The following is a 72,089-nucleotide window of genomic DNA, read 5'->3' on the forward strand; positions in this document are numbered from 1 at the left end:
TCCTTGATTAAGAGCATAGACTCAGATTAGGAGACACTGCTGCTTAAAAGATCCCAGAAAAAAACATGAGCCGCAGAGCTATTACCTAGACTTTCTGTTGGAAAGATTGTGAAGTATAAATTGCATGAGATTTTTACGAACTACCTCCATTAATCTCCATTTTTTTCTATGCCATACTCCTCCTCATTGCTGTCTTGGAGGATCAGCCTGCTCTCCTTTCCTTGCCCCAGTATTATGCCCTTCTGTGAAATTGYGTTAGGTCAGAACAAATATTTTTCTTTGCTTGTTATTCCTGCTGGAAATCTCTTGCACCTGCAGGCAGATGTATTCACAAGTACAAGGCAGTTCTTTTCCCAACATGTGCTGAACCTGAAGGGTATATAAAAAAAAGCATTACTATTCTGTTTTTGACAGGGAGTCCCTAAGAGTAGCCTTCAGAGGCGCAAACATGTAACTCACTGGTATTACATAGTTCCCCTGGGATGGTGCTACTGATATTGCTACAGAACCCACTAAGCTTCTTTTTGTGCAAACTGAAGCCATGCAGGATCTTAACTCTGGAGACCCACAGCCTGCATGCCCACCAGCATAGTGGTCACTGTGCAAACCTTGTGTGACATAGTCTAAATATTGTTCTGCACCTAAGTGCTGCTGTGGGACCTGTTTTGCTACCTTTYACCCTCATAAAAAGTCTGTACTGCCTAAAAATGCTAAAGCTCCCTGAGACTCAACCTCTTCATGCTTTGAACTTTGAATTTTTTCTCAGAGCTGACAGACAGAACTGTTTCATGGACCAAAGGCTGACCTGGGCAGTGATCAGTGGGCTCTTACTGCCACTGAGGATCTGGCTGCTTACCGTGGATCATGTTGTGACAGTTCCTGTAAGAGTCTCTGAAAAAGTTCGCTTCATGTTAGGTGACCCATAAATAGTTATGCCATGGTTTCGTATCAGTCTGTCCTAAAAAGATCAAGCTTTTACCTCATAAAATTCACTTACCATTTCCTAGACACTCCTAGATTAGGTAGGTCAGGAAGATGATTTTGATAATGTGACTTTCTACTTGTGCAAAATCTTTTTTTTCATTACGGTAATTATTTTGGAGAGAAAGTGTGTTCACTTTGTGTGCTTAGAACTATCTATTTTTAGTATAGTGTACAAATACTCTAATACATTCCCTTATTGAACATAACTCAGTTATTAATGCAACCTGCACCTAGGGCGGAATAATCCCATGCACCAGGACAGGTTGGGGGTCAACCTGCTGGAAAGCAGTTCTGTGGAAAAGGACCTGGGGGTCCTGGTGGACACCAAGTTAAGCATGAGGCAGCAATGTGCCCTTGTGGCCAAGAAGGCCAATGGTATCCTGGGCTGCATCAGGAAGAACATTGCCAGCAAGTCRAGGGAGATGATCCTCCCCCTCTACTCAGCCCTGGTGAGGCCACATCTGGAGTACTGTGTCCAGTTCTGGGCTCCCCAGTACAAGAGGGATGTGGCACTACTGGAGCAAGTCCAGCGAAGGGCTACAAAGATGATTAGGGGACTGGAACATCGCTCTTATGAGGAAAGGCTGAGAGAGCTTGGCCTGTTTAGCCTGGAGAAGAGAAGACTGAGAGGGGATCTTATCAATGTGTACAAATATCTGAAGGGAGGGTGTCAAGAGGATGGGGCCAGACTCTTCTCAGTGGTGCCCAGCGACAGGATGCGAGGCAACGGGCACAAACTGAAACACAGGCAGTTCCATCTGAACATGAGAAAAAAACTTGTTCACTGTGAGGGTGACAGAGCACTGGCACAGGTTGCCAAGAGAGGTTGTGGAGTCTCCTTCTCTGGAGATATTCAAAACCCGCCTGGATGCAATCCTGTGCAATGTGCTCTAGGTGACCCTGCTTGATCAGGGGGGTTGGACTAGATGATCTCTAGAGGTCCCTTCCAACCTCAGCCATTTTGTGATTCTGTGACCTGTGGTCTGTCAGGCTTTTTTTTGTTTGTTTTTTTGTTTGTTTTTTCCTTCTTGCTTCTTTTTTCCCCCTGTATTCTGCTCATTAACTGAGTCACCACAAAGCCAGTGCAGTCAGGACCCTACAGGGAGCTTTTCTAGTGAGCACTGCAAAGCTGAGGTCCGATGAGCTCTCAAGGGCATGCTGCTGTTGGAGGTGAGAGTACCATGTTGTTTGAGCTCCTGGAGTTAGGAAAGATGGATTAATTCTCTCCACACTGCTAAGGGCTTACAGACTCCACCCCATGGAGAGCAGGATGCACAGTGTGCAGTGAAGTTGCACCTTCCTTCCTCAACATCCCATATGCCTTTAAAGGGACTTTGAGTTTCAGGACTGCAGTTTTAGGCTGTCCTCTGAGAGTAAGTTGTTTCTTTTGTTCCAGCCTTTTAGCACCTCAAATTCAAATTCCAATTTATCGTCTTCAAGAATTTAGTCAGGTTCATTCACACCTTCAGATTGCTCCCAAAATTTTCATGCAAGCTTTCTCTCTCTGTTCCTCCCTCTACTCTCTAGCTTCTAGTATTTAATCCCAACTCTATACCTCCATTCTTTTCATGAAACATCCTCAAACTTCTTGCTTGCAAGTCATCTGCCCATTCAGTTTCTTCTTCCACAAAATCTTGGCTTCATAAAATTCTTCTTTGATAAAATCATGTTGGTCTCCATAACAGTGTAGTCACTTTAGCTTCTGTTGGAACTAATTTCTCCTTTTTAAATTGATCTTGCATGTAGTTTTACACATTTTGAATTACATTTTAACATCTTCTCAGTACAGTACATTTATGACATGCCAGTAATTTTAAAAATTATATGCACAAAATCCTTTAAATAGAGATAGATTGCTAACCTGTTTTTTTTACTGTTACTTTTGAAAGACACAGTTGTTTAATTCATTTCTTTCAATGTTTCCCCCCTTTTAGCAAGCTTTTATAAACTCAGTTACTTAGCTAACTGCAGATGAGTATAACACACATGTTGTGGGATTTTTTTTTTAAGCCAGTAATGTGTTTATCTCACTTATCTATCTTACAAGCACTACACATATATTACCTATTCCATATGATACAGGTGAAAAAGTGCAAAATGCGTGCTGCGTCACTAATAATAAACTCAGTTCTCCAGGATGCATCATACATTCTACACACCTGCTCAGTACACTGATTGAATGCTCCTTAACTATTTATATCATTGGTATTAATGCATAAACTGTACTTTCCTCCTTATCTATTTTTTTAACACAATATCTATTTTTTATGATATCAGTATCTTTTTAACGTATATTTTACATAAACCAGCGTGTGATTCAAAGCTAAAAGCAGTTCTCCTTCATCATATGATTGTCACACATATTACTTAATCACACACCTTAGAGCAAAAATTCCATCTTCCCTGTGTCAGCACTCATTATCAACTGCTTTCTAATAGCCTAATACACCACTGCTATCAATACCGCTTCTTAAAACATGACCATTGGACAAAATTGGAAATCCTACATTTAAACTATTAATCTGTGCAACTGTGAAAAAGTATGCCGGTTTTCAAGCGAATGTAATGACAGAAGTACACATCGCTCTTTTAGCTTGCCCACTTTGACCATTAACTAATGACATTTGTCCATTGCCATTATCCACTGATACAAGAAATAGTTAAATGCCTCTCTGATAAACAGTATCATTCCTGTCAGTGAATTTATAAATATACACAAGTGACCAAGAACTACCCTGATATACATCAGAGTTAATGAAGAAAACTTCACTAAAGATATTTGAATTAAAATCAGAAGAAATAGGAGATGGATTTAGATGATGTGAAACATATATATATATGCCTATATCACATGGAAAATCCAGCTAGAAAAAATTTTGCACATCAGTAAAATTTTCTATGATATTTCTACATGATTTGACAATGACTTTTAGCTGTTTTTCCATACCTATTGGTATAATTTCCCAAGCACCTGATCACTTCTAAAGTGCACTTTCCACTGAGTTGCTTTATGAATATGTCACAAAAGATTTCACAGAAAATTACTTTTTTTAATATATCTTGTGCCATCTTCAGTAGTAATTCCAGTACTGGATTATTGCTATAAAATAAGAGTCCAGATATATAGAAAAATACAACAGAAGTTAAACAAACTCGGAGAAAATACATTTTAAACTATATTTTAAAGTTTATTATTAGAGTATCATTAAACTCCAAATAGTCATATGGTTTGTATCACCTTGCCTTTTTTTTTTTTTTTTTNNGCCACAGAGAGAGAGAGAGTGCTCCACACAGAGAAAGAGAGAGAGTGCGAGAGAGAGAGAGAGAGCGCACCATAGTACAAGAACATCTTCAGAGAATTCATGTAAAGGTATTTAATTAAAAGAAATAGAAAAAAAAGTGGGAGGCAAAATCTAAGTGGAGGAAAATTGTTCTGGGAAACTCCAGGATACAGAACTTGCATATGCAAGAGAGCTCAGTGAAAGCCCATTTCTAATAGGCACAGATACAGGAAAGGGATTGGCCCAGGTCTCARTAAAAACAAAAATTGTAGAAGCAAGGCTTCCAAATGCAGAATTTGGAGTTTCAGCACTGCCTACATTTTGAATAAGAACAAAGGAGATTTACACAAAGGCCAGAATGTCCTTAGGGAAATCTCAATGAAGGAAAACTGTAGTGCCTGGTAGTAAAGCTTATTCTGCATATTAAATGAAGTCATGAAAAAGCAGTTTTGCCTATGATCAAAGACTCTCTGGAGAACTCAAGCAAAAACCTTTAGAATGCGGGACCAGAGCTACTGACCAGACTAACTAAAATGTTAAAATAATACTTTGCTGTTCCACAGTAGAGGTCAAGTGCTCTTTAAGCAAACTGAAGAAAAATCCTAGGATAATAATCACCAAGAGCACATTCCTCTTTGTTGAAATGTCTACTGATGTCTACAGGTTCCCAGCTACCCACAACCATAAAAGCAGGGGCATGTATGTCAGAAGATACCAGTATTGAAAGAACCTAGAATTCACTGGCACATGTTCACTCAAAAATTCTGTCATGTGAAAAAGAAAATCAAAAATAATCCAACAATTCCCTATCTTCTATTTCCATGGCAAGACAAATGTACATCCTGTGAAAGACATCTTTTTCAAATAGGTTGACTGTTTTAATCAGGTATGGGCATATATAAAGATATATACATATATATATATATACACACACACACGCGTGCACACATGTATATAGGTGTATATACACATCTTTCTTGAGATGTATATATCTTCTTCTATATATACCTTTCTTGAGAATCTGGTGAAAAAAGTCTACTGAACTTGTTATAAATACTTCCAGCCCAATCATACCTGCTGCTTCTGAACTTTGCAGTTTGGTGGCTGTATATAGTCAATGTTCAGGACAGCTATGGTCTACCCTATGTCAAAAGAACAATTCCAAGTTTCTAGGAGAACAAGAGACTAACAGAAGATAATCTGAAGAGTGAAAACATGGCCATAGTGCAGAAATGATTTTTTAGCAATACAGATTGTTTTTAAAGAAAGGTAATGTGAAAATTCCTATGTTGTTTAATTAAATTTTATAGATATATTTAAAATTGTTATAAATATTCAAAACATCCCCAAAATAGTGAGATGGTGACTTGTTTTGTCAATTAACAAGATATCATTTAGAAAGACCGTGGGCAGCCAGCATATGTACCTGCCTGAGGAGAACAGGTATTTTTCTGCATGGTGACCATAAAAAACAAAGCTCTGTTTATCACCTTTCACATTAGTAAAAGAATTCACTAAATGTTCATTTTGAATCTTATCTTCAAAAGGCTTTAGTTGAATGATGAACAAATAGTGTGACTAATGAGACCAGACCTCAGCCTAACACCACTAGTCGGGGTGTGGGGCNTGTAGCACAAAGTATAGAAGCTGTAAGAAGGATATTCTCACAGCCCTCACTCTTTCTGTGGCAATTGTGCATTATTCCCATTTTACTCATGAAGAAATCTTAATGGAAAGTGACATCCTGTCTCGGTGCTTTGTAGAAGAATGGTGTTAGCTTGTCTCCCTCTAAAATTTTCCAGATATCTTTCTGAATTCTGAATATTGCTGCCATCTCTGCAAGAATCATCAGGAGACTCTCACAGGGATGCTGTAGCCTGATTCATCAGGGCATTGTCCCAGTTCAGAGACCTTTAATGAAAAGAGATTTAAGTATGTAATATAGTGTATTTTTCCAAGGGAAACACATCTTCTTTTCTTGCTTCTTGGTTTATATAGCTTCCTGGAATTCCTCACWATCCTCTTCAAGGACTTTGCAGTTATTAGGGAGTCACGAAATTTGATAGCCAACCAGGAAGCTCAGTTGTAGCCAGCGCTGCCATGCCCTGTTACAGAATAGACTGAACAGACATTAAGCAGTAAGCTGGATGAACAGTACTTTCTCAGGAATTTAGCTGAGGAATTCTGTAGTAGTGTTTGAATTTACTATTAAAACAACGTTTCCTTTCATTCTTTAAGACCAGAAAACTGGAAGACTCCTAGGTAGCAAGGCCCAGAAACAAGAGAACAGGATAAAAAGGGAATTAAGTCATAAAGACAAGTCAGGAAGCTAAAAAGGGACAAGCTCTAAAAAGCAGAGTGTGACTTGGACCAGATTTGGGTCCATTGAATTAACAGTAGCTTCTTTCCAGATTTTCAGGTGGATTATTTTGAAGAGCATGGCTGTATAGCTGGACTCAGTTTAAGTAGTACACGAATTGCAGAATGACACAAATAGGCAAGCCTCTCCGGTGTTAATTGATTCTCATTGCTTTTCAGTGCTTTTTCTAGCCCTTAAAGATCAAATAGATGGTTCCATGTGAACTTATTATTACTAAGTGGTGTGTGTATGATACCAAMCAATCCTGAGACTACTCTGGGAGAAATACATTTTAGTATTATTGAATATAACTACATTTTGAGTGACACATGAGGCTGCTATTCCTGTCTTACCAGAAACTAGTTATCTATGACCATATGCCATAGAGATATCAGTGGTGGAAGTATTCTTTTTTGACAGTGTTCTGTACTTTTAAATTTAGAGGACGCATGTAGTTTTCAAATAACCCTAGCAACATGCAGTACACGTGCTCCTCCATCTTCTAAAGACGTCCAACAGAAGCAACGTCCTTTTGAATTCCTGAAGGTGTTTTATTCATGAAGTGCTTAGACTCATACAGATTTAGAAGCAGGAAAAAGCAGGTGAGTGATATACACTATGTTCATGACTTTGGATAGCAATTTCAAATAAAAAACATTCAGCCCCCAAATACTGCAAAAATGTTTACTCCTTGCAATAAGAATTAATAAAAAATGAATTTTTGAGAAGGTTTGATTTTTTTTTACATTCTGAATTGCATTATGGTGAAAAATCTAAAAAGTTTCAGTCTCTCCAAGTTTCACTCCGGTGAGAGTCAAATGGCTCTCAGTTTCTCAAGCTGAGAAATTTCAATAGCAAGTCATGACCAATAAAAAAGGAATTCTGGAGGCAATACCATTTCATCATAACTGTTTTAAATATCTCTATTTTGGTCACGATCTCTCTCCCTCAATTTTCTCTTAGCAAAATATCTATAACATTCAACTGCCTACAAAATCATTTAATTTAGTAGCTAATAGACTTGGCCTAATTTCCATTTGTAGAACACAAGCTGGGAGTCCCCAGTGTTGAACATTCTTTATGACAGTGAGTGTACATCTCCTACAACACCAAACTGGAAGACAAAAAGAGAGGGAAGGAAGTGATAGGATGTCCCAGAGATATTCAGTGCAGGCCAGGAAAGTTGTTCTACCATTTATTTGCTGAGAAATGAACTGTATTTATGTTTAGAAATGGGAAAATAAAAAACATGAGAAATTTAATGCTACGGTTGCATATTTCAGTCTGAAGATTAAACCAAGCAAGTCTTTCATTACTTGCAAATTATTTTCTTCATGTTCTAGCTTGTATTTGCCATAGAAACAAAAATCAAACTCACAATTCATGTTCTCTGCTTTCACAAGCAAAAGACCAGACAAGACAGTTGAATGTTCTGTTTTATTACACCTGGAAGACTTTCAATTCTTGTGCTACTACTTGATAACAACAAGTGAGTGAACAAGTGTAATAATTAGAAGTTTTGCCATCTTGTTGAGTTGCATGATCATCATGCAACATAGGAACATTTTCTTGCTGTGGGTTTATAAAAGAGACAATTTTGTCTAAAGTTATCTTGAACTTCTAGTTTTGAACTGAATTATGCTGTAGACATATTAAGCTCTTGGATTTAGTGCTTTATACATGGTGTATTTGTTCTTTCTTCAGAGCAGAAGTGAAATGACTTGAATAGTTTAGTATTTGCATCTTATATGAATAATATCGGGCTACGTTTCTACTTTTGTAGTTCTTGGTGTCTTTTCAATTAATTAAATAGATACATTCTTCTAAAGTAAAAACAGTAATGTGTAACCCAATACACTAATGTTCCTAACAGTGGAGAATTCACATATTCTTTTTGAATATAAAAGTGCCATTACTTTAAAGAGCATCAGATTAAACCACTGATACACCATTTACACATTTTGAACATAAGTGATTATTTTGAACACAAGTGATTATCTAGCTAGCGCATGGTATACAAAAGATAACAAAAAGCACTTATCGTGTTTCCCATGTACAAAAAGAACATAACTTTCAAAACCAAATAAGTGTAATTATTATTTTCAGAGTCCAACCATGGTTATGAGAGAATCAGTTAAAATAGTCAGATTAAATAAATCAGGCAGCCATTGCATTTGTACCAAGAATTCCTTTCTCCCATATGAGTGGCTTTAACATAGACTCTTGAGTGAAATATCTCTCTCTGACTCTCCTGAAGCTTTTCTGCTTCATCTGAACTATTTCATTCATAAGAAAATGTCCTAATCACTAAATAGTCTTTTTTTTCCTATAAAAATGTTTTCTAAAAAATGCAACAGCATATAAAGGAAAGATAAAGGACTCCACTTTGCAATGCCTAACAGTCTGATCATTAAAAGACTTTCCTAGGAGCATTGGAGTCAAGACTCCATAGGAAGGGGAAGAAACTGGCCCACAGTATTCTAGACCCAAAAATCAGCAAATTAAATAACTTCAAAAGTCCCTTTGCTTGTATTTTGCTTGTTTCAAAGTTGAAAATAAAAACAAACTAGTTAATCTCAAAACCAAAAACAATCTTAATTGATAAAAAACAACATCATTTTAATTTGGTGCTAATCTCAGCTGATTTTCTGTTCCATACTATTTGGGCATCTGCTTTTCCCCATCCCCAACAGCTAGCTGCGCAGGCTTAAGCATAATCCCACGACAGCAGTGGCCCTGTGCAACATGGATTTCCACAGGTCTCCACGTAGGAGTCAGCTCAGGTATAGTGGAGTGCTGCTCCTGTAAGATGGTGGTCGTTGGTGAGGTACAGAAAATAAATCGGTTTATTTTGCTAATTTCACTAACGCAAGCTGTTCAGAAGAGGGGGGAATATTTCTTATCACGCAGCTGGATCCTAATCTAAACTGAGGCGTTTGGAACAATTGTAACATAAATTATTTCTGAAATACTTTATATCCTAACCCATATTGTTTAATATCCAGCTAGAACATTTTAAATTGAAATCAGGCTCTAGATTCAAGGCTGCAAAATAGACTGTAGCTTGAAGTCTTTGGTTCCTGTGGAGACAGCTTCATTTGTAGAAGACGAACTCAAATAAAAAGTTTATTCTCTCTTGTGAAGTATGAATGCACCACAGTAGGAAATCTATGTGCTGTGCTATATGAGTTCTAGATTTACATTTAACTGTAAAAAATGTTAATTAAAATTTAACTCTAAAACTTTAATGTTAAAATATCACTTGTTTTATGCATATAAATGCTCCATTCTGAAGATACATTACTCTGCAGTTTGGAGTTAAACAGCCATATTGCACCTGCACTACAGTTGAATGTTTAATTTCATTACTGTAGCAGCACACTAATACAGTTTTTGCCAATATTGCATGTTACCAAGTGTATTGTTCTGTGCATGGGCTTGCAGGTATGTTTTTGTTAGGACTATTGATTATTTTTATGTCAGATTAATTCACTTTGACAGTCATGTTTGCTAGGAGGAGAGCACTAAGAGGTACTGTGATCACAGTGCAGTCTGGATTGCAAAAGTTAAACTTACCATTTTATGAATAGTAACTTCTGCTTAGGCAAAACAAATGTTCTTGATAGCAGCCCTAATGATGACACCTGGTGTCTTATTAAACAACTGCAGTGAAAATTAACTCTAAGGCTTTTTAATGTGTGTATAAATGTGATGAATTTGTCTAGTTACCCTTATTCAAAACATAATTTACATGTTTATTTGTAAGTCTTATCTATTATATTTGTATATTTTGTTCATAGTTTGTTGGGGCCCTTGCGGTGTTTCAGAACAATAATCTATATGAGATATAGAGCATGGAACTAACACTGTTTAGGATTARTTGCTTAGCACAACTTGCTTAGCATTAGTAGCTAAATTTGCTGAAGCCTTAGGCCTCAGGCTATAGCTGCTGCTACGTGCTTTGAAGTAGTCCACCAAGGACACTGGTGCAGCTGGGAATGATACATCCTGAGAAAGTACAGATAARCTAGCAGAAGCCAGTGGGAACCAAGGTTAAGGGTAAGATAGCTTTGCTAAATAAGTAGCAAGGTACAAGGCATGACCGCTGCGTGCGTGATCGGTGCCATGATTGGCTACCTGTGACATAATCTGCATGGTGATTGGCCTAGCAAAGTGTACGACTGCACAAACATATATAAGATGGGCAAATTGCCGAATAAAGTTGGAATTGAACCTGCATTCTGTGAATGCGTATGATTCWTTCCCGTCACTCCCGCGGACCGCGACAATAGTTATAAAGAACTGCATGGAGTCAGAACAATCTTTGGTTTGTATTAAATCATGACATGAGTCTATAGTGTGACAGAAATCAGCAAGTATAGTATTATGGAACCGACTGAATGTTTTACTGCCTAATGGCAGACATTCACATTCCTATCAGTGGGGGTTCTGAGGGTATAAAACCCTTTCAGAAACAGAGCATAGTCTTAGGTTATATTCTGTCATTTCATTTTAGTTTTCAGGAGACTACCCACATAAGGCTTATCATTCTTTTTGCAAATGTGAAGTCAAATTAGTTTGGCTCTTTTAACGATCAACCCATGAAAGGGAACAAACTTCACCAGTCCTTTGTCACAGGTGATTGAAATAAAAAAGACAGACCGATACAAACAGAGAATCTGTATTCATTTCCCAGATGTAAAATGTTTTTTGAAGCAGACTGGAAGGAGAAAGAATAGGATTAAGGATACGGTTCAGCAAATTGCTATAAGAGACTACTTACCTACCCTCAACTGTTATGAGTGCTGGTGTCCTCCATTTCAGGAGGGGATGTTTACCATGGACTTAATATGATCCATGCCCAGCAGGCACAGTTTAGTCTGCTCTTCTGTACAGTAGTCATGGTTGCTAAATTGTTCTCCCATATGAAGAGAAACTGAAAATTTGCTGGATCTTACCTACCTTTAACCCGCAACTACCAGCACTACTTGTAATTCATTCTGCCTTCTTCTCCTTTTTTCATAATTTTTAGACAAACAATCATATTAGGATCACTGAAGAAAGGATCTTAAAAAAACCACATCATTAAGACTATTCAGGTATTCATGAAGTACTGAAATATGGATAATGACTTGAACATGTCAGGAAAATGATCATCTGTCCCCAATTAATATTGATGTATTGCAGTTGTGAAGGCTTTTAATGATCACATTACTAGGAAATTATTGCTGCTCATATAATTTGTCCTTATAATCATGTATTTATCATAGATACAAAAGACAAGTTCCCCAAGAGGGCTATTAAAGCCCATACTCTGCTTATTCTTAATTGGTAGAGAAGACAGTCTTTACACTTATGTGGGAACAACCGGGTTTTCATCAACCCAAGTGTCTCTTTTTAATTACAGTATATATACACTCCACATACTGTATGTTTTGTGGGCATGGAAGGTAACAACATTTATGAAGAATATCTGTATATGGTGGAATAAATAACTAATTAGGCAAGAATCAGCCTGAATAATTTTCAGAAATTATCATGAGTAGTAGAAGGGAAAGTGATGAAATAAAAATGTTAATAGTATTTCTCAGTGTACTTTAAGGACCAGTTCTATATGAGAATATTCACTTACATATTAATTCTGTAGCTTAGGGCTGCAGGGACTGAATACCAAGCTAATGCCACAGGTATCTGAATGGTGTGTTCAATAGATTAGATAGATCACTGAATTTTATAGGCTAAGAGACAAAATGAGGATTCCATGGCTAATCACTAAATCTTACTCTGCAAAATGAGTTCCCTTTTCCAATATAATTGCCTGACTGTCTCCATAAACAAATTACAACTGAATGTTGCATCTTTCATCTAGTTCTATCTGTAAATTAATAATACACATGGCCACTGGCTAAGTTTTTTGTTATGATTAAAAATTCCAGAGTCCTTAAATTGTAGTTTGTTGGCTATATAATTTAGAGCAGTATCTTGTTTTCCATGTGATTATGAAGTGTGTCAGACCTGAGGCCTACTATATACGAAATTCACTGATGCTGTTTCTGCACTCCTAGGGAAGGCATATCTATCAAGCTCAGAGGGTTCTCTTCTTGTAAAGAATACAGTGTCACACAGCTATAAAGCAAGAACTTTAAGTTGTGGTGATATTAATCTAKTTACCCTTGTCTTTTGATAGATAATTGTAAGAAAAAGTTACTGGTCAAATTCTGCTCAGACTGATCTAGCTATACTGATGGTTGTTCTAGCTATTAAAGTTTACATGAAGAGAATGTGGTTCTCTATTAAGCTTTCTAATTCTAAAATTTCCCTTAGTTTCCCTACTCACCTGGATTCACTCAGATCATTTTCATAAAGAGGAGGCAGCAAATGCCTTCAGTGCAAACCGGAGAAATGGATTAAGGCTGCTGTTTGCTCAGAGGTATATAAACATACGAGAGACACAGAGAGAAACCTGGCAGGTCTCAGCAGCACCTTGGGATGATCCTCTTTGGCTCGTCAGAGTGGGTTAACATCACAGCCGCTCTGCACTGGAGAGCCTGGAGAAGATGCTTGCTCTCACTGCTCTGCCTGGGGCTATTGGCAGGTGCCCATATTCAGCCCTTGCCAGAAATTGGCCCCATAYGAACAAGCAGTGACAACCGGTCTCCAGTCCTGCTTTATTAGTTATGTATGACAAGCCAAATAATAGTCTTTGTATCTACCCTCTCCCTACCCCTGACATTATTGCCCAGACACTGCTGTATAATGAGGCTATATGTACCTTGCTCTGCGAGGTCTCTCATGAAATCACCAGCTCTCTCTTAACCCTCATAAAGATCGTTTGGAAGATTGACTGCATCTTTTTTGCCTTGGGTTCTGTGCTTTTATTATACAATGCTCAACTTTCCTTTTTTTTAATATAGTTCTTTATTATAAAAAATACTTTTTTATTATTATGTTTTTCCCTGGGGATGTTTTTTGTGTTTACCTCTAATTGTGTGTCTAGATTCCCCCAAGGAACTCAAGTGGGCTCTCTTATACAGCACGTGTCTAGCTTTATAAACTAAGACTACAGATCTGTTCTATATTGTACTTCTATCTAGGAAAATCAGTTATCATATGCAGGTTTTTATACACACAGGGACACACACAGAGTAATAGGCAACTGCCACCATTTTCTCTCCCCAAAAAGTTGTCAGTTATTTCTTTTTATAAAATAAAATATATCTGTCCTGACAGAAATTTTAATAATTCTTTCAGGAGAATTGAAATGGCTGATAGTCTAGGAAACCCCAGTGAAATCACTTAGAGCTCAGCAGAAGCAACCTAAAGTCACAGAAATTAACATTCTAACAAATATGTCCAAAATGCTTGCAAGGAAGCCTGAAGCTAAACAATAGATTTTACTACAAATTAGCAGGGTGATAATTTTCCTAACTGTATTAAAGTGTGTTTGTTCAATAAAATCAGTGATCAGACTGAAATATATTCCTCTTTCCTTTGCCCTCCAAAAAAAAAAAGCACTAAAAAAATCCCCTCCAACTAAAAATGAAACTTTTTATCCCCAAGCATTATAAAGAGATGAAGAAAACAAAGAATTAGAGTCAAAAAAGGAGCAAAAATAATGAGGCATCACATTACTATCTGGCATAGGACAATCCGAAAATCAAAGACTAAGGGTCTGTTTCTTTCACTAGGAGGATTTGAATTTATGTGAATCCACAATTATCATTCTGCAGCCTTACCAAAAAATATATATTTTCACCCTCTAGTTACAGCATATCCTGGGTCAGCTGCTCTCAACCTCTCCTGCTGACACGATAATTCAACATAAATAGTTAAGCTCCCAGGTGAGCATCTCAGTTACAAGGTTAAGGAGTCATGCTAACATACTTGCTCAGGGGTTGAATTAACACATAAGTATTTTTGTGTATTATGACCTATCTCCAGCAGGAGATGTTGCAGCTGCCCTGATTTTAAATACTCTGAAGCCTGTTTCTTATGATATTTATCTGAGGGCAAAAGATTTTGGGCCAAATCCCTGATCTGAATAAGGTGGATTCTCTCTTGTTTCCCAGTACATGACCTTTTTCAGAGACTTGCTCCTGTTGCAGAGTACTTTGGGATGAAGCTTTTGTAATGCTTTTTGTTGGAACTGGAAAACTAGTTAAACATCAATTGATCTAGAGAGGAAGTGTGAGGGTGACTTGAGTCCAGTGGCTGGGACACTCGTGCAGGTGTGCAGGTGAGACAGCAAGAATCCAATCTTTTCTCCTGGAAAGGTGAAATCAGAAGAATGACAACAACAAAGAAATGAGAACCTTTTCCCTCCCACTTGATAGTACTTCATTCTCCTGGGAACTGTAGATTTGGATGCCTTTAGGCAAACGGTATTGAAAGTTGACACATTTTGAGTGGCTAAAATTTTGGTTAAGAGGACTACCACAATCATAATGGGAGGCTATGCAAGTCCAAGCAACTCTTTCTGAATTTTGCTTAGATGTTGAACATTTAAACCAGAAACACCTGTGAAATTCCTATATTATTTAAAACTTTGCAGTCATGATGCAGACAGTTACATTATTAACTATAAGGGTAACACTGTGAGGCACTGTTCATATACAGGTTTAACACTTACCGCTAAAATACAAGGTTTGGTAAGGAGTCCTTAAAACTCTGGCTGCTGGATAACCTTTCCCTAAGTGCTCATTACTTATTCCTTATCCACGCTGGGTGATAATAGGCCCTTCTATCTGATGCCTAGATGTGCTACCAAAAGGAGGGAATTCAGCTTGCGCAGCACAGCAGTATAAAGATGTTCTCAGGTCTAGTTTCAGAGATGGACCAGTTGAACCCTGTTCAATTTGTGCTTATACAGCTGGAGAGGATCATGGAGCATGGTCACAAGATGTTTCTGAATGTGCCACGACACCCTTATAAAGTGCTGTGACACCCACTCAAACCCTAAGTCCCTTGGAGGATGTAGCATGTGGCTTACCGCTATATTCTCCACATCTTTGCTCCAAGAGGTAAAAAAATAAGCTAGACAGATAGTCTGGTTGTTGTTAACACTTTCTGGATGCATCTCTAATGTACCACAGGAATCTTCCTTAATCACGTAGAAAAGTGGAGGTTGAGCCAAGGTGGACATGAGGAGATCATCCCCACTCAGTGTCTATAATATACCTGTTTACTAGAAGAAGTGCCATGTGCTGAGGAGGTTGCAGCAGCTTTAAGAGGTCTCAGAAGAGATCTCTCAAATGCACATAATTGAACTGATGTTTGCAGCAGAACCATCAAGAAGCAACAGAGGAAGACATATTCAGACTCTTAGTAGTACCTGTGTCCGGGAGTTTGACTATAACTGCAGGTGCCCCGTCCTTCCTCCTTCAGGAAAGCCTGGACTAAATGGTCTGAGTTTATGCACCGCTTCTTATGCAAACAGTGTTTCTTCTATTTCTTTTTTTTTTCCTCGTCTTCTCTTGCTAGGTATTGCATCTGCATTCTCACAGACTTAAAGAAAGAATAAAGTCATCTCTTGTTTTCACTGCGGGACATCAAATGCAGGAATCAAAATTCTACTGATTTCAGCACTGCAGGCACAGATGAGCTTCTTGGATCAGATAGCTCACTAACTAGATTTCACAATATAGACAAATAAATGGAGGAAAAAAGTGCAGTAGTGAGAAGTGTATCTTCATCTGACTGTATGGCTGAAGACACAGCTTGACACCACCTTAACAAGTGAAAGATTGACTTGAGCTGCAAATTTTGGATTCATATGCTCAGTTTTCCTAGAGTTTAGGATAACTTAAATAAGAAGTTTTTGTATTTCCCTATTTCATAGAGCCTTATGTTCCCCTGAAGTGCCTGAAATGACTATAAAGCTCTTTAACTGCATCACAAAGATAAATGGTTTAAATGATGTAAGGGGGGGAGGGGAAGGAGGGGGATTGCTGAAAGAAAGGGGAAAAAAAATCTTCTACTGCTGTCCTGACAAGTGGCATGCCAGTCTCAGCTAGATATGATTTAAGACAGCCAAGTTATAAACTCTGAAAAATGGGGTTTATAATAGAAACAACTGACCCTGAACTTTAATGTCATGTGCACAATGCTATAATAGCTGCTACTTGGCACTCACTTTCCATCTCCCACTTCAGTCAACAGATAAAAAATATGCTGCTCATTTATTAGCTTATAGGTTAGGTTGTCCATGCATGGGCATTCAATTGCTCCTCTTCCCCTGGCTGTTACGTATTGTGCTTCTAAAATTCAATGATCAGGGAGATTTAATCTTGATTTTGTTTCTTCTAAAGTCAAGATGGCTGCTTTGCAGATTATCAATTTGCACATAAAGTTTTGTGGGCTTGGAAAATTTTTATAGATTTGGCCAACATTGAGCAATTTGTTTCCCAGATCTTGGTCCACACTTCTTCAATAAGAAAGCACTGTATAAAGAAGTATTATACTAAAGCATTGCTAAATATCACAATGGAATTCTGGCTAGGGAGAGAGCCAAGATCCTTCAATGGGAAACAACAGTCTCCCAGAAGCTCTTGTCCAGCTGGGATGCACTGGGAAAAAGCCCCTATGACTGTCTTTCTGTCCTGCTTTTCCAGCTCTTGGATTATAAGTAGCCACTTCACAAGCAGGGAACAGTCTCTTTCCATCACATCAGTAACCTGACAGCTTTCCTAGAAGGAAGCATAAAAAACTACGCAGCTTTCCTGCTACCCTTCTGCTACCAAAACACAAGCAATTTCCCAGCTGGTCTGCTCCATCTCTCTTCTCTTGCCTGCAATTTCCTGTGTAAGGAAGGGGCAGGGCAAAAGGTACCCTACTGAAATTGTTCCTGTAGCTTGCAAGGGACAAAAGACAGGGAGTCCTCCGTCTGAAAGAACTAAACTGAATTTTTCAGTAGGAATACAAATGCAGCTACAAAACTGGTGGTCCCTTTGAAAGGGGATACAGAAGGAACAAAGCGGGATTCTGTGGAATAGGCAGAACTGATGAATGCAGAATTAATATAGGAACTGTGCAGATAGGAATGATTTGGATTAGGAAGCAGAATTGTTTGCTGAGGAGAGAAGGGCAGACATGTGAGCATCCAAGCCTCCATGAGGTCTTCCTTTCTCTTAAATCAGGTTACCTCCCATCAACTGACTGCTAGTAACTTCAGAGAGCACAGAGCCTGGAAAGGTAAACATAGTGTACATCACTACAATATTTCTAATGCAGCAGAATTAGAATTACAATACTTCTAATGAAGAATTGTTCACAGAAAGGTCAATGGTAAATTACAGTTGAATTTAAAGAAAATGCATCAGGCCATAACCAGGGAGGAAAAAAATATATCCTTTTGCAAAACAATCTTTGCTTTTGATTTGGAAATAAGCTATTTGGAAATGTTGGGATTTTAAGAAGYGGACATCATCTGAGAAGAACGTGAAGGTGATCTAATTTATCACTTTAACTTCAGAGAAAAGAAGTCATTAATTGGGCCCAAGAAACTCACCAATTCCACCCCATAGGAACTGAAAATCAAGGGCTTAAGACTGCTTTCCAAGAGACCTGATTTTCAGCTCTTTCTCTCCATACATATCACCCTCAAAAGACATCTCTGTGTTAGACAGGTAGGCGAGAAAATTTTTTATTCAAAAGGTAGCTTTAAGTCAAAATCTTGAAATTTGCTTTTCCTGTGAAATAAAACCTTTGGGATAGCATGTGAAAAAAATAGCTCTAAAATATTTTCACTTTCAATGGGACAAAATAGAGTTGGGCTACCTGTATTTGCCAAATATTGCCATGTCAAACATGTGGAACACAAGGCCTTAAAAGTTTATGGAACTCAGGCTTTTTAAGAACCCAGCAGCTTTCAGACTTCTGAAAGAGTCACAACAGTTCATATCTACAGCTGGTGTTGACTGGTAGAGCACACATACCAGTCAACATACATGGTACAGTGTTATTGACTTGGGTTGATTTATGCCATCACAGGATCAACTGGATTCTATAGGAGCTGGGAGTTTGGTAGGCCTATATTGCATTTGATGATACATCATTTGACAAACTAAACCGCAGACGTTCTAATAAACTACAGTGGTTTTGCCCTCAGCTTTTTGTAAAGCTGTTGGTGCTTGGGATAAGAATCTGCATATAATATTGGTACTAGAAATAGAAAAGATATTGAAGGTTTCAAAAAGGAAGAATCAAGCTTATATAAAGCCTCAGTCCAATGATATGCTTTGGAGAAGAAGTCATAAGTCAAGTCTCAAGACTAGGTTTTAAAATTAAAAATCTTCCTAAAGAAGATCTGTTTTTAATCAAGACAGCAAGACTAATTTCCAAATAATACCACAAACCAGTTCTTAGAGCAGTTCTTCCCATTAGAAGAATAGAAATTAGAAAAGCTCTATTATCTCTACACAGTTATATACAAATGCTAAAGATCTTGTAGCTTCTAGAGGTCTACAAAAGCATGTGTTGTCCTCCTGTCTGTGTTATCATTTTTAACATGAAGTCAGTACCTATACTGAATGACACTGTATGGCAAAAACATAGACATATACCTCAGCACGAACAGCCATTCAGCATTCATCTCCAATGCACTTTTAAAAAAAGAAGTAACCATTAAATATTCCTTCTCATAAAGCAGAGGAATTAATAGCAGTCGCATTTAAGTACTGCTTACATTGTTTAACAGACAGTCTTTTATAATGTCAAGTTAATGAGAATGCCAATCAAGGAGGAATTCTGTATGTTAAAATATGCAAATGAGATGTTAGCATAAGTGAAGATGTTGTCATCTTTAAATTGTGAGGCATGGTGCCAACCTGTGAGAATTTTTTCAGGAAAAAGCCAGATTTCAATGAAAAAGACAAACTTTAAGTTCTTCCTAAATTCACAGTGTTTGTCACATCCACGACAGCTGAAGGAAGAAAGCAAAGCCAGAACATGCTCAGGCATAACTTTATTTTGTGTAATCTGAACAAAAAGCACAGCTCATGACATCTTGAATATAATACGACAGTAACTGAGTAATAATTAAAATTGGAAAGCCAACCAGCGATCTCTGACAGTCGTGAATTACAGAAATAGCTTGTAACTCTGCTCTTACAGGCATACTTTGCTTGCATTTCAGGAGCTGATTTTTTTTACTGAGTGCTGAGAGAAAGTGGAAGCGTCTCAGCCAGCCTCTGCAGCAATGATTCAGGACAATCCCCTCGGCTTAACAAAGCCAGGGCTCCAGTGGAGCCCCAGGCTTGCAGGAGGTTGTGCAAACAACTGAATTAGAAAATCCTTTCTCCAGGCTCTGCTCAGAGATATTTATAATACTGCCATACCATAATTAACTGCCGAAGTTAGGAAAAGTTCCCCCTGGAGAACAGTAATTGAGATGCTTCATCTGCATCCTGTCAAACTGGACTTAGGTACTTGAAATTTAAAGATCTAGTCCTATTTTTGGAGGGGGACATGGAGGGGGGAAGGGAGGTGTGTGACTGGTCTGAAGACACTTCCGGGTTTTGGCTTTATAGAAAGTGAACCTTGTGATCTAGAGGGCCAGGACACACCAGAYGCAAAGCTACCTCCTCCCAAAAGTTCACGTCTTGAGGAGTTCTGGTTTGCCTCTTCTGAGCAGTTGTTTCCGGAGGATGTGTGTCACATACTGTAGAGTAACTTTTACTTGGCTCAACCTGAACGTTTCTTTGAAAAGATTCTACTTTCTAAGAAATTCAAACTTCTTGTTTAGTGTACTTGGGGATTTTGCCTGGGTGTTTGTTTTATTCCAGTTTGAAAGTTCAAAAAATATTGGTTTTCTTACTCTCATTTTTCCCATGAGAAGGTGTTTCTGGCCCCAATCTATCTACAATTTGCAAGTGGAATGTTTATTTAGTACTAAGTGAGTTCATCATGATTCATGTTATAATAAATACCAAAAGGTATCCTGATGACTGTCCCATTACCTTAAAGCATTTCATTATTATTAATATTATTATTTTAATATGGACTCTACTGTACGATGCTTGAGGCATATGCCACGTATACGTTGCATGCATTTAATTATTTGACATAATGAATTTTAATTTAACAGCGTTATGTCATTCTCTGCTTCAGCTTCACATTCTTCTCCTACATTTTCTTAATTGATATTACTGGAGTTTTAAGAGTCATTTTATTTGCTCATAGTATTAATGAAGAAGGAATGATAAATCTCTCACTGTATTCCTTTCTTTCCCTGTTGACAGAAGAAAACCCAGGAATATCAATTATCATGTGCTATATTATAGATTTTATATATTTATATTTTTATCTAGATCTATAGATCTATATATAGATATCTCTATAGAGGTATAATTACATATAATTATAGATTATAGAAAGAGATTATATAGATATAGTTTTGCTTGTATTTCTGGACTCTCATCAAAGTTCTCTTTTCTTTTGGGGTTTTAATCTGTTTTAGTGAAATAAAACTTGAAAAGATTTAGAATGGCTTCAGGGTCTATTCTGTAAAAACTTTATGACTTTGGATTTCCTTTTTCTTAACACAGGTCAAAATTTATTCTTTAGAACAATGCTGAATATATTTTATTAGCACTTATAATATTTGTTAGCATGGCCGGGGTTAATTTAGGTACTTCTCTCTTCCTTCATTGTATAGCAGAGGCTGTGCAAGTATGAAACATGACAGCTTTTTAAAGTTACAGCTTCATGATCACATTTTAGTAGAGCAGTCATTTTATTATTAAAAGTAAGCAAAGCTTAACCCAAGCTATAATCCTTCAAAAACTAGTAAGGAATGTGCCAAATAAACACCCACAAAGTACAAGAGAAGCTGAAAAATGGAACCTCCCTAGTTGTGCTGCATCCCACGTCACCTAGAAAAGTGAATGGCAGCACTTGGTTTTCTGGCTCTCTCCTTTGCCACCACCCAAAGGCAAACTCTCCCCAGGCTGCTGCAGCTTCTTGTCTTTACAGCAGTAAAGCCCCCCACCCCTTGCTCCTTTTCTTATATTCACCACAAGTGAACTACATCTCCAGGATAATGAGAGCCTGACTGATTGCCTGTTCTGAAAGAATAGAAAAGCATTATTTCCACTGGGCCAAACTGGCTGCAGTAAAGCTTTTTCCGTGTCTTTAAAACATTGGGAGGCCCCACTGAAGTAAAGAAAGCTGAAGATTAGCAACTTGACATTAAAGTGAAATGTGTGAGGTGGCACGTTTCCAGTGCAGATTAAGAGCAAAAAGGCAGCCTCCTAGTGGTAAATAAAACTTGGTAGATTATTTGGTAGACCTTTTGCTTTTAAAGGGAGGCCTGAAGTCTTCCTAGAACGGGTCTCGCTTGTTATTGCCAGATCGGAGTCCTGGGGCAGGATGGATAATGCTGGGTTATGCATCATGGGTTATTGTCCCTGTGCTCATAAAAGCCCCTGTTAAATGGCCGGGKGTGAGACGATAGTTTTACATTAATTCTGTCTCAAATTAATACAGTTGTATCCTAAAACTTGTATCCTTATATTTCTGCTACCCAACAGAGCAATCCAAATCCTGTTCCTGACTGTGCAGTCATATGACTATTAGTGGCTTTCCGCCTGCCACTGAAACTATTTGATTCCTGTAATATCAGAGAATTTCCAGGTAAAATCAGCAGTGGCTTGGAAACCCACAGAGACCATCATGGAGTTCCTTTTGCAACACCCTTTCTTATTTAATGTCTCTGTGCTAGTTATTTTGATTTTCTTTAACATATTCATTATCTTTTGGTTCTTTTTTTGGTTGTCGTTGCTGAGATTATTTGATGGAAGACTCTGCTTGTGCTGTGTGTATCCTTATTATGGAAAGACCTTTTTAAGAGGATTTTTTTTCTAGGAATCAAGAACATGAGATTCTAGATTCTTCTCTTCAAGAAGTGTGTTGCACCTGAGTGAAAATGCTCTAGTCTGTAGGGTTTCTCCCATTAGGAATAAAATATGACAGGGATTCAGAGACTGTAGTTTGATTTTTGACACAACTGGACTTGAAAAAAATTATTGGTTTGCAATTTGAAACCCTTGGCTTCAACTGGCTTGGAACTGGGACCTGTCACATGGACCTGGATATACTCTTGGCAGCCAACACCATGGGAAATAAGTCAGATGTACTCTTACCTAGTTAATTCATAGGCATTTACTTCACATTTAACTCCCAGGTACAATGAACTAAAATTAACCAGACAGCTGACAAATATATGCACTACTACTGCCATGACAAGTCCTTATTCATGAGAAATTGCCACCATTTCTAGCAAGCTGGAATTCTTTGAACTTATTATTATATTTTATTTATATATATTCATTATTATGTTAGTTTCAAAAAGAGGAGAGAGTCAAATGAGACTTTGAGGGTTTGCACCATTTAGATAAATGGGAGTTCTAGCTTTTTAATAGGAGGTGAGGATAATGTCTCATCTTGTTTTGAAATTTTTCCACCTTTCTAATTGACCTCACTTAAGTCTTGTGTGGGTTCTGTTTGAACCAGCTGCTGTTTTCAAGCAAGTAGCTGTCTTGGTATACTGGCAGCTGCATCGGCTAAGAATGAAAAATGTAAAAGGTGCAGTCAGCGTATTGCTGTCAGCTAAGAACAGGGCATCTCAGCCTCTTTTGAAAAGGTTTTCTGTAGACACTGAGGAGAAATTGCAGGACCCTATGAAGGATGGACTTCAGAGAGAGGAAAGGTGAATCTCTCTTCTGAGCTTTGTTGGAGAAGATGTGTGGAGCTTCTGGGTCTCAGCTGCAGTATCCCTCAGAGATAAGGAGCAGGCAAGTATGACAGTATCCAGGGATTAACAATTCAGGGACTGCTTGAGTCAGATTGTTTCTTTCTATTTTAGGAGTCCTGGGTGGACTTCCATAAATTTTTTCAATTGTTTTTTTTTTTTTGAAAGTATTTAAATTTTAGCATTCCCTAAATCCTTCAGCAAGGAGTTCTCCTGGCTAAGTTAGAGATGGATAAGCTTTGGGAGGAGAAATTGAAAGGTAAGAGTCCAAGGAAACCTCAAAGATGTGTTTGTAAAATTTAACGGGTTCTATCAGGAAGGGATTGTACCTGGAGAGTACGATGTATACTCAGGGACAGGCTATACAGGAAGAAAAAAAAATCCCTTGAGTTGAATCAAGCAACACACTTAGCAGAACACATGAAATACAAGAAGATAGTTTTACTTTATATCTTGATGTAAGTGTGGTAGGCATGATTTTCTTTWTATATCTTCACTTAAATTGTCTATAAACACATTTGGCTTGTCCATTTGGATGCTGAAAATAAATTTTGTTTATAAATAATATTGTTATAAATTGTATTTTACCCTAACCTGTTTCCAATTATGAATGACTTCCACACATTCCTCACCTCAGAAACTAAGCATCTAGGAGATTTTGGCACCAAAACCACTACGTATTTGTGTGGTCAGGAGAAAAAGAGGCCTCTTACAGGTGATAGCCAAAAATAAGTTTTCCTGACTGCTTCAAAGTAATAAGGAGCATGACAGAGCCCCAGTGCCCCAGAGAAGTTTGCGACAGTACCCACTGATCTGCTGTCTCTTAACAGCCACTAAGCTCTACAGTATCAYAAATACTAAAACATTGCATGTGCAGATAAAAGTGCACTCTTTCCAAACTAGTTGGAACAATTTTAAATTTGCATTATCAGGGACAGGCATATTGGCTCATGTCACATGGAAAGGAAATCTCACAGTTCCTATTGCTTAATTTGTGGGACAGAAGCAGAAGGGTGGAGATTCATTAGTAGTTAGAGGTCATATACTTACCATGTACTGATCATTTACTTCTAACTGTCTGCATATAGATATATTTCATTAGATTTTTCTGAAAACATTTTATTTTAATTTTAAAATGATATTTTAAGAGTCTAGCATTGTGTCTTTTTCAGAAATAGTTATTTAAAAGAGCACCACTTGCCTAATGTAATTGTACTTGAGTTTCATTTTCTGAACTGGTTTCCAGCAGTTCTCAATGATCTTTGAAATGCTCTAGCACACACACATAACTAATAAAAGAGAGAGGGATTTCAGCTAAAAGAAGATTACAAGTCTTGACTTTGAAAGGGGAAAAAAGTTACATAGCCTTTTCCTTTGTTTTGTATCACTGTGTAAAAAATTAAAGATATGAATGCTTTTGAGCTCAGAGGCATTTAAATATTAAGCTGATGTTAGGCTGTTTTGGGAAAAGAAAAATAAACTTACAGTCTTGTACTGAATTCCACAGTCTACAGCTGATAAACACAGTCTGTGATTCATTAGTAAAGTAAACACATATTCTTCAAATAACACATGATGCTTTAGTAAAAAGAAGACAATTTCTACAATAATGCTCAGTACTTGAATCTGATTCCAGCAGTCGAAACCACACTAAAGAAAAGGAGGAAGGACTTCATTCCACTGACAGTTTTTGGAAGCATTCTGTCTCAGGAGCACTTGGGAAGGCAGGATGCATTAGCAGGGTCCTCAGAACAGATGGACTGTCTGAGAATCAGCTTGAATCAGTTAAGTATTAGCTTTCAGGAAATTTCAGGTTGTTCCTTTTTTGTATTCTCCTGGTTTTGGTTTTGGATGGGTCTTTTTTGACTTGTTTTTTGTTTCATGGAAGCAATACTTGGCATTTTTTTCATAAAATACATTCCTTGGAATATATGCTTTGAGGTGCAATACTTTTCTCCAGTCCTGCCCACATGAATCCAATAGAAATGTTTTATTGGTTCTTGCTGAAAGCAGAAGGAACTATACGTGACAGGCAAAGTACACGACCATCTCATAGCTTTCATTGGTATTTCCTTTTTATGTGCATAGATGCTATTCTGAGACAGTCATCTGGAGAAATACAAACTGAGATTGAGACTTCAGTAATTAAGATTATGTTTTTCCCCACACTTCCTTCTGTATTATCTTTTTCAAGTTTTCTCCTAGCTACAGTCAGGAAAGCCTGTGGCAACACAAAATAAATTTTGAGCTTAATGGCATAAGCTATGCCTTTGGGGTGGATTTTTTAGTAGAAAAACCCTCTACACTGCACAGTAGACATTTAGAAAAATCAGAAACTTTCACATGTGATGGTCAGATAGCTAGAGTTTATTCTGTTGGTGTGCCTTTCTCCAATCTAAACTGTCTGCATGCCTTCTCAATAGCAAATGTGTAGACACGCATGAAAACATCTGCCAGGTTCAAGAAAAGGAAAATCAAAATCAGCAATGAGAAAATACTAATTTTAAGGCTGCTAGCAAAAACTCTTGTAGTTCATTAGAGCCTCAGGAGGCTCAAAATTTCATAATATTTAATTAGATGACTACSTTGTATTTTTTTCCCTGAGATTCCCTACTTCTGCACACAAGATGAACCTGTGCTAGTGACTAAGGAGGGTATGTGTGGTGAAGCTGTTGTCTGGTTCCTTGCTGTCAGGAGAGGAACATATTTGTGGGTCTTGATTGCCATTTCAGGGGCTGGAGGAAAGAGTTCTACAGTGTACTCATACTCTTCCACTTGTTTTCTTCCAAACTTGACACTAAACACTAATTTAGTCTTGTCTCTTATCCACCCACCCACATTTGAAGCTCCACTTTTGTCTATCTGGCTTCACTCTTTATTCCCTAGTCTTTCTAGGTATTCTCTAGGTATTCCCTAGTCTTCCCTAGGTATTTCTAATGCCAGTTTTCAATCATCTGGCTGTAATCTCTCAAAGAAGTTCCTGTCAACCTTGCAGCTAGTCTGTCTCACTTTCACCTGGTCTAGATTCTGTCTATACCCTCCCTTTCTTTTTCTGTCTCAGTTTCCATTCCACTTTCTAGCTTCTTGCCAAATTTGTCTGCCCTCCTGCTTCTTATTCCTCCATCCAGTTCCTCCCCCACTGGGGGAGTTCTTTCTCACAACTGAAAAAGTTCCAGTGCCCTTTTCTAATGTTTCACCCAATAAATATCAATTGATCACTGTCCCCATCTGCCATAGTGGGTCTCTGTCCCAGCTTCCTCTCACAACCAGTCTCCACAGCCTTTTCTACTCTCACCTCCAGTGAACTACTGACTTGCTTCCTTTCTATGCACTGTCTACCTCCTCTTCTCTCTCTTTTTTCTGAGTAATAGTACCCATCACCCTGCCTGCAACAAAGGAAGGACCTCTCAGAGGGCAGAAGATAGAAGTAAGCAAGAACCTAATCTTCTGTCTTCCCTAACCTGCAACACGCTTGTCTGCCCCAGAAAATGACTGTTCAGACAAAGAAATTTTTTCTTTTATAAGACATTTGCTCTTTTACACTGCCTTTCAGCGCTTTTTATGATACTACTAACGTGGAAAGGGAAGGAAAACTTGTGGGATTTTTCTGCAGAGAAAGTGCCAAAACTCTACAGAAAACTGTGAGTGCTGAAAAGCTGCTACACTACACCTGCTGACCAATCTTGGATTTAATTTTATTTTTACTCATGTTCTCCTTGTCAGTAGGGAAGGCTAAGTAATGTCAATGTCTTCTCAGTCATCTTTATCACAAATGATCGTTCTTTGTGGTAAATGTTAATCATTCTCACCCATCTCCATCTCTCACCATTAGATTAATAGTCCCCAATCATGCATACTCTCCCCAGCACAGCTATTGTTTGCACATTCTCTAATGCTTCTTCATTAGACCTGTGAGTGGGCATAATTATGGGTATAACTTAGCCATCCATTTTCTCAAGGACAGTGAGAAATGTAGTACAGCAAGTGTTTGGTTCCATGATAACATCTTTGACTAATAAGAAAGAAAACTCGGACATTATAGAGCCCCGTCACATCCAGTGGGAACATTAATCTCTTACTTGGCATGTGTGTTCAATGTGTAAATTCCTTGTGGTTGTAGAAATTGTAGACTGAACACACAGACAAGAACTACACACTGTTGCTTTGATCTTCACCACTTTCCATTTTAATGGAAAAAAAAATGAAAAACAGTTTTGGTCTATAGCACATACTAGCCAAGACAAATAACGAGTAGTGACAAGGTGCTCATTCTTTCTCTCAGCATTTTTGAGAAAAGCTGGAGGCAAAGGAGATAAAGAGGACACACAAGGGGCATATTGTCTATTAACTGAGATGAGTAATCAGAAAACTCTATTACAGGTTACCTAAAAATCTCCATGAGTTTTAAGGAGCACTTCTGAACAAAAAGGAAGATTACATAATATTTTCTTTCTGGTTCTGTCAGTAAATTGCTGCAGTCATCTGTTCTACAATGTGTCTCTGTCCACGGGATCCAACTTTCCCTGTCTGTGTCGCCTTATTTAAGAAAGGAATAACTTCCATATTCCTGAGAAGATTATCAAAGACAGAGAATAGGCAGAGCTCTTCATTCTGTAAGAGATCCCTCTGTAAGGGATCTATTCCAATATCCAGAAGCCAAAAATTTTGTTCAGTATCTCATTTATTCAAGAGACAGTAACAACAAACATTTGGTTTATATTTCTCATTAGCAGATTTTCTTAAATAAAAATAGTGAGGCATATTGAACAACTAGATATCAAGTGGAAATTTTTCGTTAATTGCAATCAAAAAATATATTTACCATTAAGATGTCTTGCCCAGTTCAGGAAAAAGGTGACTACTTTGTAGTTGATTATTTTTCATCTGAAGCTCTCATGTAATCAACAGATAAAATCACAATGCACCTGTAAATGAAATAATATGTTAATAATCTTTTTACAAAATGGGAAGCAGATTAAGCCGGAGCACTGCTTTGACTGCAGTCAGAAACAGTACCTTAGTTTTTTGCGCTGACTACTAAATTAGTATTTTTAAAAGATACCCTTGCTTTTAAAAATTCTTCCCTGTTTTACATTTAAGAAAAAAACTCAATCTATTAACTTCACATTCTGTTCAGCTTCTACCCTTTAAAGAGTATCTTCTCTCACTTCCTATTCAGAAAAGCACAGTGGGCCATATGCTGCCACAATCAGAGAACTTCACCACTGAACATTTGCATGATTCGATTCCTTGGAGGTTCTGCAGAAGGGGCACTAATTCTGGCATTACTAGTAATTTCAGCAGTAACTCACACATAATGCAGAAGGATTATGGCGTAGTGGACAGAGCACACGAAAAATGTTGTCAGTGAACCACTATTCCAGAGAAATTAATGGCAATTAGACAGAAGTTAACTATCCCTAAAGATAGTAGGGATAATCTTGAATGAAGCCAGACTACTTTAGGGTAAAAAAAGAAAGGAAAATAATGGCGGAGCAGGTAAAACGATCTTTTGTGCCATTTACAGTGATTAAAAACTTGTCTGCACAAAGTAGCTCACTATTTCTCCTCTGATCTGTGGCCTGGAATTTCATCTAGAAGAGAAGACCAGCTTGGACAGATCCCTCAGCAAGTCTCCTTATAGATTACTCAGCCTGAACAGGACCAGTTCTAATAACGAAATCAAGGATAGCGCAAAACACAGAAAAAAATCAAAAATCAACACAAAAAAATATTTCATCTAAAGCACTAAGGCTACTGATCCTTTTACTGAAAAGAAAATAGACCACATAAATTCACAAAGATAGACTAATGCTGGACAGGCTCAACATGGTGAACAAAACAGTTTGCTTAAYTGTACCATCAAATAGCTTGAACTAAATCTGAAGATATGTACAGAAAGAAAAGTTGGAGACCAATGGTTCAAAAGGCGTGGAAACAAAATATACGATAAATTTCTAACTCAAGAAGCATAATGTACTAACCAATTAAAGATGCTGGTTGTGGTAGAATTGTGACTTAAGAAATCATTTGTATTAATTCTGATGAGGTTTTAGTGAGTTAGTATTTTAGCGTATATAACATGATAATATTTTGACAGATACTGCATTATTTTTTTCAGTTTATTTGGGTTAGCAGAATCTCGTATGACTTGCAACTGAGTCAGAATGGCACAGAAAAGAGGGATACTGTCTTGACAATAAATTCAGGCCTTCTGTTCTGAAACTTTCTGTGTTGTAATTATCTCAAAAGTATCTTGCAAGTTTTAGAATTATGTATGTATGATGCATTTATTTTCTCCCTGAAATTATCTATTCAGTTCAAGCACTTCAAGTCAAAAGCTATATCAAGATATTAGAAATACAAACTCCCATTTAAATTTTATTGGGACAAGATCCACAGGGTTAATTAAGAAAGCATTATATAGTCCACTACTGAAAAATGGGCTAATGACTCCAGACCACAGGGGATAGAACCAGTTACACAAATATAGGACCTGAGAGGATGGTGTAATGGGGGCAGCAATAAAGTGAGAGCAGAAAAATTTGACTACTCCCTGACGGTCAATAGCTTCCTTAACTCAACACCTGCAACAGATTGAATGGCTGTGACCATCAGCAGTCACTTGGAGTTAAAAATCTGACTGAATAAGAGTCCCAGAAATCTTTCGCTAAAATAAATAAGTCACTCCAAACTTCTCTTCATGGAAAACTGACCCTATTTTGTAAAAAATGATGAATCAAATCAGTCACCTCAAATTATTCATTATAGAGGCATTGGAGTCAATGAAGCTGTGCTGATTTCATAATCTGAGTATCTGGCCTAACTAATTCAACCCCTGGACTGAAAGCAGGCTTTGAGACCACTCACAGAGCTTAAACAGTTGATGCCAAGATGCCAAGAGCATCATTTCAGAACTAGATAAAGAATTTTTAAAACTATATGTGAAAAGCATTGGCATTCAAAAATAGAAGACTTAACTGTGATGCAAAATGAGCTGGTAGCACTTCCAGTCAAATCCATTTCAAGACTATAGAAAAGAGAATGCCTGAGATATACTGAAAATATATTTTCATCCAGAAAATTTTAAATCATTACCTTTTTTCTTTGGTAAGATCTGAAATTTATCAGGCTTATATTTTGTGCAGACGCCCAAGTTTGAAAGTCAAAAGAGAGATCAAACATCTCTAGTAACAACACTAGTAATGGTATGCTCGGTATCTGTTACCAATTTAAGAGAAAGGAATTGGATCAGATAAAAAGCAGTGAGCCATAATAAGAAAGCAAAGGTAGTAACGCCATTTGATGAAACAGGGAAGGAAAAATCAAACATTCCAGTCAGTATGAGCATCATCACTCTTTCTGTCCCATCAAGCACATATGGCAGAACTCAAATGATGCCGATCACCCTTATCCTGATTTGTTTTTCTAGCTCTTTTATCTTCAGTTGAAATGATGCTGCTTCAGACGTTATTACTATAAGGAGAGAAACTGAAATTCTTTAGCTCATTCCTCAGTGTTTCTGCCTAAGAAATGTCTGTTTAGGCAGCCTATTATTGTACATTCTCAAATGATCTCACAAATATGTTTATTTCTTTTTCCTTATTACTTATATTGTGACATGAAGTTGCCCATTAAGTGTTCTATATGGATGCTGGAATTAAAAGTTGATCAATTTGTGCAATATAAACTTGGGAAGAAAGAGAAATATTAAATTCTGTAACATTATAGCTGGAGAGAAAATTATTCTAAGTTCCTCTCGTTAGGCTATGAGAATTTGTTGTATTATTAGAAAACAAATAATTCCAGGAACACCAAAATGTATGAAGCCTGGTTTCATATGGATTCAAGGCTGTGCTCTTTTGTGTATTTCCCCACAAGAAAGTAAGCCTTGCACTGAACCTTTTTTTCACTAATGGCAAAGATAGAATCTATCACCTTTCCCCCATCTGTCTATTTTCCTGGAACTTAAAAAAACTTACTATCATCTTTCTGACATCTGCCATTTGTTTTACATTGGTCAATAGGTGCAAGAGGTATTTGAAGAAGAAGATCTCTATGCACGCTCACTTATACATGCACACAAACGTATATGTACACAGTGTTTGGTTTCTCAAGCTTCATTTCCCAGGAAAGCAAGCTAAGAAGTAATCAAATTTTCTTCTTTATTCATTGATTCTTAAGGCAGGTGAGAATTAAAATGTGAATCTGTAATATGACAAAAAGAGTTAAAAATTGCATCTAGTTTTGGCTGTCTAATCATAAAAAATAGGACAAAAATCAGTTGAGTACAGACAGGCATGACAACTAGTGCATTCGAGTGACAATGCACCAGAAATATCACAAACATATGAAAATACATTACAGCAATTCAGCCTCCTTTAAATTATTGTCGCTGACCAGCTACAGTCAAACACATCCTAAATCCATCTGCCTTCTCCAGGCTATACTATCGCAATTAGTTAAACATAAACACAGGCACACTGTGCAGATCATGTACATCAGTAACATGAAGAAACTATGCGGATAATCATGTTAACATCTTGTACAAATCACCTGTGATATTGTCTGGGGCAACAGCCATGTCTAACTTTTGATAGGGCAGCTACTAGTATCAAAACTCATGGCTAGTACCGCAGGATTTAAAAAATAAACCAAAGACACAATTATCTCCCCTCAACAAACAAGCCAGAAAAAAGAATTTAGCTAATGAAAAAACAGAAGGAAACATCAAACAGCTGTAATCAAGCACATCCTGAAATGCCTAGCAGGTTCCCCATGAGCCTGCAATTTATTCTCTATTAGCATCTACAGTGTTATATAGTATCTAATGGGTTGTTGTAGGGGTTCTTCTTAYCACCCTTCCTCCCATACTTATTTGCTTCCCAATTGCTTTACTACTACATAAGTACTGCAGTTAAAACAGTAAAACTGTTTTGCACACTGGGTTACTACTTTTTTTAGCCGTACTTTCCAACTGCCAGGGTAAGGATCAGTTGGCTGCATTATAACTGACTGCGAATGGGTCAGATTTTCTTCTTCAGGGTTCCTCTGCATCCCCTGCAACGCCCATGATCCTTCTTCTATCCATCTGTCAGGATTAGCTTATGAAAAACAGAAAGGTTAAAGCAAGCCCTTACTTTTCACCTTTCACATTTGCAAGGTTTGGCCAAAAGCTCACAACTTCACGGCACTGAAATTTCACAAAAGTGTCTACAGCTCTCCTGGGAAAATCCTGAGATGTGGTAAAGGACATAAATCTTTTCACAGCAGAAAAAAATAAATAAATAAACATCTGGTCTTTCATGAAGAAATAGATAGATAGATAGATTAAAAAGATAGATTAAAACATCTAACATCCCCAAAATGGTCTAGAAGATGTCTAAATTTTTGTGTGTCTTATATATTGAAACTACTTGCTGCCTCTACCACAGTGACATTGGCATTGGGTAGCAAGATCAGGACAGATCGGGGCAGTGGCAATACAGCACCAGCTCTAGGAGGAAGTATCTAATAATCCAGGTGTATAGTTTTGGGAAGGGAGAATGGGAAAAGTATATTACATACCCTGGAAATATAGCATATTAAACAGAACTCAGCCACTCTTTTCCCCAATTTATGAAATAAGAGGATTTGTTTATACTATCTTATGAAAATAGTATAAATATATACTTTCATATAGTATAAACATACACTAGCTTATTAAAGTAGTGCATATTACCTAGTGGCCCAGATAAAGCATGGATGATCTAGGATTTCTTCAAATAATTTGATTAAAATATCACTTCATCTTTTACAGTTCTTCCAGAAAATTTTATTTTTACAGATGTTTCCTCTTGCAGAAGCACGTAGAGTCAAAATATTTGCTAGTATCTAACACCTGATTTTACTCTTACTAAAGTTAATAGAAATTTTGTCATTCACTTTATTGCAAATGGAATATTGCTTTCCATTATAAGGTCTAAAGATACTTGAATGAGATAGGCATTCTTTATATCTATCTGTTAATGAMTGAAACATAAAATTAAAAGATAAAGTTGAAAAGATCATGAAATGGGTTCCGAGAATAAAAGGTTTATATTATTATATTTATATTTTTATAATTTATATATTACTTTATATTACTAAATTCCCTATTTCAGTTCTTTGTTGGCTTCCATAATCTCCACTAATATACATAGCAAAGATTAAGATTCCTGTGGTTCCCAGTGCAAAAATGTCATCTTTTCTGTATGTAAATTAAACGGAGAATTAAAAGACTATATAAATAATCTGGGGGATCACTGTGTTTGTTGCAGCCAGCATATGTAACACTCTTCCTGAAGCATGTGATCAGATATATATCACTGTATTTTATATTGCACTTCATGTATTTTGCCAACATATAAATCAAAATTTAATTTAAAGTATTWACCCAAAACATCCCAGCCCGGGTGTAAAGTGAAGTTTATACTTAGAAAGTTCAATCTAAATCTTATTGAAATCGATGAACAGCTCTCTAAGAATGCAGTGAGCTTGGAATCAGACCCTTACTGATTTATGAAGGAATAGCCCGATTTCAAAGAATGAACAGGCCTGTTTAAGTAAAGGGCAGTCCCCTTAGACAGCACATTTTGCCAGTGGAGCACAGGGTGGAACTGCTCTGAGAGACCAGAGCTAGCCTTGAATGACTGGAAGCAACCGAGCGTCATTAATGCAGTGCTCTGCCCCAGCTAACTAGATCTATTCGCCTTGGCTGGCCAATTCTGGCTGCTCAGGAAGAGCTTCAAGTAATCCTGCTGCGACGGCTTCCAGCCCTTGGGCTAGCTTATCCACAAGTCACTTGAGTAGCCCTGGACTGCATGAAACCGTGCCATTTTAATACTTCTTTCCTGGAGCAGCAGCTCACAAATTCTTTCTTTCACTCATTCACGATAATTTAGCATCAAAAAACAGCAGCAGAAAACATTTGCCAGGGGTTCTTTCCTTAAATGTCATTTCCAAAAATCTGAGCCTGAAGAGTAGGAGGATTTGAGGTTGGCATATGTATTTTTTGGCCTTCCCCATTCCACCATACACCCTAGCAAAAGTCTGTTTTGAAAGTCTTAGAGAGAAAACTGTGTAATCCCAAGACACCATGGTATTTATAATGATTCCTTGTGGACACTGGGTGCATTTCTTGTCCTTATAACATTTTGACGGGACAACTGTTGAAGTTCTTGTAGCAAACAGGCACATTCTAGCTTCTATATTTGTCGTTTGTGTAAATGACACAGCTGTTGGCAGATTAGAAGTACTGTGCATCCACTATTTGCACAAAGATAGTCCAGGTATTGTGTAAAGAATAGAAACAGATAGAAAATATACCAGAAAGAAGAAATAATATAAATATCGAATAGCTTTGAGTTTGCTATATCCATTCCTTGAGTCGAAGAGGGAATATCTGTCATTTTCTATGTCTGTACAGCTCCTAGCAAAATGGGGAATTGTGCCATTTGGCCTCTAGATGGTACCACAATATAAAGGTTTAATAATACACTAAATTTTTGTCTCTGGAGTCAAAGCTTTTTTTTTTTTTCATTTCTTTTGAATTTCCCATGTCTGAGCCTCTTTCTTCTCTTATTGTAGTGTTCTCTATCTCTCATTAATTCTTAGTTTGCTGTCAGTATTTTCTTTTTTGCCTTAAGTTTGTTTGTTTGTTTTTTAAATGCGAAAGTATTTTGGTCATCTAAGAACAGTTCCTGGTAGACACATTCATACATAATAGAATGCAATTAACATAGTTAAAATTAATTGAATGTTAACAGCTTAAATATTCATGAACTGCTTTCTTAATCTTATATGCATTCTTAGGGGTAAATACTCCCCAAAGAGTATACAGTAGAAGCAAAATAAAAAGCTGAGCTACATGCTACATGGTTCTGTGGTAGATGTTGTCATTGCAGTTGCTTACTAAAATGCATCCATGCATCCTAAAATTTGGATAGTATCATCTCTCCACACACAGGCCATCTGAGGCTTCTTATTCCCTAATACCAAAATTCTTTTTTGTTTTTTTTTTTTCTTCTGACTCATTACCAAGCCTTTGTTTCCGTCAGTAGCTTTTGGTATGCCTCTTGGGTCAGGGACATTAGAATTTTCATCTGTTGATAACAGCTGCCTCAAAATATGTACCTCTTGGTGGTCAATTTGCCTTCAGAGTTCACCAACCCATGTCAACCTTTAATGAGTGTGAGACTAATGAAAAGTGAAGAAGTTAGCCTGATGTGTTAATTTTATTTCAACCAGATAATCATCAAATAAATATGTGTTGTTTCAGCTACAACACAGCGACTAAACTGAATGTCTTACAAGCTATTTTTTACCAAAACATCATACGTGTAATGTTATAATACATTTCACTTCCTCAAGTGGCTAGTTTAATAATATTTTTCCTCAGGGACATAAAGAAACCTGATCATCCTTGTAAATCTGATTTGACATACTGAGTTATCCACTTACTCAAGAAAAGCAAAGTAGGAAATGCTCTGGATCCAAAATAAAGTTAAAAGACAACTATTAAATGTCTTCAGATTTAGTGGCTGTGCTTTAGGGAAAAAAAAATTTTTCAAGTTTTGGAGGCCAAATTCTCTTTTCAGTTGTTCAGCCTTGAATCAGGAGGAACGCCACTGATTCTGGTGGAATCATTCCACATTTATACTGTTGTAAATAAGAGCAATGCCTAGTTTTCTACCAGACTCTAATGTTGTGAGATGTATGGATCTTCATCTCCCACTGTGTCCTCCTGACCTCAGCAGGGTAATCCAAAAGGAGGCCCTTGTGAAGCACATTATGGCACTTGAAAATCTCTGTTACAGCTTCTTTGCTTGGGGAACTCCCATTCCCTAAGCAAAGCCAACAGCTCTCTTTTTGTTTCTTCCTTCAGGATGTGGAAGTCACAAAGAGGAAGTTAAGTCACAGATATAAATTATGAAAAATTATTGCTTATTACCAGATATAATTCTTGTTTAGTCCCCCTGTCAGTCAGGACTCTCAAAATTCCCCCTTGCAACATACCTCTGTACCTGCATTAGAAAAGCAGAATGGAAAAAAAAAAAAAAGAAATTTCCCTTACTTTAAAAGGTAGTGCTTTCCACAGCAAAAAGTTCAGCAATACCAAATAGATATGAAGACAATGTTTATTTATACATAAATATTTAGATTTGCTTATCAGTAGTCTATTTGGGGATTAAAGTCCAGTTCAGCTTTAAAATAATATAGTCATATCTGACAAAAGGATTCTGTATATATTCTCATGGAAAAAATTCCAAATAATGTGTGCTGGGTTTACCAGAGAAGTAAAATTTTCCTAACTGTCAGGTCAGTTAACTCCAGCTCACACACCAGCTGATTTTTTTCTTAAATGTGATGTAGTGAAGATACTGTTGGATGAAAGGTAAAGACAGCTCTTATCTAAGTTATCCTGGACATGCTCTCTTTTCTTATCAAGAAAGGAGGTCCAGGTGGAAAAGGAGAAACAGAGCCATTACAGGGGATGTCTGAACACGTCACAGTCCAGTTAGCAATGCCACTGTGCTGGGTGTTCAGCACACCAGGGCTTAGGAGAGCTGGACATGTATGTGCACACGAATGCTGTGGCACATGCAGTTAGTCCAGCACATTTATTTTGGGTCTTAGATCTATTGGCTTTATTTTGATGTGACATGCACACTGTAGAATCAGTCTGCAAGGTRACTTAACACGTTGGACTATGTGCATGTGCCAGCTCAACAACACACATAGGCGTTTTTCCGTCAAAATGGAAGGAAGTGCGGGTAGCCCATCCTGGGTGTCCGATTCCTAGGTGACTGCAGTACCCTCAGGAAAGCTACACAAATAAAGYTATTTGACTGTGAGAAATTAGTAAAAAAAAAAGAAAAAGAAAAAATCCGAATCTGTAATCTGGTTGAGCGGAGCTCATTTGTTTATTACATATTCCACTGCAGATTTCCTGCCCTCCCTCTGACAATCTAGGCACAGAAAACCAAATTAATGGAGGAAWTTGTGTGCCTAAGAGTGCCAACAAGCAGATAGGTTTAGAATTATCCAACCTAAAGAACTGAAAAATTTTAGTCATATCACACTACTGTTACTATGTCCTGGAATATGTAGTCTACTTTCAGGTATTATTAGTTTTGTACCTCTATGAAAACAACCAGTTTCATGTTATGCATTTTGATTAAATTTACCACCAGGAAAAAAATGTTGTTTTGTTAATCAYTTTCTCTTATTAACTGCCTGTTTTTTTGCCCCTTTTTGCCCCATGTCCATAAGCAGCTGCACTCTCACCTTTTCGGATGAAACCRTAAGTGTAGCAGATGAGGCTTACTTAAAACTGCAACACCTAAAAATCGGTAGACATTTCAGAAAATGAAGAAATAAAAGAACAAGCAAATGCTTACAGTGTGTGAGGAAGCACATCTGGCACATACAGAGTGTGTATAGCACATTCTGTATCAGTGTCACTCTCTAGCGCATATTAGTGGACTCAAAAAAAGATCTGAGGTAGAGTACTTAGGCATGAAATGCCAGTAATACACAACCAAAGTAGTAATAGCTATCACTTTGTTAATATTTTATTATCCAATTATTTTTTGTAATTTAAAGTAGCGTCTTAGGTTTCACATGTAAGTTATTGATCATACAAGAACACCGTACAGCTTCTGTCATTTAACAGCCATCCAAACACAGATACTGTAGATTCATTTTAGTGCTACGTTTATGGACTGAGTAGCAATGTAAACTATACAACAACAACAACTACTAGAAAGCCCAGGGCGTTCCCCACACACACACACTTCCAATGGATAGTGTATTATAGATTTCTGAGAAAGAAAAAACAACCCAGGCAGGGGTATAACTGGGCCAAGGAAATACTCTAAGGGTGAAGAAGAGTGATCACCTGGCAGACATATGCGATGGCTCCAATGATTGATACCGTGTCCGAGCTCAGGAACAGAAGATGTCGGGAAAGGAAGCCTTTGCTTACTCTCCGACTATAAAGAAAAGAGGTGTGCAGGATTGATTGTGAATGTTTATGAAAGCCAAGAGTGAGCTACGGCTTGGAAAGTGACAGCGTACAGAGAGAGTGTTGGGAAACACACATAAGTATAATTGGTTAAGTTACAGGGGAGATGGTTAAGAATGCCTTTAATGGTTTCTATACTTTCCTCCCTTCATTTGAATGATAATATATAGGAAACTCTTGTTCCACGTTTAGCATTCAAAAGACTAGTCAACAATCACATGCAACAGATTTTACATAATCAGGTTATAATCATACATATGATTACATTACTTGATCCAGAACATTATTTAAATCTCAATAAAACCAGAAATAAAAATGTGCTTGAAATTAAGCATGGGAACAAAGAGCTGAAATGATGCATTTATACTTATTCATTGCTATTGTTAAAAGCTATCTGATGGCTTTGGCTATTTATTAGGGTACTTAAGAAACTGTCAATGTGTCTGAAGGCTCCCTTGTTTCTTTATGAAAAAAAAAAGAAAAATAAATGAAAGGAAGTTCAAAAAGAAAAGCACCACTTAACTATTTATTTTTCTCTAATAAGTTCATTTAGTTTTCTCCCTCTTTTGAAATAGTGCTTTATTGTTTTCTTTTCTGATCAAACAGCTTCCAAAAATAATGAATAATCTCTCTCAGTCACAAGCAATGCTTCAAGATCAGATCAATATGCACACACAATAGAAGACAAAAGATTTAATTTTAGACTTTCTAAAGGATTAGTGATGAAGTATCTTCATTAAACATTATGAAAAATGTTTGGATAGGGTCAATATATCTAGTATTATTTTCACCCTTTTTTGCCTCTAACAAGTAGTAAAGACTTTCATTTTTCAATTTGCATTTAATATGGCAGTTCTGATCATTTGGGTCCCAGTCATAACAAGGCAACTGACATTAACTGTCTTTTAAGGGCCAGTATTGTACACCAGCTCACAAATCCATGTGAAGAATGCCTTGAATACTGCTAATCCCTAAGAATTACTCTTCCTGGGAAATCTACATGTTCTATATTAATGCTAGAAGTAAACCTCTCCTCATTCATAACTATGATTCATATTTCCTCATTCATAACTATGCAAATATTTAAATTAACATCTTTTTACCATACGGTACCTCTTAAGAACCTCTAATTAAGCAGTGAAACAGCAATACCTCAGCTATATTGAAAGAATTTCTCTCTGTTAGCCAGTAAATTGTGGGAAAAGTCCTGCAATATATATTTGCATTTGTGTTTGTTTTTCTGTAAGACAGACCTAATTTGGTCAAAATGTCATAGACTTCAACATTTTTTTTAAATTTATCTGCATTGTTGTCTTAAAAAAAAAACAACAACAAAGGAAATTAAGCTACAAAACTGACATTGAAAGAGGTATCAGGTTTTTTGCCATTTTTTCCATTGTATGTTATGCTATTAACTACAGATAGTTAAAGCATTAGAAATAGCTGTGTATATTAATGTGATTTAAAAGATACCATTAGCTTCAGTGGTAGTTTTTCCACCACTCTTGGATGGCAAGACACTCAGATGTCACTTTAATAGGATTAGTTAGTGTGGTTTCTTCAGGTTCTGCTCTTGTCCTCATTTAGAAAGTTCATGCTTAATAGCTTCAGTAATGCAGTATATGCTAGATACTAACCATTCTTGAATAAACATAAATCCTTGTCTCATGAAAATGAGCTCCGCAAGCTCCTGTGTGGCTACTTACACGATGTGAATGAGAACTGCTCAGATAAGAACAATTTGGTAGGCTCAGGCCCTTAAATATAAGCTATAATTCCAAAAAATGTCTTAACCAATCAATCTTATTTTTGACCACAAAGAAGGACTATAGGTTTTTGCTTTTTCCTTCCTCGATGAAAGTCTCCTTTAAAGGCCCAGTTAGGATGAACACTTCACTTGTCCACTGTAACACATGTAATGAAGCATTCATAACAATGACTGGCCATTAGGATATGACAACTGACAAAAATGCATTCTTATTTGGCAGCAAAGATGATGATACTCATTTCCAAAACAATAGGAAAAAAATACATTTTAGTTAATGAAATTCCCCAAATTACTAAAGCATATACACAACAATTTTACTCTTCTGTTTCCTTTATTCATAAACTGTGCATTTAGCTTAAAAAGAAAAAGAAAGATGAGGAAAACAAGTACTGATATAGTTCATGTGTTGCAAAAGGGCAGAACACTGACTTCTGGTTTTGGATATTGCCTCAGTAGGTGTAGTGTCTCTCCCTGCCCCCTTCATTCCAGCAGAGAACAGTTCTCCTTGGACTCTAATGCAGAATGGTACCCAACTGTACAGGGAGAAGAGAGAGAGAATAAATCATACAATATATTCACTTTTTTATTGGTTTGTATAAAAGATCATGGAAATGGAGTGTAACTTTTTTTTACAGAGTCATTACCATTGCTACAAATTGATCTAAGGACATTTTAGATGTTAGTACAGCCTTTATCAAATGACACTGTTCTGACTGCATTCAAGGTAATAGCAAGAAAATCTCCATGGGCCTAAGAATTATATTGCTGAGATACGTGTATTGGGCACAATTTTTTATTGGCACAAAAGGAATCCAATTTCCAGGTTCATTACCCAAAACAACATAGAAATTTGAAACAAGAAAACATTTTAGTGCTTGAACTATAGATCAAACTATAATTCATAGGCCACATTCCCTTATGGATTGTGAGGATAAGGAGAAGGGGAAGGAAAAAAGCAATTTTTCTGCCCATTTGATCGATGTTCTATTTGACCTCTGAAATGCCCTCTTGCCATAACCTTTTAAATACCATCTGCTCTTTTTGTGAAGAGTGTGATGGGAAGGAGTCACTTCCAGACAGCAATTGATTATAAAAGCATTAATCAAGGACATGGATTATCTGCAGCATGACATTGTGTGCTGTAGTTAAGCAATTTCACCTTAAATGTGATTGGAAAGGTTAATCCCGTTACTCAAGCCTAATTTAGACTTTGTATCAAACAACTTAGGATATCACAAAACCAACAGTAAGTAGCAAATAGGAAGTGAAAAATTGTCGGCTTCTTTTGTAATGTCTTGCAAACTCAGGCTTGTGTGAATGGATAAACAATAGGTCCGTAGTGATGCTCTTCCACTCTTCAAAATTAAGCTAATTTTCCCAGCTTTCCCTCTCAAGCCACTGAAACTGTTCTTTCCTTCTTTATGTATGTTAAAATTAATTTCTTTTTCAGTATTTAGCGTTCTTATGTAACAATATGCATTAAGTTATTTCCTACCACAGAAGGATTATGAAGTCCTTTACTGTCATATGTTTATCCACCAGATATTGGACAGAAAATTCTCATCAGGCCTACCACACAGGTGGGCAAATTGCCACCTGGGGGGTTTAAGAGACTTGTACAAGGTAACGTACAGTGCCTGTGGCATTCAGTGGCTGGAATGCAAATCTGGCTCCAAACTGTGGAACCAAACTGTGCTTTCTCATTAACACTTTGCTTCACATTTCGAGGTAATGTGTGAGAAATTAGCCCATGTAGGTATGGCAATTGCTGATAGAGAATGCTGCAATAAATACACGTCAAGTATATTGTAAGGTTGAGGTAATTTATTTTTATCTGGGCCTCCAAACAGGCTGATTATACTATGAAAAATTAGGATATTCTGTACCTTGCTCAGTATCTGTTGTCACCATCTTCAGATAGGGCAATTTGCAATTAATAAAGTGATCTGTCAGTGTTATTGCAGGTAAAGTAATCGTCAGGAGCTTGGCAATGGTCACTTCAGACAGCTGGAGTTGCGGGGGAAAGCGTATGTGTGAGTTAAGGAACCATTCAAAGGCCAACAAAAATGGCTTCAGCCATACCTTGTAGGTTCAGGGAAGCTGGATCACAGGAGAAACACAAAAGTTCAAACCACCACTAAAGGCTGAATTTATATTCTACTTGGTTACTTCTCTTTCTTGAGCTGCTTTGGCATTTTCTCTTGCTCGTCTACTGAAACCTGTCAGGCTTCCCCCAAAGTCATTGGGTAAGGCGATGGTTTTCAGCCTCCTCTGAACAATAGACAACAATATTGAAAAAGAAGTATGCTGAGGGTAATAGCTTGTTTTATTCTTCCTATCTGTCTCCAGTTTAATTGTTTAATTTCCTGTTCCTGAAGACAACATCAGGGCACCATGCAGTCCATAAATTATGAGTATGTATCACAGATGAAAGTCCTCAACCCAGAAACATAAATACCACAGATCAGAAGCAATACAAATATGAAGAATAAATGCCAACATAGGGCCAAGAGCGTCAATAACCTTTCTAAAGGAAACCCTGCAACCGCATTATATTATCCTATATATAAACAGAAGCGATATAAAACTTCTTGTTGAAGACTAAATGCTATAGTGCTGCTCCCAAAGAGAAATGTGGAGCTCAGTGCCATTTACTGTTTCTGTGGATTGATTTCTTCTAAATTGAAAGCACTATTCTACAATAAAAAACAGAAGCTCTATGCTCATACACATAAAACAGATCAGTTACTAGCACTTCAGGTTTCTCAAATGTGACAGGAAATCATGGTCCCAAAACACCCATTTCAGGAATTTCTGGTTGTTTCTGGTCTCTTTTTCAATTTAAAAGTAATATATATGCATGGTCAGCTAGCGTAAATAAAGTACCTTTTGACCTGGGCTGCAGCATAGCATCAGTATCACCGCAGACCTGCTCCTGAGAGCAAACTGCATTTGCAGATGCAGTGGTGGATACTGGCAGATACATTATCACTCTTGGATCTCCTTAAAGTTATTCTGTAAGATGCAATCTTCATGAAATTTTACTGGCAGAGTACTACCGTAGAGCCCATGTTCACTGCTCCTCTGGGGTTTCCTTTGTGGGCCCAAGCTGTGTTCTGCTGCAGCGAGAGCGGTGCCAAGGGCTGGTGGCTCCCTGGCTGCAAGCAGGAAGATTCCCCACTTCTGACTACTGTCCTGTGCTTCTTGCCTCATGCCAAGTTCACCGTAGTCAAATAAAAAGGGAGAGATTGAAAATCAGTGAATATCTCTGAGATGTTGAAGTGGGATTTGATGTTTGATTCTTAGTGTCCAGTGAGATAAAATCTAGCTAGTACTCGACTTTTCTGGTTAGAAACATCTCACATGTCGGAATGGAAATGTTCCAGTAAACATTCACTAAGTATGAATTTCATATTTTGCTAGGAAGTTTTAGTTTCAGATCTCCTGAACCACAGAAACTTAAGCTTTTCTGTCCAAAAGCAGATAATTTAATAAAATATGATTTTATGAAAGCTTCTGGAGGGCTTTGCTTCATTATCTTGCAGAATTACAGTTACTCTGCTAAATTTTAGAGGTTACTTGAAACTCAGTGCTAAAATATTTTATTACCTTTCAGCAGCCTTTTAATAATAATAATTTCTATTCAACTAGGACACAAGGCATTCCTCTTGATATGGTAGTAGCAACCATCATAAAGATACTATAGCATGCAGTTTGCCTATGACATCAGAAACCTAGAAGCTGATGACCTAGCCTTGTCAGCTTTGCGTCATACATAACTTAATTTGAGTCAGGATGCAGATTTCCTGTCTTTATTCCCATATCAGGATTGCTTGCTCTACACTTCCCTGTTATTCCCATTCTGTACATCTCACTGGTAGGTTTTCATTTTTTAAAATGTGTCTTTTGTGCAGTTCATCAGCTCCAACAATCTCTGCTAGCTCTTGCAAAATATTGTGCATAATTTTTAACTTTCTGAATATTTTCTATACAGTATACTGAAAAAAAATCAAAAAGCAGGGTTTTTGCATGTCTCTCATTTCACATGCCAAGAATAGTTTATTCTTCTTCTTTCTCCCCCCCCCTTTTTTTTCTTGAAGTTGCATTTCAGGTTTTCTTTTTAAATTAAAAAAAAAAAAATGCACTTTCATGATATTATCAACATTTGTAGAAATGGGAAATTCAAGTGATGCTTTCCTTCCCAGATCAGATCTCAATTTGAGAAGGAATTGTAGCCAAAAGGATCAACGAATTTCATAATATAAAATAAGAGGCCAGATTCATAACTATTCTTGATAAAGTCCATTTCATGTCTGTTTATCTATAAATACATAACCATTAAAACAACAAAATATAGTAGCTTGCTTTCAAGTGRTGTAAGCTAACTTTGTATTGGAATTCAATTTAGAAAGAATCATTTGGGCCCAATGCTCTTAAAGAATAAAGAATGTATAAGATAATGGGCGTTTCACTCACTTTGTGCTGATACAAATGACTGCAGAACATTCAGAGCAATAGCAGGAAAACTGGATCCATCCACTGAAGTGGAAGGGCCTGAGGTAACCAAAACATGACAAATAAAGTTCTACATTTTTGCCTCGAGGACATATCTGTCAACCAGCTGAAGTATGGCCCAAGTTCATCTCACTGATCTTTAGGCACTTAATCGAGGTGCCTGAGATAGGAGCATCATCAGTGTAAACCAGTATAACCCTATGTTCCATATCAGAATATTAGCTGTGTGCTGTCACAACTGCCAAATATCATATTGGTAGCTCTTGCACTATAGAAGCCATAGGTGATACACCACAACAGAACATATAAGATAATTATGCATGATCATACACAAACGCCTTGCAAACAGTGTGTTACATCACTCCAGTGTCCAACCACTCCATAAAAAAAAACCCTTTTCATAAACGTCCCAATGTTTGGTAGTCTTGGACTATCTTGTGTCTAGTATTGTTTGTCAGTTTGCACTTTCTAATAGCTTAGGAAGCAGCATAATGATGACAATTCATGAGCACTGGTTGAATAATATATTCTTAAGGATATCAGAATGGAGATGACAGCTGCAGATCAAGATACTGTCTTCAATGTAATAATTCAATTTATTTAAATTTAACTAACCAATACTTTCATGTTTTATAGAAATAATGCATTTACTATCATAATAATAATTTTTTCATTTAAAATAATTAATTTTAAAATAATTTAAATATTTATCACAAAAAAATCTATATCATATGAACCTTTGTCTGCCTGCAAGCACTGTCTGCTTGCAGGTACTGGCAGCAGACAGCAGACAGTCTGTGAGTACATCTGCCAGAAAGCACTACTGCATATCTGGCAACTGCACAGGAATGTGTGCTGGGAGTATCTTTTTGTTTGTAGTCATTTTTTTCAGACCACTTTGCAATGTCTTTTAGAACAGAGGACAGACTGATTCAGGGAATACCAGAAAATAAGATTCCACAGTAAATTACTTTCCACTCTTCAGAATGCACTCTTCCCACAGAGCAATTTTTTTTCAATTCCTCAAAACAATTTAGCTATATTGACAAGTGCTGTAATTAGATCTCAGACAATAGAACAGAAAGAGAGCCAACAGGACTGCATAAATAATTCTACAAAGGAGTATAATTAGAGTTAAATTAAGAAGCAATGAACAGCTGCATAAAAGAACTGCAAATTCATTAAAACAGTTTTCTATTGTTCATTTAACATCTATTATTGAAAATTAAAATGTGTGGGTCTCCATTGTTGAAATTACTGTTCTTCACCATTTAAGTTGTTGACACGAGGAGCTAAAAAATGTTCCTTTATTGGCATAGTCTATTCCATGGAGATTCCAGACAAAGCAACACAGCTAAACATCAGAGGATGGCTTAAAAAAGAGATCTAAGGACATAATTACTGCATATTTCTAGGTGTGGGTACTTTCCATCCTTTTAAGTTTGACCGTTAAGCTAATCACTATGGTAAAGTAAGACAAGACAGAGTGGGAAAATAATGCCAGATTGCAATGTGATGAAGGAAAAAGAGCCAAAAAATGCTGCCATCTCTTGCAAACATAATTTTAGCTCCTATGCCAAAAATAATGCATTTAAATAAGTGCCTGTCAAGTAAGCAGTGTTTATTCAGCCATTTGAAATTAAGGACTCTCAAATGCTTGCCATGAAATGTAAAGCAGGTAATATGAAAAAATATATAGAGAAAGATGATTCTGAAATAAATTTTCCAGATTTCCATAACCTGAGGGAGAGTTACAAACATACTAAAAGAGAAAAATGTTAAACTAATACCAGCAATCCCAACTCTGGTTTCACCGTAGCATAACTGCTAATTTCAGGCTTTATCMTCCTCTAATCCACAGAAATCTAGGGAGCACCTAGAATCTATGCMAAGTCTGTCACATGGCCGAAAGAAAGGGGAGACTTTGCTTTTACCTAAATGAATTTCCCTTTTCCTGCAGTGCGAGAGCTTTTCTATTCCACACATTTGGTTAAGACATTTTTGCAACACTTCCTGGTTAATTGTGTTGTACTCTCACTGGAATATTGCTTGCAGAATTTACAAATAATTTAATCTAACTGGGAACTGGGGCCTTGTTGCTCATCTAGGATGCTACTTTTAACTTGAGTACCATTTAGTTGGTACCTGAAAGACTAATAAGCTTTTGGTTTTCCACTTAATGTGTCAGAATGTGCCAAATTAATGGCCTAAATTACATACTAAACTGAGATGCTAGTTAGGCACATCTCTACCACCCAACAGCATTTCCTCCAGAACTCCTCCCCTGGATGTGAAGAAATGTACATAGAGAAAAAGCAAAATATACACACTTATCAGAAGGGTAATTTCTGAGGTTAATTTACATTCCAACATAGCAATTTGAAGTGACATTATGATGCCGGAGCAGGATGACACCYGCACTACCCTGCTCAGCAAGGCATGTGTCAGCTGGAACGTTCTCCATTTAGGAAGTGAATGACAGCGGACTTGGACGGGGGGGGGGCATTGCACAGGCAGCTGCAACCAGCAGACTGTTTGCTGCAGCTCTTCTGTAGGGTTACCATCATGTTAGCACCAATGTTTCAGAAGGGAAGGCTTTTGCATTTGAATTGCAGATAAAATTTTTTACATAGTACAGCATGTAATGCAATTTTTTACATGGTACAGCAATTTTGTTTTGTTTTGTTTTTCTTTTTRATCAAAGGAGACTTAAAATTGATACAGGATGAGAGAAATAAAATGGAGAGCCTGCCAGAGAAAAATGCCAGAGGCCAAATCAAACAAATGTCTGCATTTGGCACATAGATATTGCAGCAATAGAAATATAGATTTTTTTCCTGCTCCAGGGACAGCTTAAACATTTGCATTAAGAAGTCTTTGAATAAAACATCTAACAACAGGTAGAGCAGGGACAGGTTTTCTTCTTACAGGGGCATGTGTGTCTCCAGATCTTGCTTGTTTTCATCCTGTCCCCATGAATTTTGCACTCACTCATGCATGGCAGTCCCCAGGAGGTGTTGCAGCTGTCTGGCAGCAGTGGGAGGCCCCCACGCTGGGCACGRTCACCACTCCCCTGCACGTTGGCAGAGGCGAGCTCCCTTGCTGGCAGGAGCTGGGGCTCCAGATGCTCCTGGGCTGAGCTCTCCACGCTGCCATCCACCCTTCCCAACGCTGGGCTCCAGCCGCGGAGCCACCATGCAGGAGATGGGCACCATCGCTGTCGTCACATCTGAGCGAAAGGGCTGTGCGTACTGAAGGAAATGCAGCTGCCCAGGTACGGTTTGTGGATGCTGAAGTGGATTAGCATTTTGGTGAGAGCTTCCTACCTGGATTTTGAAAAGCATCCAGACCTGTAAGGGTTATGGAGTCTGAGAGACTGAATCCCTTGACAGCAGAGTAGACCTGAGGGTTTGAAAGTTTTAAGCTTAAAAACTGCACATTCTTGTCTACATGCCCTTAGGCTTAATTGCAATTCTGAGCACACTTTTCTTTCACTTACGAATCTATTCCAGTAAATTGCATTCATAGCACCTCATTAAGATTAGTAAAAAAACAAAACAAAATGAATTTTAACCCCCCCCCCAAGTGTTTCGTTAGGAAAAAAGGGGAAAGCGATTGAGGTCATCAGCCAGAATACAAATCAATTGGTGGTGTAGAAAATGATATGCTTCTGTGGCTTAGTGAAATGTAATATATCTGAACACCTAAAAAGGAGGATTCTCTGTGGTTTTCCTGTACTATCTAATATTCCAATTTTCCTTGCTAACAATACCTTCTTTTTACAGGGACTAAAACGTTATTTAAACAATTATATGCTATTAAGTAAAAGATGAATTACAGAGAAAATTGCACCATTAGTAAAATTTAAGTTTTTAACTTCATGTAATAAAAGATGGTAACCTTTCTGTAATGGCATTACAATTTACCATTTATTACAGAAGTCTAATTTAGAAGCTAAAATGAATTCTGGTTCCAGTCTTATTACTCTAGCTGTTACATTTCTATGCAAGTTTTAATTCATAATACAGCTCCAGCAAAATTAATGAAGAATATTTTAAAATAATGTAAGATCTTGGTTTGGGAACAGAACTATGTTACAGATGATACCCTTGATTAAAAAACTAAGGCAATACATTTATACAGAAAGAATACAGAGCACCTATGATATTAAAATACATCTGGAATCATTCCTGTATTTTGTACTTGCAAGCCTTTCAAAACATCATAATGTTTCTGTGAAGCATTAGAGTAAGAGCTCACTATCTGGGTCCATCATTGTTCCTTCTGTGAAATCCTATTCTAGTACTTTAAGTATTAAGTAGTAAACTAATTTTTAATCCTGAGCTAGAGGTAGTAAAATTGAAATTTAATCTTGGAGAAAATTTAATGTCCAGTTCTTTTATTTTTTATCATTATTATTATCAACTTCAAAATACTGCTCCCCCTCTTTCCAGAATTCTTGTTTATTAGACAGTTTTACATAGAAGGCCCGGGTAGGGATGAGAATGAGGGAACCTTTATAAACAGCCTTTTCCCTGCATGAACTTCAAGAAAAGCATTTTGAACAGAAACATCCAAAGGCATGTAATTTTTAAAAGCTAGTCAGAGTGCAGGCCTGCTTCTGTGGCGTCACTGGGTCATTGCAGTAAGCCTGGCACAAACTAGTTGGTGACAAATTTGACTTTTGCCAAACAGCCCAACATGAATGAACTCTAAGATAAGTGAGCCTAGGAGAGCCCTTAGCGTTACTGCTGCCATATGTTTTGAACACTTTATTCTCTCCTTTTGCAAAAAGCATTTTGCAATACTCCAAAAATTGCTATTTGTAAATAAATAAATAAAGGAAAAGCTTAAAATACAGGGCAGCGGTCATGGCTTGCAGCCTGAGCCACCTCAAGACCACGCACCCCACCAGACCCAGTTTCTCGCATGCGCCAGAGCCCTGCCACTGTCCCCATCAGCCTTCGCACCACTGTGGCTCGACGGGCTGCTTATCGAAGCCTCCGGGCTGTGTTTGCCTGCGTTTTGATGGCTCCAAAGGTCATTTAGACTCATGGGGGATAAGAGGCGCAGAGCACGGCACCACCACCCCTCCGTCTGGCCACCACACACCACCCCACGCTTTTGGCTGCACTGAGGGGCGCACCGGAGTGGGCTTGTAATCAGCTTTCCCGGCCGAGGCCAGCTTTCTTGCTGCTTTGTATCGCTCTGACAGTCCAAAAGAGCAAAAGTATCTTAAAACCTGATTTAAAATCTCTATTCTTTTAGGATTTTTCTAGGAGAATAGAAATACGCATTTTAGCTAAAAGTTGCAGAGTGTCACTGGATTTCAACGTGGTGCTGACACAGAGACTCTTCATTAATTGACTCATGTTTGCCTTTATTTTAACCATTGCCACACTGTTTCGATGGTGCACTCCTGCATTCTTTATAATTGTGATGCTAATAGCACTACATTAATGAGCATAAATAAATTCATTCTAAAAAATAGCTTATATTCAGAATGCAAAGCCTGAAATTCTTTCTCAGCTGGATGGAGAAGAAGGAAAACGTCTGAAAYGCCTCCTACCAACAGTCATTTCTCCATGAAGCTGTCACCATTAAAAAGTTAACATGAGCACACAGATGTATCTAAGACACCACAGCACGTTACAAGAGTTCTGGTACTAGAGCAGGTAATGACCTTTGGTATTTCAAAACTATTTGAGAGAGAGAGACAGAGAGAGACAGAGAGAGACAGAGAGAGACAGAGAGAGACAGAGAGAGACAGAGAGAGACAGAGAGAGACAGAGAGAGCGCGCATACACATACATGCTGTACCATCTTAAAATGCTGACTTTTTAATGCTGACAGCTAGTCCTGGGTGAAATCTTGCAAAACAAGACACAGTAATTTAAAAAACAGCCAAAAAAGGGTTTGGAATCAAAAAAAAAAAAGAAATATGTTTTTATCTGTCACAGAGCTATTTTTCTCGCTCTCTGCTTTGCTTTAGTGTTAATAGGACTTGAAATATAATAAAAATTTATATTGATCATTTCTTYATAACATCATGATCTGATCTGAGTTGGACTACCGTCTCTCTCCTGCTCGTTGTTGAGCAGAAGCTTAACATTTGATTTCCCATCTTCTCAATTAGACCAATTAGAGCACCTAGTAAATATAATTTTCTAATACTGTAAACAGGCCTTAAAAATAATAATTCATGTCCTTTGTTTTGTTTTTTATTAAACATGCTGGACCAGTGCCTTGGAAATTATAAAGTGATACTTACACTAGAGAATTCAGGCCCCTGGTCATACAGGTTATCCAGTTAGGCAAACACCTGTACAAGATCTCCTTTAATACCCTCTGAAATTTAAGGGAAGGGTTATCAGCTTTATGCAATCAAAAGCTATCATCCCTGCAATCAGAGGTTATCCAATCACGGTTATCATCTATGGCTATATTCTATGGAATAACAGAATAATTTTCCTTTTCATGAAGAGACAGGAATAGCTGTTCCTGATGTTGCTGTCCTTACTTTTTTTTTTTCTTTTTTCTATTTTTACAAAATACATATTCATCACATATCACCATGGTATTTCTCTTCTRCTTGCTCACAAGGGCAAATGAATAATGCCAGCGCCATAAGTCCTTTTGGGACAATCCTCAGTGGTGCTGTATTCTTGTGCAGATCCTGATTTAGAAACAATAAAGCTAACTTGTCATCAGAGTAACAGAGGAGTTGTAATAATGAAAGAAAAGACTTGCTTCAGCAATGTCTTGGGAGACTTTTATAATTTTGTATTTTTAAGTCTGAGTTTAAATATGGATAGGGATATTCCAGGTAGTTCCTGGAGTCCTTACAGCCTGTATTCACCTGAACAGAAGTAAAAAAAACATTTTCGTGGGCATCCTATACAAAGAGAACATTTAGGAAAATTATCAACTTCCTCATCAGTCCTTCTTAACTTATAACAAAACAGAAACCTGTCTCATGTGGATTTCAGCAAAACAGTCATGTTCATAAAACCCAGTCATTAACAGAAAGCTAGCTGAAAAATGTTACCATATGAAATCATGGCTTATGTTTCACCCTTCATTGCATGATAAACTGTCATGAATTACTTCCTATTTACTGGAGGCAGTTATGTGCACACAAGTAGCTACCGTGATCCGACAYGCTATAAAGTTGAACATTTTACATGTTTTATGTGACCATATACTCTCATACCTGCTATGAAAATTCTGCATCTAAAACTTTATTCATATGCTAAGAAAAAAATTGTGTTCCTTATATCAAAGAATTCACAACCTGCATCATTAGCAAAAAGCACACTCCCTTCAGGGTCTGTCCCTGACAAATGCAAAGGCGTCCCAAGCAAATGCTGTTGTCCTCTAACAGAAAATGTTTCAGGCCTTTGGTTATCTACAAGTACTGTACCTGTAAGACTGCTGATAAATTAACAGGTATAYGATTGCAAAGAGAGAAAGGATGTCCACTTTGATAGGCTATTTAAAGACTTAACRGGCCTAATATTAATACAACTGATAACATTAATCAGGCATAAAAATATGTTTGCTTTAGCTAGTCAGTTATAACTGAACAAAGAGGTCAAAAATCGTTCATGTGTTTTGCAACAGATGTGTGTCTTCACAAAAGAAAGTGAAGCCATATTGTACAAATATTCTGTCATATGGGAAGATAATCTGGCTTCCAGTCCGTTATGAAATACAGGTTATGTAAATAAACTATGGATTGGCTGAAATATTTTTAGCCTAAAATACAGGTTTGTCAGTATTTTGATACTCAAAATAGGTTGCAAAATGATAGGACTGCAAAAGATGCCAGCTTCTTCCCTCATTGCTAATACCACTCTAGATTAGGAGTACAAAGTATAATGCAGTCACGCTCCAGTGACCAGATGCTCTGTTGATATCAGACATCCCAGACCACCTGTTTTCACATCCTTATACACACTTTAGTCTGTCATTCAAAATAGTCTTGTGCTGCAATTTGGCATTGGATTTGACTATTGCTCTGGCAGGGAGCCAGACCAAAGCACAATACGCTCTGTCAGTAAAATCCAAGCAAAGCCAAGCAAAGCAATATAATCTGCACTTCTGTTTTCRTAAGTGTTTGTTCATGGGAAGGAGGAGAGAGGAAGGAGGAAGACAACCAGGGGAAAAGAAGTGAAATAGTTACATCTCTGCAATTACTGCATAATCCATTTTTGTTAACATTTCAAATTCACTGGTTCCCAAACATCTCAGCCACTGTCAGTCTCTCGCAATTCTCCAGCTCACCTGCAAAACCCACATGCCTCACAGTGCCATGAACRTGTTACAAAACTGGAAAAATACCAAGGGAGATACCAACGACCTCACTCTTTGCTAATACAATTTCTAGTAAGGAGAATATATATTACTGTGGTCCCTTTCACTGTTGATACCAGCCAGATATATATTAAAGAAACTCTTTGTAACATTGCACTTTCCTGGAATATAGCCAGAGTAAGTTTGGGCTCTTGTATTTCCAGCTGAGAAATTTCAGATAGATATATGCATGGATGGACACACAGCGTAGCTGAGCTGCAATGTGAGTAGCGAGTGTGACACATCCAGAAGGCCGGGGCCTTTGTCCAGAACCTCTGGAGCTCAGCTGAGGAAMGCTTCCATATGTCAGGCAGCTCAGCTGGAGTAGGGCCACATGGTGACCTGAAATCCTGAATAAATTGAGAAATTCTTCTCCTTTTTATTGCCTAGGCAAATAAAAATTCCAGGTGGAAAAGGGTGACATGTACTAGGAAACCCAAGTAAATGGTAATGCTGTGCCAGGCTCTGCCTCACACCACATGCCTCAACCTGAACCCCATTCCCTGCCTGAACTCTCTATATAATGTTATCTACTAAATTATAGGCGGGTGTATGTTTTTCACCAACAGCATCCTCTGTGCAGATGATGGTAAACTCAGGGTTTTAGTTCTGGTGTCTCTTCTTCAGATAGCCAACTCTTTACCCCTGTCAAGAGAATTAATCAAGTGTTATAACACTCTTTTCAGACAAAGCAGTGGGGTTAGGTTAAAACACTGGCAAAAATAGACATGATCTAAACCATCCGACTTTTTGAATTCAATTAGGATCCTGTAGTATAAATGTCAGAGGTGTGGTGAATAGTAGCACCTGCTGAAAATTCATGAGCCACTACAGGCAGCCAATCTTCAGCTGAGACACCTAGATCCAGAAGAGGATATACGACCTATTGTATACAACCTTATTTCTCCTGGCACCTTCTGGTTCCAGCCTCTGCAAAAATAAAACTTTTTTACATCATGAAGCTCTAATGTTTTTTTCTAGCAGTTCCCCTCACTGCAGCTGCACAGTGCTTGGGACACACAGTCAGGCTAGACAGYGAGTACCTTTTCCTTGATGTGGTGTGAAGGTGAACAAGTCGGCTCAGTTATCAGAGGGAACTCTCACAATAGCCATTGGCATTTAATCAGCTTTTCTCTAGAGCTTCTGCAATGATCATCCCCTGATTTCTTTTCATGTGCAGCAAACAGGTCTAACTGCAACATCTGGTATGCTCTTTGCAGAGTTTGAAGTCTATTTGGGACCTCTCTGCTCCCTCTCTAYGTAGAAATGAACTTTACCTTCTCCAGGGCATCGTGGGTGGTTTTTTTAAAAGACATCTAATAATGAAAGCATATGAGAAACGATATAACAGCAATTATGTTAATAAAGTCTGTCACTGTTATAGTAACAGTTAAAACAAGAAAGCAAAAGAAGAAAGCTCTACTTACTTTTGGCAACAGTTTGCAAAATYCATTAATAAGAATATTTTACCCAGTTATGATAAGACCGCTAGTGTGAGTACTATACAGCAGATTCTCATACATGCTCTCTTCTCCACTAGCAGCTCGCAGAGTCCACTGTGAGAATGTCACCTGAAACAAAGCTTCCTCTTTGACTTCCCATTCTCATGTGGTGGTGTATACAGAAACAGATTTCCTAAGAGATATTTACTGTTCTTTTTTTTTGCCAGAGGAATTAATTACCATTTTAAGCAGCATTTTGCATTACTGTAGTCAGCATTCTAGTACCTTATTAAAATCACCACTTTATATGAAAAGTTTAGGTATTTTTAAACRGAGAAAATGCAAGGGATAAATGGCAATGGACAGTGATTTTTTTTCATTGTTTTACTACTCAGAAACAGAATGCATGCTGTTTCAATATTGTTTCTGACTTGGGTTTGGAAGTAAGAAGCAAACTATCCTCTACAGCCTCCTATTCATCAGTCTGTCTTTAGAGTCTAGTATACCATAATTTGCTCAGAAAGGCTCTGTGTAAGGTTTGCAGAGACTTCTGTGTATTGCTGGCAACAGCTACCTAAATAGTAAATTTAGGTGCTCAAATTGCAATCTATCTGCAGCCCTACCTTGGAGAAATCAGTGTGAAGTCACTTAAGCACCTAATGTTTTTTGTTACTTAACTTGTGCTTTTGTGAGTCATGGTCCTGGTTTTGTTCCTAAGTTGCAGCAAGCCTTCAGGGTTTGCCTCAGAATCTATTTCCTGTCAGGCACTGTGGTAAAAACAAAATAAAACAAACAAAAACAGAAAGGCAGCATCTTCAAGCTTAAAGCATGAAGAAGGACTGCTCTCAGTTCTCTCTTCCCTTTCCTATTAKGAACAGGGTCCTTGTTCACTGAGTGCATGTCAACCAGCAGATGCCAACGTTCCCCCTTGAACTGTTTCATTTTGCATAAAGTAGTTATTATTCATCATGGACAAGAAAGAGAGCAAGAATGACTTAGTGATCTGGCCATTCGCAGCAGGGAGAAGTGGGGGAGCAAGGGATCCAAGCCCTTGCTCTCGTGACGCAGTGTTGAAGGGACAGATTCACTGTCTGAATACAAATTCAAATACCTACTCTGAATCAGGGGTCTCCCAGATCTTCCCATAGTGGTCAAAGTGTCCACACCATTAGGCATTAGGGGCCACAGTTATTTCATCTCCTCATTTGTCTTTATTTCTGTCATAYACGTCTTTATTCCAAAGGGAAACAAAAAACCTCTGCTTGTCCGATTTTCTATTTTTTCCTCATCTTGCCGAAAATTGTGGAAAAAAGATTATGACCTGTCTCTTAATCTATTTTTTTTTTTGCTGTAGGTATTACTTTTTCCATTTATTGATGATTTAATGATGATTTATACAACTTTTGGTCTTGTGCATGGAAAATGTCTGCTTTACAAGCAAGATTTTGAATTCTTTTTTAAAAAAAAGCTTCTTTTGGATGATAGGGGTAAATTTTCAGCTTTTCAAAGCAAAAACTGAGTGCTCCTGTTTCCTGGTCAATTCCGTTTACATTAATCAAAGTCACATTCAATAATGAGGAAAACAGAACAGCTAAAATTGGTAGCACTCAGAGGAGAAGCAAGCGCTACATTGAACAGTATGGGCAGCTGAAAGTCAGGTTTCTGCTGGGTGCATGATGCTGATACTTGAACAATTAGAGTTGCAATCATAAGTAAATAACATTATTCAATTCCATTTTAATGCATGTTTTGCAATATTTCATGTAATTCCCATGAAGCGGTCGCAGATCATCAAACTAGCAGGTGGGGAAGAAAATTTTGTGGATCATCTAATGGAGCTGGCTATCAAACTAATTATGAGTCATTAGACAAGCTCTCTCAAGGCTTGTGCACAACATGTTTAACTGTAATCAGGGGGTAATAAAGTTCAGAAAATTTTCTATCATAAAAGAGAGACTTCAAAGTAGAGATGTGGGAGATTCTATTGAATACTTTAAATTAAATATAGATTAGTCACAAATCACTGAGAGAGCTTAACAAGAAATCAAAATCAACACCATGACGAYGGAAGCTCCCTGTCAATATGCAGCTCGCTAATGTGCTACATGATCAACATCCCAATATATTCCACCCCATTCATCCAATTATATGTTGGATGAGCTGATCTGATATGTTCGGTCTTTGTTACAGCACTCAGGCAGTACTAAGTACTCCAGTAAACATTATGGTACTTTTTTTTTTTAATCATTTGTGTTATTCATCATTTTATCTGACTACTATGAATTTGAAAATATTTTCAGTAAGACTGTTTACATTTTTCCCTAGCAAATATGATCTGATCTAAAAGCTATTTTAGTCACCATGAGACTTTCAGTTGACCTCAGAGGGCTTTGGATGAAATTATTTCTTTTGCTAAAGTATATATTGTCATTCAGGTGGACTCATCATGCAAAATACATTTCCTCTCAGTTCACCTCAGCCAACTTTCACGTATTTCTTTTACTCTCCAACTGGGAGCATAAAATCATTTGGACCTTTCTAAAGATGGAAAGAATTCATCCATTCACTTAAGCTTGCAGGATGGGGACAATCTGAACTTATATGACATCTTATATTTTTGGTGTTTGGAGGAAAAATAGTCGGAATGCTAGAGAAATACTGTGAATCGCACAAGAGCGTAAGAATCCTGTGGCACCAGATCAAATTTTTATGTCTGCAGTGATGAGAGGCCTTGCCTTCACAAGAAACAAGCGGTATAAACCCTGATTCAGCAAGGTATTTAAATACATATTTCACCTAAAGTAGCCAGATAATCCCATTTAACATGGATGGAACTATTCACCTGTTCAAAAGGTGAGCATATGCTTATAGGCTTTGGTGGGCTTGGCCCTAGTTCCTTCACCTTCACCTTTTGTTTAATAGATTTTCCAGGAGGTTTTCTAGCAGTTGGTGCAGCTTTAACTGAATTCAGATTCRCAGAAAGAACAAACATGTTCAGTACCAGAACGATATGTGAGAAAGGTCACTTTCACATCAATCACGTTTGATTATATAAACAGCCCACACAGATTTCTCKGATTTAATCTTCATCTTTGAATACACATCTCAAATCTTGTGAACTGCACCCTCTGCAGGTTAAAAAAAAAAAATCAAGTCAGAGGGAAAGAAAAAGAAAAGGAACTATCTGGATGTTTAAGAGACTATTAGCTGAAGTTAAAAAACTAATTGCTGATTTAGGCAGTTAATTTTCAATGATATATTTTTTAAACAATAGGATAGGTTGAATATATTGGAACAGAAGATGTCAGATTGAAAGGTTGTTAATGAGTGGATGTGAACTCTGCAATAAGCAGGAGTCAGGCAGGCTGAGTGCTGAAGCAAAACTAAGAGAGCTTCCTCRATATGTAATCAGCATACTGTGAATATTTATCAGTCACCCCAACCATACAATACTAATTAAACTTTCTCCCTATGTAACATACAAGCAAAAACCTGTATTTTAAATGCCACTTGATTTTTTTTTGTTATTCTGCCAGTTTTAAAATGCTTCATGACTGACAGCTTTCTATAAACACAAAGCTGTGTATCAAAGGGATTAGTACATAAAGGTAAAATTACAAAGTGAGTAAAATGTTTTTAACTTCCATTAATTAAGGGAACAAGGCAACACAAAGCYGGAGCTGAATTTTTGGACTCTTGTGAAAAATAAGCATACATGCAAAACTTTTATTGTATTCATAACAAACATAAGCATGTTCAAGTTAGATACACAATTTTATATGTAGTAGTAGTTTAAAATGTGACATAGATACATAGGAAGGCTTATAAGCGAGTTATCTGATTTTTAGCACTTTGTCTCAGGCAGACTTCAGTAAAACCTTGGCCTCTCTGCCCATTCTAATTTTCAGTGTTACTARAAAGAAGAAGTTAAATAGGAACGAACCACCTTTCTCATACTCACCCCCAAATATTGCTTTGCAAATTTAACTCCTCGCCAAATTGGTTCATAAAAGGAGTGAAAAATCCCTTTTTAATTTGGCCTTTCCAAGATAATGAGTTAACTACTCAGAAACATAGTTCAAGAAATGCACTTGATTTATTAGCTAAAAGACTTTTTATCTTTKTAGTAGGAAGTATACTTTATTTTAAATGGGAGTTACTCTTTCAGCAGATAATTAAATGCATATCCCTATTTGTGGTGTTAATCAAATCTGTTCACATCTTAATAATATGGGGACAATAATATTTCCTCATTGACAGTGATGTGAGGAACAATAATTTATGAACAGTTCAGTAAGCTGAATACTGGAATTGCTGTGTAAGCATAGTTTCTATTAAACTGATGGAAACACTTTTATGAAATAATATTTTTATATGGTTTTGCTTCTAGTCCCATAGCTTACAGTTTCTTTACAGGAAAGCTTATACTTTCTCTCACCAGCCATTTAGAGTGAAATGTTCAGAGTTATTATATTACTTTGCATAAGAACTTCATTGTAAAAGAAGTAGAGCTCCAAATATTCATCTTTATCATCTGCTTTTGCCACTCAAAGAATGAAATATGTAAGTAGCAGAGCAACAAAGAGGAAAATAGCTTTTATGAAAGGCATCCTTCTGCAGAGTGAYGGATAAATGGAGTGGGCCAAAATTTTTCTTCTGAGGTAAGTCCAATAAAGTCAGATGACTTACAGCAGGGATGAATCTGGTTTACTCTTTGCCACGCACAGATGAATTCTTTCCTTGAGAGCTCCTCTTAGTAACTGCAGCCACAGTCTCACAGCAGTGAATTGAATCTATGATAAACTTACTGTAGGATATCATTGAAATGAAGCATTATAACCCTCCATACTAGACTGTTATTATGGAGGTACTTATCTGGAATCATCATGATGAGGCAGAGACATAAAAAAAAAATCTCATTTTTGGAAGTGGGGAAGAAATCAATGAGGTAGTGCTTTTCATTTTTATTCCCATTAAGAGGCATCTGACCCTATTTGCCACATCTCCAAAGAGAGAGTTTTAAGAGAGGAAATATTCACGATACAATGTGGAAACACTTTATTGAACAATGATATCAGTTTGTAATAATTAAAAGAAGAGTGRCAAAGACTTTTTATTCTGAGAACATGCCATCAACTTATTTAATCAATCATTTCTTGTGGGAAAAACGAAAAACCACCAGTTAATGTCTTTTGAAGTGTACCATTGATCACCGAAATTTACAGTGAAGTAAAAGCTATAGCAATATCGCATCTTGTCATTCTCCTCCTACCCTATTCAGGTTTGGATTTTTCATGAAATCTAACCACCCCAAAAAGAGATTGATTGTCAAAAAATGAAGTTAATTAAGATTCTGAGGAATCTTCCTCTGGGATGATGGCTATGTGGCTATGAGCCACACGCCCAAACTATTTATACACATGGATGCGTGTATGTAAATATATATGTATACAAGAGCATGTGTGTGTGTGCACATGCGTGTGTATAGATATGTGTACATATAAATAAACAGAATTGGTATGCCTGCCTCAGACACWCCCTTCTCCCATAGATATTTTATGGTTTATATCAGAACTGGAAAACAGTTCTGGACTTCAACATTTTAACTTCCTTTAACTGTGCTGCCACTTAGCTAAAGCATTTCCATTATACACTTATCATTGTAAAATACATGCCTATCTGTGAAATCTAGCATATAAAAATAGATCGTGGGGGTCTAGGATGGCATCCCTCATTCTTTCCAACAGAACGTCAGAGGAACGCAGTGAGCAACTCTTAGATTTATGTATCTTAAGACCAGAAGGGTGCATAGATCATATAGTCTGACTTGTATAATGGAGAATGTCACCCACTTACCCCTTATAGTGCAGTGATATTATTCTAAAATTTTCTCATGTATGAAGCTTTGCCAGGCTTGTGTCTATCACTTCTCCATTGAGCAGATCAGGTATGTCAGTATCTGACTCTTCAAAGCATAATATATGACCAATCTTTTTGTTCAAGAATGACTTGACATTTTAAAATAAAAAGAAACTCAAACAAACTCTTTCGTATTATCTGGCACTTTTCTACAGGGCTAACTTTCAGCAAAGTGAACTCTTTATAGAAATACCACTGCTATTTTTACATTTCTGAATTTTGGTGCTTTTGTCACAACAAAATGGAGAGGGTGTTCAAACACTTCCAGATCTGGTTTAGCATGGCAGATGTAGGAGAAGTGATAAGACAACTGTAGTTTTCCCCTCCCTTTCCTTTCTACCCATAGTAAAATTTGTTYATTGGTGTTTTGCGTTGATGTTTTGCATTACTATAAGATGTTCCATTTTCTAGAAAAAGGGTTTAAACCAATGATTCTCAAATTACAGCTACCACCAAGTAATCCATAGTTGATTTATCTGGACTGAGGCTCATTATAGAACCAGTTAAGGTCCAGTAAGACCAGGGTTGAGCTAAAGCGAACCAGCTCTGTTAATGCTAAGCTGGCTCTGTTTGGAGCATTGGCTATCTCTGTATCTCTCCCTACCATGGGGTCCTCTGCAAACCATATTTTCAGAGATATTCTGAGCTCATTAGCTCAGATAGTCTGTCCAGTCACTTTGCATTATTTCATCAGGCTGCCACACTTTTGTTCTCTATCCAGCTTCCCAGCTGGCAAAGCGCTTTTGGTAATTTTTGTGCCAATGTGAATACTCCATAGCCATTAACCATTAAACATGTGGGGGGGGGGGGGGGAGGAGTCCTACAATACCTCAAGAAATGCACAGCTTTATAACACACGTATATTTTTAACAATGAATGGCATTACATAACTAACAGCATATAATAGTTAAAATAAAATAATTAAAAATTAACTGGCTTTAATGTGATTAATGTGAGGCATGTAGGATAATGAGTAAAGGTTACAGATGRGAGTCCTGACAGCTAGGCAGATAACCCATGACTAGAACGCTTTGCTGGGAATCCACAAAGGAGAGAACAGTAACTCTTCTATGTTACCCAGGAATAAGTAACTCTGAAAGGCAACTAAGAGTAAGACTGACAGCTGGTTGCACAAATTCAAAAGGTCGACTTGAAGTACTATGTAACAGTGGCTGCACAAAGTCAGGTCATTAGGACTATGTATATTTTATGCAACTTAGTTTAGCAGCAGAGTGGTTCTCAAGCTGTTAAATGTCAAGCACCAATGCTCTAAATTATTTCTCAGTGTCTAAAAGGAAACTCAGAAATATCACCATCATTACAGTCGGTTTTAGTGCTCAGGTTGTCCTAACAGGAATGAATAGGAATTCATTCAGTTTTAACTGCTCACTTCCTTCTACAGGTAAGCAGAATGAAGAAAAGAAAAACAAGTTTTGTAAGGAAAGAAACTGATTGCTGTTAAAATCAAATATTATTAAAAATAGATCCTTTTCTGTATTTTCAGTCTTTGAAGCAAAGGAGACTATAAGCCTGTCTTGTAATAATGCACACCAAAATCTTTTCTTAGRTAGCAGTGATAGTAGCTGAGAACATTTTTTTTTCTTTTTTTTGCTTACATGCAAGTTTGTACTTCTAAGCAAAATATTTTAAGCCTAGAAGTATAAAGATTAGTATATTTGAAGTCAGAAACAAAAAAAAAATTGTATTAGAGAAAGATTGACAGAGTGGAGAGGAGAAAGGAATCCATAAGACAGAATATTACATGAGTACAAAAATTATTTTTCTAACACACAAGCACACTGTTCCTCACTGGTTCCTGAACCCTCTTAAAACTGTGGACTCTCATGGGACCACTGGCTCCACTAATGATCCTAATGGACCCAAAGGGATTCATACCTAATTCATATTTGAGTGGAACATACTCCTTACTACAAAAAAAATTGGTTTGTATATCAGAGACAAACAACGCAACATCATTCTCAGCACTTAGAAAGTTGGTGACATTGTCTACGTTACACTATGCTTGCAAAAGGAATATTCATTTATTTTCAGTCTGTGCTAGAGGATGATTTTTAAGGTACGTTGGAAGGTCAAGCATAAAATACAAAATTTTATTATTAYTGTATTAAGTAAACATACAAGGGAAAAAACATCTCTCAACACCTTTGACATGATTTTTTTTTTAAATAACCAAGAGCTTTTCATCAGCACCAATTAAAGAAGATAATGAATCAGCCATCAAATGAAATTCAGTTGACTCCTTCCTCTCAAATACCAGTCTTTATGCTCCTTCACAAGGGCTCAGTTTAAAAAAAAAAAGTAATGGGACTAAGGATCAATTGATCTGAATTATTTTGGACCAGGGAGAAAAATCAGATTCCAGCTACCAAATTCTCTTGCAGTGAATAGCCAGTAACCTGCTGTCTTTTTAAATGATAGGCTCCAGCTTCAGCTTTTGTGACCGCAGCACTAATCATGAAGGAAATGAGGCCACCTCTGAGACAAGCAAGTCTCAAATCACTTAGGTCTAAAGCCTTAAAGAATTAAACATTACCAGGAAACAAACATACAACCAGAGCAGACCTTGCAGCTCTGGTATCACAAACTCTTAGAAAAAGCACTGACGAGATATGGCAGTTGTTCCAAGAACACCATTGGATTTCTAGATGTGATTTTAGAGCCGCAGAATGGAGAGAGGTGTTTGTTGGATTTTGAGTAAGCTCTTAAGGAGAAGTGCCGGCAACCTCCCGCTCTACCAACACAGTCTGGAGCTCTGTCTATTTAAAAAATTTAAAAAATAAAATAAAAAAAGCTGTGTCTTTTATTACTGAAAACCTTGCTAGTCAGTGCAGCTGCACAATTTACAACATGTGACTGTCTGTCCCAGCATTTCCAAAGAAAGGGATGAAAGGGAAGATTAAGAACACATTGGTAAGCAACATTTCAGAGAACAAAGCATCAGTTTTCGAGTTCTTCACCAATCTCCTCTCCACGCCCCATTTCAGCATAGCCCTATTCTAATCTCATATTGTTATTGATTATATTACTTCCTCCCCCCCCCCCCCGACAGATTTAAAATATACACATCTCGATGATTGAGATACTTAGCTTGGAAATTGGTGCAGGAGACACTTAGCCCCCTTCCAATTGTATCTTGTCAAACAGACTCTCTGGAGATTTTCAATAAAATGTTCTTTCATTATCACTCAAATTACATCTTCACCTTTATTGACAATAATCCTGAAGAGGGTGAGTTTCTGCTGTAAGTCGGCCTTCACCATCAGGAGCAAGGATTACAAGAAAAAGTGCATTAAAGAATGTACTGCAGGAACTGCAGAATTCCGTTTCTGCTGAATGCTACTGAGTGAATAGCTATCCTATTGCACAGATCACTGTTATAATAATGGAAAAAATAGGCTTATTTACCATGAAGCACCATTCATGAGCTGAAATGATACAGCTTGTAGATGTAATGGTGGGTTATTATTAGCTAAACATCAATTTACAAATTCAGTTAGAGAATAAATGAAAAAAGCCAGTTTGTGAGCTGGATTTAAGCAGGTATTTCTACTGTTCAGTCTGATGGATGAGCACTCATGGGTTTATATTGCTTCAATAATAATATCCTGTTCAGTCTGGGGACTCAGGGAAAGAGACACACAGAGCAGATACATTTACGTGGGTTTCTGGAGTGAACTTTTAATTTTCATTAGCTATTTCCAAGCTCCGCAGAATCCTTTTAAGTTGTGGCTGACATTCACCATCTGCTTAGCTTCACACAGGTTCAGAGTGACGAATTCCTGCAATTAAAAATGAACACCTTAGCTGAAATTTAGTGCTCAATTTTTTTCAGTTCTTATTTAACATCTAAGTAAAAACATTTATCAGACAAGTAAAGGGTAATTTGGTAAATCATTTGTGCAGAAAAAGAGGAAAGAAAATTTCGTTAAAAAGATGATGCAATGTAAAACATGGAAAGTTTATCATATATGACAATTATAATATCAGTTTCACAATTTATACTTAAAACTCTGAATGACCTCAGCAGACACTTTGTATGAACAAAGGATGGAATATTGTCCTTTTGTATGGGAAACAGTGACCTCTGAGATACCAGTGCCTGACAACTGATGGGCAATTGTGTCCTTAATGGTCCCTTTGGGAATTCTGACTTTTACTTGTTTAGCTAAAATCTGTTTAGCTCTAAATTTGAGTGGTCATATGTTTTGTTCTTATTATGGCTGGCATGTTTCCTCACAAATGTATACAAAAGATAATGAAGAAGCTTTTCTGTTTTATTGGGAATCTCACTGTTATTTACGCTGTTCCTAAAGATTCTATTTTTTTTGTAGTTTGCAATTTAGTAAAAATCTTGGGTTTCATTTTAAGAAAGTTTGTAGCCTTTTGCAAAAATGAGTTGGATAGACACCAAAAGCTCAGAAGTCAGAACAAAAATTTAAAAGCAACAAAATTCATTTTAAGAAATGTGTGAGCTTTCAAGACAGCCTGGTAGGGCTATAGTGCTCAACTCCTGACTTTCAGATTCTAGAGACTGGAAGCATAAGATTAGTAAATCGCAACCTCCTTTTACCCTCAGGCCCAGTAATAAGCAGACAGTAGCTGAGCACAAGCTGGCTGTCATTTATGTCTGTTCACAAAACAGAGACTTGTATCCAAGGCTCTTCACTATTTCCTGAGCTGGCTGGAATATTTTGTTAAAGATGCACAAAGAGAAGAACAGGTCATCTGCCCTCTATCTCCCAGCAAGCTTTTCTCTAACCTTACTTTATGGTATCCCCAACCTGATTTACCATAAGCTTTATTCTCTTTTATTCTAGCCATTCACACAAGTATGTGGCTATCCTAGTTAAAACACACACACACACACACACACCCTGAACAAACACACACAAAAAAAAAGGGGAAGATTTTTGTTAACAAAAAGGTATGTGTTTATTTAGTAATAAAAATGTCTTCTCTTTGGGGGACTCTTTGGCGAGACAGACTGTTCACATTTCCAATCCTAGCTCCCAACTCATCTAGGAATTAGACTCTACGGGATGTACCTTGCTGGACCCAAACTTGCCAGCRTCAAGGAAATCTATAAACTAAATGGGGATAAGGCAACTTATTTTCTGCTTCTCATAACAAGAGATGACAAACCAGCAGGAGGAAAACTAACACTGGGTGAACTCTCTCATCTCAGGGATGAGATTCTGAAAAAGGGGAGATGGTTTCAGGCCACACCTGGCCTGCATTAGCAGAGTCCAAGGAGGGCAATGAGACTCCTTGACCTAGGAGAGCATCTGACCAAGGCCACCCATAGGAAACTAAAAAACTTTATGCTGTATAAAATGAGGCAATGAGAAGACTCAAGAAAATAATGCACATTAGCAGGAAGGTGAGGGGAAATGCTGGAATTATCTGGAGACAAAGAAGAACCTGGAAGAAGAATCAACTTTCAGGAGAAACATTAAGTTTCTGTGCTCCTCTACAACGTTTCTTGTCATGCACAATTTTTGAATACTGACTATTGAACACTGATTGACTCTATGATTTCATCTCTTCTTCTTTGAAAAATCAGTGTGGATCTGGCCCTCAGCTTAGCAGGTATCCATCTGACTGAGGAAACCTGGGAGTAGGAAGCTCCTGGGGCATATTTTGAGGCATCATCTTGTCTTTCATAGACCTTTCTAAAGGCAGAATGTTCCAAGTGTCTCAGCAGGCAGGGTGTCCCTGACCAAGAGACCAAGCAATCTCAAAGTAGCTATAAATTACTTCCTGAGACTGGCTGAAAAAATCTATTTTTACTGTAACCTTCTTCACACAGTTCTCAACTATGCTCAATGCCAAAAGGACCAGTCCTTTGGATTTGGCCTTTAACTCTCCATTTCTATTCCAAAAAGATTTCTAACATAAAATTAGCATATACTGCATACACTGGCTAAAAATTAAGCTCTAAGCAAGTAAATATTAATATACTTTCATTATCAGCATATTTCTTTTTAGAACACTTTACTGAGAAAAAGTAGGTGAAGAAGGCTAGTAATGGAGCAGCAAGATAATCAGTTTCAGACACCTCTTTCTGTTGGCATAATAGGATAACACCGTAATTTGATTAGTTCGAATGCATGATACCTGAGCAGTGGAAGCCTAATCTGACCTCTCAACTTGAACTACACAAATGTTTCTTGACCCTTCCTCCTACATGTTTCTCTGATATTGGATATATGGTAATAAGGACTGAAACTGTACTGTGACAGAGTTTCTTAATCATATGTCATTCTACACAGAAAGCAGGCAGGGAAAGACATGTAATTGGTAAAGTAACTAGATCTTCAGTGTGTTACCCAGTAGAAACTTGAAATTGGACATTAAAAGCACTCTAAGCTGATGAGTTTATTGTGGTTTGCTGGTTAGCATGCTGATGAAGTAGATATTAAAAGTTATACGGCTAAACTAGGAAAAAATAAATAAAAAAATCAGACTGCTTCATGTGCAGGAGTCAAATGGGATCATCAGGTAACACTGAGAATACAATCACAAAATCATGAATATTTCTTGAATGTGATTCACAAAGTATGTAAGGAATACATCAAAAGTAGATAGAGCATGATTCAGATGTTATTTCATTGGATTGTGCTAGATGCACAGGTTGCAACATGCCTTTTTATAGTGCTGTAAAATATTTCAATCTATTTTAAGAGCTTTATTAATAAAGCACCTAAGTGAACTGAATTAGAAAACACTCAAAGTTATAGTGCATGGTTTTAGAAACAGTAATTTTTAAAGGCCTTGCATAAATTGAGCTGAACAGAGATGGTCATTTGATTACCATGACTGTGACTGTGACTAAGCAAAGTAATTTGGGTTTTGCCTCGATTTAAGTGAGATTTCAGTTTCATGCCTAATTTTAAGTGCATATTTAAGTGCTTTAATATAAGTATATCTCTAACTATGTTATTGTTCAGTTCATTTTTATATAATCTACTTGTTTTGTAACCTTGTATGTTTGTAGAGGCAAACATTTATTTAGATTAATTCTGGATGGGCTAGATAGTCTGGCCGCATGAGGCAAGAAATAACACACAGTTTTGCTAAGCCGGTTAGAAAGAAACTGATCAATAATGATATATTGATCAATTTTTGTTCTCCTGCAACAACATCAGATTGAATGATTATATCTATATCAACCATTTAGTATAACAGAAACAAAGTAAGAGTAAAAGGGCATCATTACAGAATCAATTTCTCCCTACTTTAAGGCTAGTTTTCACAGAATATGCTATACTTTCCCAAAGCGAATTGCAAGATCAACATTCCAGGCTGTTTCATGCAGACTTAAAGTCTTATAAGCATTAAAATATTTAAAATAGACTTTCCAAAAGGTCTTAAAATGCATTTTTATCTGCTCTCCACAGAAGGAACAGAATTGAATTCTCTTTACATTTCAAATAGAGGATGTAAAGTAGTCATATACAAAACCGTTCTTCAATTGAGAATGCTGAATACCAGAAATATTTTTCATCCCTTTCTCACTTATCGTTTTCAGGCTTTTTCAGGCTGACATTATGCTTTCCTGCTATCCAGAGTACTAAGCAAAGATACGAAGGAAATTCGCAATACTTCATTCCACATGTCAGAATACAGGTTGCCAGCCTCTTCTCTTTACCTAAGGGTACAGGTAGAATTTAATCCATTTCCATCTATTATATATGCATACATAGTATAAAGGCATATTCACTATGTAGCCTAAGTTTTTCCTCATGCATATATTTACCATATTAATAATTTGAATAAATGAAAAGAATATTATCTTAATTCAATATTTTTTCCCCTTGCTCTCTATATCTATGTTTTCTTTACAGAAACTGTTATATTCTTTTGCTTTGTTCTTTTTCCATAGCACATTAAGTTTCCAGCCTCATTAAAAATATAAGTCACATTAAAGGAGCTGTTGCTGTGGCTATAGAAATCACATGTGATTACTGTGCACACAGGCACTGTGCTTACCTTAATAAGTAACCTATTTTCATAATTCCAGTAACTTTAATCTAATTACCTCGTATACCATAACTTGGGACCACCATGAGGCAGCGTAGTCTTGAATGACTCCCATAACGTGTGCACAGTATTTTGGGTTCTTCTCTGAGTGGCTGATCTGTGCTGAGGCTATATTGTGTTGCTGTAGCCACTACATTAGCTATATATAACAAGTTCAGGTGCTAGCTCGCACCTTCCAAACTCTCACGCAAACATAATTATTCACCTATATTCAGTTACCTGATATATAGTAATATATAGTAGGCTAGGTTGACTTGCTGTATGAGGCAAGAAATAACACACAGATTTGCTAAGCCAGTCAGAAATATTACATATACTACTATTACTATAGTATCGTTACATTATATACTATATTAGTATCTAGTATTCAATATGGTATTTTTCTGCTTTTTGATAATACCATGATTTTAGTCTTACCTACATAAAACTGCAATCTTACCAATATCATTTTGAAGTCAACAGAATAGCAGCAAAATGAAATTCCACATGCCTTCCAGCTCTACTGAACACAGTGAAAATGTGCTAATGATGAAACAGGTTATCTCCAAACAAACAAACAAAGCAACCTTAAAAAGATGTTTTTTACTGCTTTTCATTTTTGGAAGTGTCATAAATCATACTATGTGGAAACCCTCAGTAGATATGCTCGGATATACTATTTACTCTTCAGTATGAATCTAGGTTAGGAAATTAGTGACGAGAATTATTAGATACCGTTACTAGTAGTGTCTCCAGTTAAAGAGCTGGTTTTTGCTTCATTGCTGCTACCTTCTTTACATTCTCCTTTCCTTTTTTTGTGCCAATAAAAAGCATCCATGCTGTTAACAAGGAAAACATTTTCTTGTCAAAACCAGAGACTGCAAGGAAGAGAGAGAAGGACTCTCAACACCAATAGATAGCAGCACAGTGATTAAGGGGTCAGCATGCAAGTGGGTGACTAATCATGCTTTGCTTAGTTCACACAACTATTTCCAAACATCTTTGGTCTGAGAATACACCAACCCACTTCTGAGTCTGTTGTATTACATATGTACCTAATGCAATCTTTCTGAGCCATTCTCATGGCACAGCTACTGTATTACCAGAAAATTATAACACAGCTGGCAAGCTTCTAAGGTGTCTTTGAGAAATGTTAGATACGGAGAATATTTTTCAGAGGTACAAAGCTGGGGTGACTAGTCAGGAGTGTTTCTGGAGAAGGACTTGTTTTCCTTTTTTCCTCTTTCTTTGCAAACCACCATGTATTAATAACAGTTTAACTCTATTTCCTTAAAAATCACAGAAGGCTCACTGCAGACCACTTTCTGGCAACCAAAGTACTAGGGTCATGAAAAACTGTTTAGCACTGATGCTAACTAGCCTATAAATGAATTATTATTAATAGACATGGGACTTAATTGGGATTAAGTGGGATATATATATCCACAAAACTTCCCCAATTTTCACAAGGTATTAAACATATTACAGACAGTATGTTGTTATTTGGTGAGGACCGCTAGTTTCTAGATGCTTTATATTGCCTAATAAAATGGATTTTTTACCTCTGTATACAAAATAATATCAAGCTGTGATAAGTATCTCTCACTGACTTTCAGGAATGCTCCCCAGGAGAGAGACTGCAAGATAGTTTACAGTCAAGTAACTGACTCTTACTGTTTCTGCAAAGAAATCAATTCCACAATATTTATAGGGAAAAAAAATCCAGAAACCAGTGCAATTTATGCAATGCTCTTTTTCTATAGTGTACTTCTGTGTTTGAATCCCAGCCCTATGCTACTCCAGCCAGCAACATTTTGTGCATTTATTGTTTTGCAAAAATAAGCATCATTACACTTCGTTTCTGCTATTTAACATTCTTCACTTTTGCCCTTGTTTCAGAATTTGCTGTGCGCCGGCTGACTTCCCTGTGGTCTGCCTGAATGCAGCAATCCAGCCATACACAACACATTGCAGAACTGGGGCGTAACACGGCATAGCATACCATGGCATAATATAAAATGTGAAACTCAACATCTAGGCACCAGAACAATTGCTTTTCATGTGAATGGCCTAGAAATCAGGTGTCCTGCTGAATACTAATAGATTTCTTTCCATGCATCTCTGATCTCCTAACCCTAACTGAGCCTATCTGTTTTCTGGGAGCATTATACTTGTTTGACCTTCTTGGCAGAGCATGCAGAACTTAATGAACTGCTAGGCTAGAAATGCATATTGCACTCACAAATCATACACACTTCTACTACAGATTTGTTTTGCTACTCTTTTTGAAAATGGTATTAATCTCTGTTCCATGAAAAGTTTTGTAGAAACAAGTATCCTTCTGTTTATTCAGCACTGACTTTAGCTAATGCCCCACAACACTCCCTTCTCCCTCTTTTTATTTCAGCCTGCACTTTCTTCTATGACAAAAAGCAGTATCTACCTGTTTATAGTCAAGACTTTTGTTCTTCTTTTACAGTTTATATTTGTCCTAAAGGTTTACAATGTTTTGTGGCCTCAGGTGGTGGACAAGATATTCTTTGGGTACCTTGGACAAAACAACTCCCACACAGTTGGTTTTGGCTCTGGGGGTGGGCCTTAAATGGTTCTTTCAGTCCTTTGCTATGATCATAAGACAAAAATAAATCATGGGGTTTTTAGTCTCAGCAAGGCAACTTTATTCCCAACACACCTTTGCCTGAATTGTAATGGAAGCAATAAGCACATGCATTCTTCACCTTATTCTTTGCCCATCTTCCTCCTCCTTGAAATTATATGAAATTAGCTAACACTGCTGTCTGGTACTTTTTTTCTGAGATGAGCACATAAAAGTCCCTGCTGCTGTCACTTCATCAGATCCTCCCATGATGGATCAATAATTCTCTGCCAGCTGGTCAGGGGAGGACAGCCACAATCTGGGCTTAGACTGTATAGCCCTCACGAGAGTGTTGTTTAAAGAAAAAAGAAAAAACAGAACAAACTGTATACAACAGTGTGCCCTCACAGCCCTTATTTTAAAATAATATCAATCTGCTTCATGATGCAACACTCCAACGATAAGGAATTAAGAAAAATCTCATAGTGGGACTAGATCAGAGACTTTGTTCACAGATTTCCAGTGCTTCTACAAAATACAATCCACACATGCAATGTCTGTATTTGCACCCAAGTGTCAAATTGAAATGAAGATCAGATCCAAAAATTGTCCAGAACTTACAACATCTGAATTTGAATTTCTCCTCAGCTACAGATAATGAGAGCTACTCTGAGCACAACACATAAAAGAATAATAGTTCTCTATTTATTTCCCACATATAACAAAATTACTTCTAGACTCAGCCTTTTGTACCCACAAAAGCACCCCATCCTTTTGTGGACTGCTGGTACTAAGCAGCAGCAGCAGACTTACTGAGAGCAAGTTGCAGCAACAAAGATGTCTTGAAAGCGCAGTCTACCTGCAGATTTACTGCCAGCCAGAAATATGCACTGGGCATCCCCTAAGGTCTAACTCCTTTGAAACTCCAACTTTAGGTCTCAGTCCACACCCTTAAACCTCCAGAGACTGTCACAGCAGTGTAGTCTGGCTGTCTTAGAAGTGAATACCTCTTAAATCACAGTCTGAACATGTGC

This window comes from Apteryx rowi, unplaced genomic scaffold (assembly GCF_003343035.1).
Source record: "Apteryx rowi isolate R43461 unplaced genomic scaffold, aptRow1 scaffold_42, whole genome shotgun sequence".
Lineage (NCBI taxonomy): Eukaryota > Metazoa > Chordata > Aves > Apterygiformes > Apterygidae > Apteryx > Apteryx rowi.